Below are 60602 nucleotides of genomic sequence, written 5' to 3' on the forward strand. Positions count from 1 at the left end.
GGCCACACCACACTACTTAGCAGGCTTTAAACAAAGTAAGGAAGGCAGATAAACTTAGGAAGGAACAGATTGTTTAGCTGAGAATTTAATCACGTCACTTAACTCCAGTGAATGGAGACAATGCTGCAAGAGCCAGTAGTTCCCAGTTCTGCAAGGGTAAGCTCTGCAGTTTTCATCTCATGTTTGAAGGCTGCCTTCTACACCTCCGCCAGGACAGGACACAGAAAGATTAAGGAAGAGTCCGAGCAGGACTTTAGGAAGCAGAAGCAGCAGCCGGATACTATGAACATTTTTTTCCAATTTACTTATTCCATTCAAGGCCTCTCTACTGATGGGATATAAAAGGAAAATAAAACAAATAATACCTCTTTCTCCTCATCTGGTATGCAAATCAGCCGATAAGACGAATTTAAAAGGTGACAGAAAACGTTGCTGGGTGTGCACCCACCACCCAACATTACCGGACCTGAGACAATGCTGGAACCTGGGGTGGTGATCCAGATTCTTTGACTCCCTCCCCTCCCTCTTTTTTTTTATTTCTTACAGATTTATCTACAAGAGACCACATTGCTTATTATCCTTTTCCAAGTTGTTTCTATTGCAAGTAAAACATTTTAACTGGTCATATGATGTTGTTTCACCTTAATTTAACCCAAGGGGATCACGAAACCTTTACAACACCCTGAGCTCCCAGTTCAGGTCGTAACAGCAAGTAATATGATAGATATATGATGCATACAGCTCATGAGTACATGCAACCCCAATCTGATTCTTCAAAGGAAGCATCAGAAAGCTTTAAAGAGGACAAATCATTGAATCCCTTCCTCCTATTTTAATGATGGAAGGCCTCTGAAACCATAGGTCATTCTGTGAAAGCTGTTATTAAGTCTTAGAGATCCTACTGCTGAGTCTCACTTCAGAGCCCAGCCCTTTTGTTTAGGGACACTGACATCAGCACGGTCTTTCATCTCAGCATAACTCCAGATAGAGAGACTTTCAGGTGACCACCACTGCACTCCCTTCAAATCACTGATCTTTGAGTCCTTGCTGAGGATTGATTGAAGGTCCAGCAGTTTAGCACATAAAGCATATACCTCCTTCTGTGTTTTTCAGACCTGTGATAATTCAGAGTTGAGATAAAACGATAGCCATTAGCAGTCACCACAGAGTCCCTAACTCCAAGCTTTCACTGTTACAGCACTATGAAATTCCTCCTTTTATGTGAAACTAATAGCAGCAGCCAGCAGACATTTCACGAGTGGAGATACCATTAAAATGCAAACCCAAAGCCTCAAAACGAACAAGATGTTTGGCCATCCTTCCATTTGTAGTCAGCAGGCACATTTTGATCCTCTCAGTTCATACACTTTACCTTGGACAGGCGCCCTCATGCTCAGCCTCTGGCTTGAAGCCATGTCAGCGGATGTCTGTCACCCAGTATAATTCAGTAATGAAAGAAGAAAGATCCAATAAATTATCAACAACCACAGTCCTTGAGTCACCCAGAAAATATCACTTGCCAGAAACAAAATGAGCTGTACTGCAGAGAGGCCTTGTATCTTTAACAACAGCAGCAGCAGAAAAATTTAAGGACCTCACTCACCAGGTCAAAGTAAAGAGGCACCTGAGGCTTTTGTTATTCCTTTGCAAATACAGCAGAGCCTTGTCTTCCCCTCACACTTACTATCCCCAGAGCAGCTGCTCCTGATCTGGAGAGGAATTTGTATGGACCTGAGGCAGATGCACGTATAGTTACGACTTATGGAATGCTCTGACAAAACAACCGTGAACCGTACTGCTGGGGTGGGGTATTTTTGCTCATATTGAGTTATATCGTAAAAGCTTTACTTCTCAGCTGAGCTGGTTCCTGCCCTTTCTCTGCTGCCCCAATATTGGTGGAGCTGCACCCATGCTTCAGGAGTCTCAAAAACATCGCACTTGCCTCGTCGTCTGATCTTGCTCTGAGCAAGCTCTGTGCATCTTGGCACTGACAACCCTGACAGCTGTCTAGATTATGAGCAGTACCTACAAGATGACAGCGTTGAGGAGTGACTTCACTAGGTCAAGCATTGTGCAAACACACGATAAAAGTCAGTGCAGCTTAAATAAACAGGGAAAGGATGGAAAAAATCCACATTTAAAAGGTGGAGAATAGAAGCACCGAAATGCAGTGATTTACTTCAGGTTACACAAGGATGCACAGACCACAGAGAATGCAGGTTACCAGAATCCTTGTTTGCTGCTTTAAATACAGGACAAATTTCCATCACCTTTCCTCACACTGTCTTAAGATGACTTTGAGTTTTGGGAATTCACACATGAGATATTTAGTTAGTGGATGCTGGAGTGCATCTGCAAATGCTAGGATGGGACAGAGTCTGGCAGCAGAAGGTGTGCGAGATACCTGCTGTTGACTGGGACTGTCTAGCAAGAAAGTAGGGGATTGTTTGAGTAGGCTTCTTGTCTGTTGTCCTTGCTGGTAAGACATTTACTGCCACTCCTGTCTCTGCCCTGCTACAACAACTAACTTCTTGCCCAGGTCCAGTAGAGCAGCTGGCTAGGGGTGGGAAGGACAGCAATCTTTGGCAACAACAAAGATACCTACAGCCCCACTCAACTGGTTAAACAGGGTCTCAGCTGTGCTGCAATGTCTGTTACAGGAAACCTATGACCTTTCCGAGCCACCTCTGTAAAAATCTAATCCTGGAGGGAAATTTTGTCTTAGGTTCCTCCTAGCAATGATCTATTTTAATCAGGATTGTTGCTGTAGCTGGTTCTTCTGTAGGAAGGACACCAGACAACACAAAGCATGGTGAACTGTCAGGTAAATGATGTTAAAATCACCTGATTGCATTCCGCCTTGATGTTAATATTGCCAACTGCTGTGAAATCACCCTGAGTCACCTCCATGAAATCTGTTAAAGAGCAGTAGGGAGAGCTGTGCTCTTCTAGCAGTGGTCAAGAGACTTTGTTGGAATAATCAAAGCATTATTGCTGCTAAAACAAACCTGCCTATCTCTGGGCCTTGCTATGGGATGCCATTCAGATTGTCCCAGCCTCGCTGCTTGGTTTCCTGATATATCCCCTAAGAAACATCGCATGTACCTTCACTGGCCCTACTTGCCCCCATCCAGGCAATTTTCTGAGCAAACGATCTATAGTCTACCATACAATGAAAATTAATGTTTTCACTTGATGCTTTCATGTGCGTGGAGGCCCGTGTTTCACTGCTGACTGATTAAATGTGGTGGTAAAAGGTACAGTCTTGTGGATCTCAGTACATTCATAGCATCCTTTTGAGGAGAGAGCACTTGCAGGACAGAAGTGTGGATGCATTTAGGAAGAAGCTTTGTACAGGATGATTCCCCTTCTATCTGCTCTCCTGGAATAACTCACTTTGCCGTTATTTAGAAGAAAAATAAAAATCAGCTTATGTGCTCTGTTCTGTAGGGACAGATTCATTTTTCCCCTGTAATGCAAATATGCTTTAATGTCAAGAGGAAAATGACATGCAGGGGGAGAAGGGCCAGAACAGTCATCGACTAATTTTATGGCATGGCGAGCCTCCGAATTCCCATTGGTCTGCCCTTCTCTCTCTTCCACCTTGGAAGCTTTAATTGAAGTGAGTGTAGTTTATTGATTTTTAGCATAAAGGTAATGTGTTAATAGTCAGAGAAGGTCAAAGTAACTTTAGGCGAGTCTGGAGAGGATGTAATGAGACATTAAGGACATACAGTGGATTAAGGATCTGATTGTGTTTTCAATGAAATCAGAAGTTCCTTTGACTTTAGCAGCAAAAGTCCTAGCCATAAGAAGGGAAAAGTGTACTATTTCAAATTTATTGTCTTTAAAAAAGAAAAAGCAAGGATTTGGAAAGTCAGCACATTAAAGTATTATCTAACTCTGGTTTTATAATATTTTTTTGCCTTATATACTTGCATTTGGCTCAATTAAGACATAAAGGTACAACTTGAGTGGGATGCTGAGGAAGCAATTGCATCCTAAAGCAAAGTTTAAAGGGTTTTTTTCAAGCTTTCCTATAGAGAAGTGGACTCTGAAGAGCAGCTTCAGTCCATGGAAAATAATAGGCTTATTTGGGCTTGCTTTTTTTTTTTTAGCCTTTTCAGATCCAGTAAAAATGAAGACTCCAAGAAGATTGCAAAGTTTGTAACAAGAAATGTTCCTGTAGCCTATAGGGATGTCTGAGAGCACCTCCTGCTATAGTCCAGTGAGCAAAATATTTTCTGTACGATTCCTTAGTTCTCCTGTGAGGGGTGGTCCCACAATCCAACTGTGTACCATTTTCATAATTTTCTTGTTGTTGCAGGTGAAGCCTATGTGAGTCTGAACTGGCAAGAGAACAAACTGTTCAGTTGAATTTAACTACGTTTAACGTGATCATTTACAGCAGATCTGATGCTATATAGCACTATGTGCTATGGTCAAATTACATATTTTGAGCAGTGATTCCAGAGGCTGGCTCCTCTCCTGTGTACAATCTGTAGTTATATTCTAAGACTATGCTATTTTACATAAACTACCAATACTATATAGTATTATGATGTTCTGTTGGCTTTAAGGATTCCTAACATCTTTCTGTTGCAATGAAATTCTATAAAACAAAGATGAAGAATGATGCTGTATTTACAACCAATAGAACATATGAATACTTCTGTTTGTAGCACAATGAAACTGCTAACTCAGGGTCTAATTTTGCCATTACAAATAGAGTGAATGTACTATTACTGTATGATAATAATGCAAGGTATAGCTTATTCTTAACTGAACTTGACTGTACTATATACAACTGCACAATTTTTTCTGTTCTGAAAACAAGGCAGATAGATAGGTTTGCTCTATGTGTTCATAATGTTATGTGCTTAAATATTTTCTTGAAAACAACTTAATCTTTATTATTTCCAAGCACTTATAGTCCATCCTGTCTGTCCTCCCTTCCCCTCTCTCTTCAGAGAGAGAAAGAAATACATCTTTGTGTGTACTGCACATGTATATATGAAAAATAAACTTCCTTGCTAGCAAGTAAACCCAAGAACAATGTTGCTAGCAGCTGTTGTTCTTAAAGCCCAGTTGAGAACACTGGTCCGTTATGAGCTCTCAATGCTCTTCTCAACATCAGTCATCAACATGCCAGGACAATGTATTGTAAACCAAAATGCCCAGGCCAGGAGACCACAAAAGCTCCTCTGTCTTGTGAGAGGGAACTGAAAAGAGGCTTTCACAGTGCTGCAGAATATGCTGGCAGGCTGCGCCAGTTCAGAGCCCTCAGTGTTCTGGAAGATATTTATGTACAAGGAGGGCAAATCTTGTCTAATCCTTGGTTAAGAAGCTACTATAACTGTTATTTTTAAAAAATGAGAAGAATCATATGTATGTGTCAAAGACAACCATCAGATAATTACAGGCTGCTCAGTGGCTTCATGAAGTGCAGTAGCTGAGGAACTGAAAAGGTCTTTGTGCTCCTTCCAGCAGGAGAAGGACATCTCCTTATCTACTCTCACAAATAAAAAGCAAGACCTATCCTTTAAAAACAAACATACACACCTATTTCCTCCTGTTCTATAAAATAGGCATTTCTATAGTCAATCATTTTTGCAAGCAGAAAGTTAAAAAGCCAGAGTTTGATAACAACAATGGTAGTTTTTTCTTAAAGATGAAATCACAAGCTAATAAGCACCCAGTTCTTTGATTTTCACTTAGGTTTGTAAATTCCAAGTTGTTGGGAAGAGTTAACCCTCCATTGTGTAAAATGGTGCCAAAGTAAAAACAAGTAACTTATTGCATTGTCCATCTAAAAAGGAAGGTACCTGCTGGGTTTTTTAGGAAGTTTTGCTAGACATCAGTGGAAGCACTGAGCAACAGTATGTCAAGAGAGAGGAAGATCAGCTTGGCATGTAGAATACTGGGTTTTGTAATTTTATTTTGAATGCAATTACATTCAGATACAGCCCAGTTATATTAGCAGAGATTTAAACAAATGTTTAAAGCTAACAAACTCCTATAATTAATCTCTTAGCTTCACAATTCTTTTGTCATTGATATTATAAGCCCAGACTAAATTCACTGTTTCGCATTACCCAGATTCAAAACCACAGTCATGATAAAAAAAAAATAGAAAAATGTCTAAAAGTTCACTTTCCAATCTAACTTATAAGAATAATAAAACCATTGAAATGCCTTCATTAAAAAGCCACATTGACATGATTTACAGCTGTACAAATTGTTGTTTAAAACAAGCATTATAAGATAAGTGATCAAAGCAGTGCTAAAGATTTGAAGCAGAATTTTTCCTGCTGCCCTTCTGTAGACTTTTCTGGCTAAATTACAAATAAAAAACACTTTGAAAATGTACTCTTAAATTCACCAGAAGAAAAAAAGCCCAAATAACTGTGTCTGAGAAAAAAGAGAAGGCCATATTCTGTGGTGCATACTCACACTCCAAATTCTCGGGATGTGGACTGCTACTGAAACAAGGGGTTTCCTCGCGCTTGATGTACTTGATATTTGACTAAAACCTGCATAGAAAACGAGTAGAAACACATCATGTGCCTGACAAGCTGAGCAGTCTGCACACTGGAAAAGAAGCGAGTACTGCTCACTAAGGCAATCGAGACAAGCTGTGGCTTAAGTGCAATCTGGTTAAGGCAGAGTATGTGTTTTTGAAGCTGTTACTTCTGCTTCCACTTAAAGGCACTAGTGCACTAGAATGTGTTTAAGAGCTTTGGTTAAAAAGACCTGGTGGAGCTGGAGGTGGTCCACAGAGATAAATCTAAAGAAATTCATTACAATGAGCTAGACAGTCTCTCTGTCGACTTCATATTCTTAGAGCCATTCAGTCCGAAGCTCCAAATATATGTACTAACAAGACAAACATGTTAAGCACACCTTTGTCAAAATATCTATTCCTTTTTTGCCCCTTGCAAGACACAGTTCCCACTCTGGATCAGGCATCATCTGAATTTTTACGTGAGTGTGGCAATATTTTGGCGGAGTAAGTAAATCACGTTCAGTCCTACCCTTGCAACAGATGCAGAATTAGTCCTTTATCAGGCCAAATTCTGCACAATATTACGCTGACCTTAATCTAAAGGAATTTCTGTGGCATTAGTTTGGATTTTTAAGTGAAGGCAGAATTTGGCCCACTTTAGCACATTAAAATAAGCTGATCCACAGCTTCTGTTTGAAGAATCAATAGATTAAACAAAGTATTGGTAGCACTTTCCATATTTACTACACAAAAAGCCCCACTCACCCTATTTGACCAGTTTACAATTATCATTTATCCTTTCCAGTGCTAAGAATTCCTATGTTATTCACAGAAATGTATAAAAGCTTGGGAAAGTGTAACAACAGATGCATCATGTTGCTGTATAAGCTTATGCTTAAAAATACTAGAAAGTAGCTGGGCTTTGATCCTTCTTTGGCTTGAAGCTGGAGCCTCCTTGGATAGATCAGTTCTTCCATTTGTTTGAGTCCCAAGCCAGGAACCAGCCTGTGAATGTCAGGGGTTCGTGTCCCTGCTTCACAATTACAATGGGGGTCCCCTTATCTCTGCCAGAAGGATCTGTTTCAATATAGCGTTTGGCTGAAAACAGAAAGGAAATAAAACATGTAATATATTAGTTCATTCCTTTGGTATAAAAAATACATTAAAAGCCCTAGTGAAAGAACCCAGGGCTACTACAGTACAGTATTCAATTAAATTATTTCAAAGGCAATGAAATGATCAGGTAATTGCTGATTTCTCCCAGCTGCCAGTGAAGGAATTGTCCAGGAGGGTAAAACAGAGGGATTGTTGCTCTGATGAGTTCATTGCCATACAGCTGTGTTTTGGCTTTTGAACAGAAGAAAGAAGCACAAGCTTCATTCTTGTTTTTCCTATGTGAAAGCCTGTATAGTTTCCCCTGACATTGCAGCATGACATCAGTACATGTCAGAAGCACAGCTAGGTAAGCCTAGCTGCTCCAGGGAAATATCTGTAAGCATTTTTAACACTAACTTTGTCAGAATGGCATCACACCAGAGATGACACATGATTTTTCAAGGAGGCGCACTTCACGTGAATTGTCTTGATTTGTTCTACAATTGGCACATTCTTCCCCAAATTAACTCAGTGAAATGTGGCAGTGTAAAGACTTGAGGATTTGCTGGCATTCCTTTTACTGTATACATTAGTGTAGGGTGCAGCTCAGTAGGTACCTCCTTTTAAATTCTCTTTTCAGTGCAGTTTCTTTTCATGGAGCTCTTTAAAAAGCTCTGCAGCCTAGTAATGCAATCTTGATTAATTTTACCCTTTCTAAATTTACAGAAAAGAAAGATACAATGAATTTTAAAGCACATCTCAAGGAGAAAATAATCTTCTGCAGGATTAAATCCTAATAAGCTCAGTAACCCTTTTAAACACTGTAAATATAACTAGATTTCTTCTACATCATCTTTTTCACTTCTTTAAGTTAAATATTGGTGCTACTTCACTCAGAATGCTGTCAAATTTATTTGATTTACCAGATTTAATGGATTCCTGTTGCTCAGTTTCATTAGCATCCTTCCCAATCCAGACAAAAACCTGCAAACAGAGAAAACATAGCTCCTATGCTGTTATAAGGATATTGCGTACAGCAGGTAAAGTACAAAATAGTTGATTCCACTAGGAGAAAGAATATACACTATAAAGACTACAGAGATACACAGCTCTCACAAACCACAGCTGATGATATTTTTTTTTCCCTTGAGAGAGACTGTAGTTCTATCCTCTGAAATCTCACCACTCTCTTGACACTGGAAGGCCGAACTTTTGTGCACTCTGAGAAAAGGAACTCTAATTACTTTTTCCATGGATATCTTTTACAATTTGCTGAGGAAATTGCTCTTTAGGGGCAAGTAAAAACACTGAACAGGAGCTGTCTCTGATGTGAGCTCTGCGTGCGCATCAATGCTTGTGCCCTGTGATCAGTGCTACCCAGGGTAACTGCTAGATAACCCACTGAATAACCCAACAATCAGGGCCTCCATCTGCAATCCCCACATTTTTTTTTTCTGTCAAGGATCCTTTGGAAACCAGCTACATGTCCTAGACTTCTTTCCTTCTGACCTGAGTCAGTATATTCCAACTACTTTCCATCCAGCTCTTCCACCCACCTTCTCCCATCACTCCTTCCCACATGGACCTTGGATATTCCTTCTCATTTCCAAAACCCTCAGCTTTTTTTCCTTAAGGGTTAGGCTGAAGAAGTCAAATAAAAGCGTGGGATCCATGGCCTCGTCCCCCTTTCCCTCCAAGGGGAGAGGAAGGGTAGAAAGGATATACTGTGAGAAACAGATGTGCCCTCTGCACCTGCAATAAGTTTGCCTGTCATCCAAAAAGCTCTCAACATTTTCAGTTTTCAGTGAACCTGGGAAAATGATGGAGATTGTTTCTGTCACCCTTCACCCAGTTCTTCTGAAGAAATCTGTGAAAGCATCTATCTAGTGTTTGTCCCCTTCTCTAGTGAGACTTTTTGTAGGTGCTGCTGCCACATGGATTTTGTGGCTTCTGAACACCTTTTATGCAATAACTTTTTTAAAATTAATAAATTTTACTCATAAAGTCAAGAACATTACTGAGAGCCTTTCAGAACACTGCTGGGGCTTATACTCTTGCAGCCTCTATTGGTTTTAATGGGAAGTGCCTGACGTGGTCTCACATTATGCTTGGAAATTCAATCATGTATATTCACACTAGCACATCATATAGCTTAAAAAATATAGCTCCCTCTGGTATAATTTAAAGAAAAAAAAACCTTTTCCATTCTCACAAACATTATTTTTCCTCCCATCTTATGATCTAAGTGGTTAAGAATAAATTATCCTTGTTAACCACAAAAAGCAGTGGTCAAGTACACAGCTTACCTGCTCCCAAGCATCCAGCAACATGACATCATCTTCAGCCAAATCATCCTGAGTGAATTCTCCTGGGACCTCCTCAATCTAAAAAGGATATTATGTGTTGGGTTTTTTTTGTTTTTTAATGATTTATCAAGATATTCTGATTTTGCACAGATCGAAGATATTTTTAAAGGATAAGTCCAGAAGCTGGTATGGAGCTCCTAAAGGGTCAAGCCCTAAACTGATTTGATGAAGGTGTCAAGGGTGTTTCACTGAAAGGAAGCAAATCACATAAGTGGATGTTCTATGAAATCAGCTCTCAGCTTGTCAGAATTGATAGGATATCCTCAGGAGAGGCAAAGGTTTACACTGTAATTGTGACTACTGTGTTGGGACCAAGGTCTGCCAGAAGAAGGGGACAGGGAAATTTCCACAGAACACCTTGTACCAAGCAAACTAAATCAATCAGCTGATATCAGCGGATATATTCATGCAGCTTACATTCTTTAATAAGGAAAAGAAACTGCTTTGGTTTGCAGTGGGTGAGTTCAGTGATGAAATACACACTCAAGGAAGCTTTCCAGTCACTTGACAATGGGACATTAAAGTTGACTAAGCCATTAAGGATTAGTCCCCAAAGGAAAGGCAGACTGCTTGGTTCTTCCAAGGATGTGCAAGCAGATAGGAAAGCAGTTTAATGTTATTCTGTATGAAAAGGAGAGATAATAATGTAGCTAATGCTCGGCCCTCTACTTTTGAAGAACTGTCAAGGGGTTTGGCTATGCTTGGCCATGTAGGAGTGCTAAAGGGATGGTAAGCTAATGGTGCAAGACATTCCTTTTCCCCACCCTGTGTTATGCTGGTCAGATCACTCTGACCTACCTCGTATAGTGAGCTCTAATGATGGTGATTCTGTTACTAGAGAAATGCTACAAGAAAGAGGGGATTTCACAGAATTTGGAGGGAATTCAAAACAAAAAACAAAAAGTGTATAGCTCCCAGCAGACTATTATAGAGAGTTTGGTTCCTATTACTGTATTTCACAGGAGTGTTTTAGAAGCTTGCTAGAAGAATACACTTTACTACTTTCTTAAGGTTTTAAAGTCCTTATTAAAGGATTCTATTTGTTTTCTCTCTTTCCAAATGAATGGGCTGTGCCTTAAGGAGACTGCAGAAAAGGTAGCCAACTATGTCCCCTACCTAAAAATTGGCGTATCCTTGCCAAACAGTGACACAGCATCTTCCTCCCAGAATATGGTAAGTAATTAAGCCTGAATCACAGGCTTCATAGCCAGCACACAGCTCTGGGTATTTCTGCTCAGGAAATAATTTTTCCTACCTCCCTGAGCACAACCCAATACCTTAGAGGCATAATTACATGCCTTAAATCTCTACGGAAAATTTCAGGCCGCTAGGAATTTTTGGCGAGGGCTTGGAACATTTCTATTCCTCACCACCACTATCAAACACGTAAGGGGCAAAGCACTGACCTGCACTTTCTCAGCAAAATGATAGCAGTCTGGCAATGCTCTGCAAGAACACAATTGCTTTTGACTGGGCAAATGCCTTATCTTTTTGCATCTGCAAGCATCTAGTCCCAGGCTGGAGCAGGCTCTGCGTGCAAATGTCTGCAGTATTAATTCCTCTGTCCATCCTTTGCATTTGGATTGATTTAAAGCATCAAACCTCAAGCACGACTAACTAAGCCAGATCCCCAAATTCATTTAATGTCTGCTGATTCTCAAAGCAAAATATACCCAAAAATATGTAATTAAAGAGAGAGGAAAGTATCCCTCATATACTCACAATAAATCTGCCAGTCTTATTAGAACAACCATACAGGCGAGGGGGATGATCTTCAGCCTTTGTCAAGAGTTGTGATGAAGTCTGATATTTTTTTTTACCTCCAAGTGCTTTCCAGAATTCCTCTGAAATACATAATATATAATTTATTCAGCAGTGGATTTAACATTTTATGTTTATAGCTTGTTAGATACTGTTTCAAGAATCCCCAAACAAGATCTTCTTTTCTCTTTCAAAGATGGGTTAATTTTCTTACAGCTCTTCCTGCAGTTTGTCAAAATAACCATAAAGATATCACTCGCAGACCTAGAAAGAGCAATGCACTATGTCTTTCTCCCCTCCTAGGCACTCAGAGTGAAGAAAAGACCACATTCCTCTGCAGCTCCTGCTACCATCCTACAGACTTCCAGGGCATCGCACTGCTTGTGCATCAGCCAATCCTGGATAGATCTTCATGGTGAAATGACAGGTTGGATTTTCAAAGGGAGAGAGTGAGCATATATTTCTGCCTATAAAATATATGATCACAAAAACCATTTAGGCTGCAGTGCTGTGTCTTCTCAGCTGCCTATTAGCAACCACGTGGCCTCATACTAACCTGGTTCCTGGCCTTCATTTATCTTAGCAGTCTGGCATTTAAGAATGCTGGCGATGTATTGAGCCCCTTGTTCCTCTTCTTTGTTTGCTCCTTTTCCTACCCAGGTGTAGCCAGAGCTGTTTGGCAGTTTCAGAACAAAGACATCGTTGGAGTTTAGTGACATTGCGTCAACATCAACCTAGATTGAGAAAGAAACTTTTATTCTTTATGTTTTCAAATACTGTGATCACTATTTTATATTGTTTATATAAAAAGTGTAGGTAGATGTTAATCAGCTATGCTTTTTTTCTTCAATTTTTGCCTAGATTTATACTGATATATGTATGTATGTAGAGAGGAACTTAACTTGAGACAGGGAACTGACTTGAAGGGCAAAATTTAGGACTGCTTGGCAGTAGGAAAGACTATCTCAAAAGGGTTGCTGATTTCTTGTCTATGTCAGCTGACTGTTTGCTACACATTTTCTTACAGTTTCCTCTGAAAGATGTAGATTGGCTGCAGCCAGTTGCAGCATATTCTCTTTGATTTATTAGATGGGTTGGTCACATAAGGCAGTGGATTTGATTTGGAGTGCTGCGTTCCTACCAGATGTAACTACCCAACAAGATTAGTCGGAGAGGCTCGTGGCAGCTACACCATTTCCATGAGGAATAGTTGGTTACTTAGCAGGTGAACTTACCTCCGCAATCCTGGTAATGTTTGCCAGGTTCCTGCGGATTTGGAAGAGTCGTGTGGGTGGAGCAGGTTTCTGACCTTCCTTCTTGGATGTCCCATCCTTGTAGACAATAAGTGGTTTGTTTTTGAACAAGCTCAGTAAATGTGCAGGCTCTTTGCCTTGGCTGACTCGGATCTGTACATACGTAAAGAAATGCAATAAAAAATACAAAAGGACACAGGTAGTTATTTTTGGTCTTTGTTGAATAGCATAGTGGATGTTAGCCAATAATGCTAAGTATGTTAGCAAGAATAAGAAGTGGCAAGCTGAGAAGATCTAAAAATATAGTTCCAGACACATTAAAGTTAGAGCATTTGTGAGGTTTTTTTTGTCAATCATGCTGACACAAAGACAAGATTCAAACTTCTAACATAATGTTTAGCTGATTAAAATGGCTGCATTCTACTGTAATAAGAAAATTACTCTTTTTCAAAAGAACTGTCATTTCATAGAGTTTTATAGAATGATTTAATTCTCCTTAAAAACTGTCTTGGAAGTTTAGGTGCCCTGTATTTCAGCAGAAGAGAGTGGTTATTCATCCTGTTCATTATTTCTATGTGTATTCTACCTGCAAAAGGGTGAAAAAGATGAGCATAAATCGATCTTGCAGAGGGTAACATGGATGACAGAAATGAACTTCCATTACAGATGCAAAAGATGTTCTTGCAATATCAAAAAACACTGAGCTATGAAGAACGACAATTTTTAGCTTAATATATGATAAAAGTTATTTGTGTACAACCATTTGTTTGTCCTTTATAACAATACCACCCGCCAGGGTGGAGGGCTGTGACTCCCTGCCTTTCACTCCTGGGAAGAAAGGGAAAAAGGGATGAGGCATGATGCGTAGCCAGCAGAGGAGGAGAAGCAGAGAGCCTCAGCCCTTTAGCCCTGCCCCGCTTGGGGCAGCTGGGAACCGGGGCGGCGAGAGGGGCAGCTGGGGCGGCAGTGGGCGTGGAGGGCAGCAGGAGCAGGTGCTTTTTTGCTTATCTCGCCGCTGGATAGACTGGTACAGGTGCCTGATAAGGACATCCTAGGACACGTTTACTTTTAGGTGCCAAAATGCGGCAGGATTTTACAAATGCCAAAAAAACCCCAACAAACCAGACCCGCCCCGCCCCATCCCCGGAAAAAAAAAACCACAACCACCACCCAAAAAAAAAACCCTGCAGAGGAAAACATACTCCTGCAAAAAGCACAGGGAAACGGCTTTTTAATAGTCACTTATACTGTAGTGCCATCTAGTGATCACAAAATTGTACATTTAAACCTTCAAATAATGCTAATACAGACGTTAAGCACAGGTAGTCTATTCTAGGTAGCATGTACGTGCCTACAAATGCACACACGCATATATACGTGTGTGTATGTGCATATGCATACATCTATATACACATATCTATATATTCCTAATTCCATTGGAGGCTAAAAGTACTTTTAAGTATCATGTCCAGTGCAGTGAGATGGATCTCCTTCACCTTTAATAAAAAGGCTTTTTAAGCACATTATTATTGCAGGTCTTTGTAGTATATTATTATTGCTGCAGTATTAGTATTGGCCTTAGTTATGAGGCAGGACCATATTGTGCTGAACTCTGTCCAAATATAGAACATGTGTTAGGAATATTTCAAGGAGTAATTACCTAGAAGTGTTCTAATCCTTCCTTAATATAATTTCAATCATAAATCATAACTGATTAATAGATAAAAGTATGGTCTGCCATCTAAATTAACTGTGCCTTGGTGGGTGGGGGAAGCCCTATACTTTGGTAATTAAGAAATGGGAAGCACAGAATTATCTCCTACTGCTTAGAAAATCTCTGCCTGTCTGTCCCTAGTCATCTTCCAACTCTAGCCTTTCTGTGAGAAGATGAGACCTCTCACCTCTCCACCGACCTGCCACTCCTCACTAGTGATGAAAAGATAGCACACATTCTAGTCATGCCAGGACTAGCACATTTCGTCACACCTTTTAGCTGTCAGTGTCCTGCGCACTGCCTTGCACACCTCATTTCTGCAAGTGAGGATATGTCTCCTGCTTTCACAGAGTTGCAAGCACTACAGAATGGGAAAACCCAAGTTAACCTTCCTCACTACGGCAGGGACAAGCCAGACCCTGCAGCACAGTTCCTGCAGGCTCTCGTCTTCTGGCTGTCATGTGGTTTTCATGTTTCCCAGTTTTGGCCCTCTAAAAGTCAGACATCTTATCTGGGCTAAATATCACAACTTCCTACATAATCAAAAGGAGACAGGGGTGCTCACACAGGTCTATTGCCCTGTCAGACACCTTCTTCAGAGTGAGTTGCCCTGGGAGGATCTTATCCTTTGGTCTCTGCTGACTATGTACAAAGCCTGTAAGGCTAGCAGGACTAAAACCTAATTTTTAGAAAGAAAGTCAAAGGAAAGAAAGAGCAGTTTTAGGTCGTGTTATATCTGTGTTCTTTTGGACATTTACATTCAGAAAGGATGATTCAAATGGGAAATCTCCAGTGACTTTAAAAGGAGCCCATGGTGCTTGGCTCAATACAGACCATGAGCAGTTGATATTCCAGTCTTCAAATGCTACCTCCTCCTTCCAATTCCCACTGACATTTGCATATATTGCATGCTCTCTTGAATTTTATCCGAAAGACACTAACCTGCACAGCCTGACCATTCAATAACCTATCCAGCTGAACAGTCAGAAATGCAGATGCAGTCAGTTCATCTTTTGTAGTATGGGCTCCTTGCCTGAGGAAGACAAGGAGAAAGACAATGGTTAAGTCCAGTTTCAAAATAATCCAGAGTTTATACTGCATGACAAACACACAGTAAACAACCTTGCATTTACACATGGTTCTACTCAACAGGACATAAAGTCAGTATATAATAATATTCACATGCTGCAGTTCTGTGCCAAGCCAACCAAACATACCATGTGTAGATGATCTGCCCTTTAGGGTAAGTGTAGAGGATAATGTAGCAGTCACCACCGTAGAACTGTCCATATGTCTCAGGTCCCACAGGAACTCTGCCACTGCTTTCCACACGCCAGATCTGCAGAAACAGAAATCACTGGAGAATGCTGAACTTCATTCTGAGACTCTTCAAGAAGAAATTTATTATGTCACCCCTTGAGTGAGCTTTGTTTCTGTTCCCAAGCATTATGGAATAAAACCAGGAAGAATTCTTCATGAAGTAAATAGATACACCCTGCGCCCACTGAATGAATGAATAATGACCATCAACAAGCCATTGCAGTACACTTTTCTTTGTCTTGATGCTTTAATGCCACATGATCAACTCATAACACTATGTTGAACTTCCTTTCTTAACATGTTAAGATGATAATACGATATGAATGGCACAACATTATGATTCATCCTAGAACTATCATATAATTTGGGAGAGGCACACTGTAGTCAGATAACACACTCTTAGGCAGATTTCTTCCTATTTGATTCACTGCAGCCCAGTCCACTTAACAACTGCTCTCCAAAAACATACTGCTAAAATTACACAGCAAAAAATGTTTCAGAAATAAGCTGCTTTGGCTCAAGCCTACAGACCATCAAAAGTATGAGGTTAGAAACCTAGAAAACATACTAATGAGACTGTAGGTATTTATCTTTTTTCTTCCAGAATCCCTGCAGTGGGATATGGATAGATCTAGAAAGACTGTACAGTCATCTTTTTCTCTCTAAATGCAGGCTACCTGAGAGACATACTAGGGACAAAGAAGGTTCCCCTAGAAAGCAGACTGGATAGATACATAAAGACACAAAATGAATTTCTGACTCCAAGGGCAAGTTTTCCCATTCCAAATTTCAAGCTGATGTGAGTTAGAAGATTTTCCTTAGGGTAAGGATCATATTTAAAGCATATCTTTAAGAAGTATTGTGCAGAAGGGGAAATGTTTCTGCTGCTTGATTTCTATTGATGACTGATACAACATCTTTCATAAGCACCAAAAAAACATGACCCAGCATACAGCTGACAAAGAGATTCACTTTCTACATCAAAGCACCTTTTCTGATGGTAGAAGTAATGTAGTGTTACTCTACACAACAGCATAAATGGCAAAACATAGAGTAGCATCTTATCCTGTGACAGAATAAGCTAGGTAGGTAGAATACAATTTAATGCAACACAAAAATTACCTCTACTTTCCCTGAACCGTCATCGACCATGTTATGCTGGGCAGCCATTTGTGGAGACTCATGTAACTTGGTAGCATCAAATTCAATCTGCTCAATTTTAGCCACTCTCTCTGTGACATATACTTTGCCAAAGCCATCACTTTGATCTTTATCCTTCCAGTCTTTGAAGAATTGTTTGAAAATTGGTGTTTCACCTCCTTCGGGAAGGACTTGAATCTGAAATGAAGAAAGACACATGAAATGGAAGGAAACAAAACTGACACAGTTACTCAAACAGAAACTTTTCTGAATTACCTGTTAGTGAAACTTATGTCTTATAAGCCCTTAAAAATACTTTTTTTCTGATTTAAAACCAAAGTCTTTAACAGAGCTCATGCTCTCCTGGTATCATCTCATAAACAAATCGCACCTGTGTGTTGGCGGGATAATTCATCTGCTGTATGAATTGTTCAGCATTCTTCATGGCAGCTTTTCTCTCTTGTGGGTTAGCATCTTTGCCTGGTTAAAACAGAAGGGCAACATTACATGGGAAAGGGCAAAGAGCTCACAGATCCTGCAAAAACAAGATGTTCTTGAGCCTCTGCTCTGGCCTCAGTCATGAACAAACATAAATACCAGATATACCACAAGCAATAAGATTCACACAAAATTGAGTGGCCAAAACAGTACCTCAGTGACTTTGAAAACAGTTAAAATAAAATAAAATTTAAAAAAAAAAAAAAGGGGGCATTCTTTTTTGCTTAGTGTGTGTGCTTCTATCAAAAAATGCCATTCATAATACATGCTTGGTTCAAGGTACAAGAACATCCTGGCTCTTTTGTCTGAATCCTCCCTTGCTGGGCTGCAATGTGTTAAATAAAGCTGCTGTCCAGAACTGCCTTCACTTCTTCAGGCAGCACGGGTAAAAGAAACTCCCATTTTGTCTGGCTGTGCTGTGCAATTTACCACAACCCTTCCCCATCCATTCCTCCTTGTTCAGCCTTGCTCAGTGTTAGACATCTCTGGAAGTCTCTGTGGGTGATATTGTGTACCAGGTCTGTGCCCCAGGTGGCTGTCAATGATTACACTCCAAAGACTTCTTAGTGTAATAAAATGCTCTGATAAGCTATTCATTGTATTCCATTTTGAATGAAACTATTAGCGAAGTAATTCACACTCCTCAGCTTAGCGGTCTGAAGATTTCCAGCAGAGATGATAACTGCAGCCTCCCAGTGCAAGGGTGAGACACAGCCTAATGGGGTTTTTCCACACATTATTGTTACCAACAGCAGAAGTGGGGATGCACAGAGGAGCACCTAGGGCCTCACTCAGAGGGCCTAAATTGTATATCAATGCCTGATCCTGTTGGCTTTGGTTATTCTAGAAGTGGTCAGGTGGAGAGTGAAAACCAGGAATCAGGGGTCAGGTAGGCCTTAGGCCATCAGAGCACAGTACTCCCAAAATGCTCTCTTTGAAAGGATGCTTCCCTAACTGCAAACGAAGTATTCCAGAAAAAAGTTTACAATGCTCTCTGGACTGACTCCAGCAGTTTGACAACTGCATCGATTATTTGCTACTGCACATGGTTAAAAAAAAATGCAAATGCCACAGAATAATTAATACACTGAGACCAAAAAAAGAGATATTCAGCACTGGATGCAATGGCAGCACCACAACAATCCAGCTACAAGGTGTCCAGACCTAATACCCCAGCAGTAGTATTCTCCTGGAATATGTTCAGTCAGAGCAACTGCAGACACTCCTACAAGCACTGATGATACACATAGAAATATTCACAAGAAAAAAAGAAGCATCAAAGTATGTGCAAGCTTATGCTTTTAGTTGATATGTGGGACACTCACCTTTCAATTTCACACCTCTGTGGAGCAATGCATGGGAATATAATATCTACCCACCATCAGTCCTTAAGTGTCCAGATTTTGTCCCAGAAGATAGGGATTTGATGGCAATATACAAAACTTGTAGGATTCTTTATATTTGCTCTATAATTGCAATTCGATGAACATTTAAGCACCCAGGTTTACAGATGCCTCAAAAATAGCCAGGATCCATAGACAGGACTTGGTCTTGAGGCCCCTACTCACATAAGCAATCCCTGTCCATTGACTGCACCAAAGCAGAACTGTGTGTAGGGTACTGTGTCCAGCCAGTATTAAACTATTGCTAGGATGTTGTGTCAACTCCTTAGATATGTCTGTGTAGCTTCTTCATTTGCAACAGAAGTGATCTCTCACCTTTCCACACAAAGATCTTCCTTGCAGCACCATTGTCCAAAATGAAGCACTCATCAGACAAAAGCATAGCCATGCAGAAGGGGTTTTCCCCTGCTACCATGGAGACCTTCATGGATCCACTTGCATCTGACACCTGAGAAAGTAATCATTTCAAATTTAGATCAACTCTGGCTTTTATAACCAAATTATTTTCTGCTCCCAAGATTGCTATAAAAATCAGTCGTCATTCCTATATAAATGGCTGTATGAAGTTTGTGTGCTGCTTGCAAGTAAGGTAGGCTAGTGACTTTTTTTGGTTTCATTTCATTTTACATCCAGTAGAGGGAGATGTAGTGTTAATTTTAGTGAGTTTGCTGGCTCCCTCTCACGATTTAAATCCGTTGCTCTTCCACTTTCAATTCAACTGCTCATTCAGTGAACACCTCACAGTTAAAAAGCTGTATTTTCTTCAGCCCACCCTACGTGCCCAGCTGGTGCATGGTGAGGGGGACCTAGGGACTCCACCCAGCTGAATTGGTGGAATCCCTAGGTGTCATCTTCTGCTACCAAGCAACTCGCACTGAAGCCAAAGGTACATGTACATGCTGAACAGAGCATTTGAAATTATAACACAGTAGTCCTACACTGATATTAACAAGTGAAATACCTACATTTTTAGCCTACAGTTCTTTAATTGGAAACTATCATATAAGACCTATTGCAGAATCTGCTTTGTAACCTCTACCAGCACTGTAAATTCATACAGACCTTTATAACCTTTTTAAATTCACTCCTAGCTGAAAAGACCAGTTATTACTACTGAAGTTATTACTACTGTGGCTTCCACTTTCCTAGCAGTTTTTATTTCCTTTCATAATTAAATATTGATTTTAAATACACCATTATATTTTATATTGTGTATTATGGAAGCACAAGATGGAAATTACCACTGCATACAACAAATAAAAATCAACTATTATACCTACTGTGAGGGCTCACTGTAGACCTGTCTCCTGACTTTGGCACTCCCTGTTATATTGCAGCACGTTTACATTTAGCTAACAGAGCTCCTTTAGCAGGACCTGTGAACTTAGAGGAGTTTATTAGATATCCACAGAATTTTCTGAGAGTTCTCAGGATTCCAAAATTCACTGCAAACACTTCTCTCTTCTCTAGTATTGTCTAACTACAATGGTCCTGATCATACATGCAGGCCCTCTATTATTTTTTTTTTCTTTTTTTTTTTCTTAAACCCCTGCTGTAAAGATGTGCCAGATTTTTTGGCAAGAATGGAATGATTAATGGGAACTAAACACAGCACATAGACAACAAGGACTGAAAATGGCCTTGTAACATGGATTGCCTCATTATATAGGCTTCTTGTAAACCCCAGCCATGCATATGGGTAGGGGAAGGATCACATTAACAGGCAGGGAGAGAGGTGGCTCCATCCTGCTGTGGTCTGTGGGGTGTAGGAGCTGCAGAGGGAGTGACTTATCCTCTCTAACACTTCACAGCAGCTTGGAAGCTACTGTAGGTGGCATCCAAAAGGTCACACACATGGGGATCCAGTAGCACTTAGTGCTGTCAGTGTTGCCACTTGTCGACCAAACCCTTTTTAAGTGACTATGGGGAAGGGAAGAAAATTCGTTATATGCCAGTGGAAGATTCTTTTCTGTCACACAAAGCAACCTCATTGCATGAGCCAGAGCACAAAGTGCTGAAGAGAAAGTTCCAGACCTCAAAACTAATGAGAGCTTGAAAAAAGAAATACTCTTCTTGCAGTCTTCAGGAGAAAATAATCTCTTTTTTATTGGGAGGAGGGAGGATAAGATATTTTCTAGATTTAATTAAAACATCACCCTTTTCCAAATACTTTCTCACTTCTTTTCTCAAGTGGGAGAATACAAAAGAAAGGGAAGCTGGGGCAGGGGGGATAAGAGAGAAAATACAGGCCTGGAAACAGTTTGGTTTTTTTCAGAAAAAAAAATAATTGTGTAGCCTTGTATGTAGGTAAGATACTGTATCGTTAGTGCGAAGAATAAATTCCATGCCTAGTCTAAGAAAGAACAGTGTGCCTAACATGACATGAGGAAAAATCATAACTTCACTGAATGTAATCATAAAACTCCTACTGATTTAAATGGAGTAAATATTTATCCCATTTTGTTTATAAGTGATTTCTGGCAGTAGCACTGACCTAGTTAGTGTTAAGCCATTGCAGGTGAGGAAGGAGGAAAAGGGCATTGGAAAGGAAAGGAGTTTTGCAAATTCCTTGGATTTATATATAAAATATAACATAGCTGTGCATCTCTCAAACTCTGCTAAGAATAACAAAATTATATATGGCTACTAAAACTCTCACTGTTATAATCAAAAAGACAGGAAATATAGTTTGATTTAAGACCAGTTAATTCTTCTTTGACCTGCACTGAGTAGTTCATAGGCCATGCTTAACTTGTTTCCTGCGTAAACAGGACTGTAATCCATTCTTTTTCCCTCAAATTACCTGGGCTGTCTTGATCGACATCCTTTGAGAAATTTGTCCATTGGCTGCAAATCAACTAACACAACTGCAGTTTTGTAACTGAAGTCAGAAGTCCATATACGAGGGCACTAAGTGCATGAATACTATCAAGTGTACCTAACTAAAAAAAAATAAATGGCTTACCATATATAGTTTAGCGCTTCTCCTGTTTGTAATATCGGCCTGTTCATCATCATCATCTTCACATTCGGGAAGTGCTGGCTTCCTCCCTAAAACCTGTACAGGAAAAGAATAATAAATTCAATGCAGAGAGAAAGTAGGTTCTGTAGTATAAATGCCTAAGCACTGTAATGTGTTGTCCCAGTAATCAATTAATCGGTATTATCTTTACATATAATCCAATCTAATCCAAACTCATGGGTGACTTGTTCACAAACATATAGGTAATTTTAAATAACTGTGTCGGATCTCCAGCAGCTTTATATCTACATGCTGTCACTCCTGCAGACCAACATACTAGTCATCTATAGACTAGGACAGGAAATGATATATAGAGAAAAGCTTCAAAGGATACATATGCACACAAATACACAGAATAGAAAGGTTTATGTGATCCTGCTCTCTGTGTGTGTGTATGTCTGTCTTCCCCTTTTCCTTTCAGTAACTTCTAAACTGTCAGTAAGCATGTCTTACAATTTTTGGAATCACATTACTCTTAAAATGTTCAGCAATACTAAAATTAAAGCAGACAAAGTGAAATATATGAGTTGAAATTATATTTTTAAATATTTCAATAGACAATATAAAATATCAGATTATTAGTTCGAAAATCTTAAAAATTACAGATTCTTAATTATTCTTCTTAATTATTCTTAATTAGCTAAGGTCTCAGAAAAAAATTATAGGGTGAGAAAACCATTTTCTTGCTCCACCACCAGAATATAAGTTTTAACACTGTGGTTGTTTTACATCATAGTAGTTTTACACCATGGGTAATGTCATAACAACTATCACTACAAAAAATTTACAGAGGTTCATCAAGAATATGTTATGGACAGGTAGTCATTATTAGATCCTAGTTACTTATTCTTAATGATCTTTCCTTAATGATTCATATATGTCCAGATCTAAATGTTACATACATAATATTATGGATTTCTATGAAATTATGTCCCAGAGTGAAGGTAGTAGTAATTGATACATCTGAGTAACTAAATATTAACATCAAGTACAAGGGCAGTGCCAGCCTTCCTACTGACACAGTGCATTTGCATATAACATGGAGTCACACGCAAAAATACTGTAAATATTTGATAACAGGGAAGCCTGACAAAGCATACAGCTGCAAAGAATTTGGAAAAAAAAACCCCAAATGTTTCCTGAATTTACACTACATGGCTGCAGATTTACGAGTGTATAGGCCAAGCAGGGCTGCATTTTCATAGCAGAGTGCCACCATGCTGGTGAAGGGCTAAAAACAGCAGACACATGTGGCATATCAGCACAAGGTTTCTGAAAATGTTTCCCCTGCTAAGTTTTCCCACTTACCACCAGCCTACACACAAGCTGTAGAGCACCAAGAATAACGTTGTCATTGTAATGCAAGGGTCAGAAAATTGCCAAATAACAGGCATACTTCTTTACCTGAACAGACACTGAATTATTTTGAGGGTTTTATAACATTTGACTTTCAGTAACAATTAAGAGGGTAAAAAAGTCTTGTTAATAAAACTTCTGGAAGTCCATACTAACTAGTTCTCTGCTTAATTAGGTATTTCCAGAAAAAAAAATACACCAAAAAAACCCCACAAAAATTGTGATTCCTTATACAGTTAAAGTCAGTTTTCCTTTCCCATGCATATAGAATACCTGTGGCACCACAATTATTTTGCACCTTTGTTGTAAGTCACTTAAAATGATAAATTGCTCTTAAAATTTTCTGCTTGCCCAGGGGTCTTTGAAAACTATGTGAGTGCCATTCTGAATATTTTTAAACAAGGCTAAATAGTGCTCTTTGGTCTTTGTGAAAGGATCTCGACAGAAGCAGCCTCATTATTCACAGCACAGTCTAGGTGCTCCACTCTGGGGGCAATTAAACCAAGCAGCCTCTATAATTTAAAGATTGGTCTCTAAAATTGTTCCCAGAAGAGTTTGCTGGCCTGACCTGTTGGTGTCTTAGCATTGCATTTATAAATGTTTCTCTGAACTAGATAGAGAATCATTGTCAGACTCCCTAAGTCTTATCTTAGGAAATCTCAGTTCATCAGTACTTGCATAGAGAGAGTATGTATGCGCAGGTGCAGTTACAGGGGTGAGATGAACTGCCCTGGAAAGGACAGACACATTCTGGTTCTGGGGAAACCCATTCACAATTCACTAAACAGCAGCTTGCACAGTAGCTTCTATGGCCAAAGCTATCCCTGTGCTTCAGCACAGGCGAGCAGAAAAGGAATATTACTCATTTTTTAAATTCTTCTGCAGTTTCTCAGAGAAGCCCAAAAATAAATGGAGAAGCATCTTGAGGGTGCCCCCTGTTGCATTTGAAGTCACAGGTGCCTGTAGATCCTGGCATTTTGGTGACCCTTAATAAGAAGGAACAAGATATACTTCTCCTCCCACCAGAGAAGAAAATCCAGGACTTGTGAGGAGGGCTGTGCAGCCAACACAGCCGTTAGAATCAGCCTTAAGCTGAATCACGAACAGGTATATACCAAAGCCAGAAGATGGTACAAGGTTAAAATGACTTAAGCCATGTGAAGACACCAACTGTGAAGAGGTGAAGCATGCACGATATATACTCAATATATGGAGTGATACAGTATGAAATCCATATAGTCAGTACACTTTTTTATTGCTAGAAACAACTTATGTCATTCCGAACACAAGTTAATTTCAGTTTGTCTTAGAGACTGGAGGATGACACAGATCAGAGAAGGAAAAATTCTGTACTTAAACAGAAAGCAATTTATGCTAAAAAAAATGTTAAGTTCTGTCTCAAAGAAATTCCTTCCAGAGAAGTTGTCTTTCCTTCTTCTAAGGCAAACTCCTGTGCTATGGCCGAGCCCACACGCAGCCACACATATGCCTGGATGTTATGACAACTGATAATTTTATCAATAAGATTACGGAGTGTGTATGAAGAACAGCTAAGTGCTATGCTGAAATTGGGTTGTATCATTATATGAGCATATGGCTGGCTGAGTTGCAGCTCTTCAGGGCACCTTGCCCTTATACAGATAATTGTCATGTGATGCATCAAAAAGAAAACAAATCATGCCAGCTGAGACTATACTCAAAGGCTCCCAAAGCTTTTCAGCAAGGTTCCCCAATGACATGACTTAAACCAACAGACAGGTTAAAGGACATTGAGTCTTCTGATTCTCATCTACATATACTCTTAGTTTCACACAAATCCTGTGGTAGCTATACACACAGGACCTTACTCATTTAATTGTCCCTATACCGATAGTCAGGCTGTTCCACTGGGTCTTTACCTCTCACAACCCAGTGTGCTGACAGCCCTAGGCTGGCTCTCCTGGGGTGCTCCAAGGTTTGAGACCCTGACTCACAAACCTGCCAAGAAATCAGACCCACAAATCCACCCTACAGATCTGAAAATAGCAATGCTCTCTCAGGGGTGTAAAACAACTGAGCCACACTGTTCCCTGACGTCCAACCATACTGGCAACTTCAAACCATACCTCTCATAAATACACAGATGCACACACAGGTTTTTAAACCACTTTTAAAATCATTATTATTATTTACTGCAGTAGAAATAATCTAAAGAATAATTAGGGGCCCTGAAAGCATACCCATGCCCCAGCTTCCTCATTCTTTTGGGCTTAGCATCTTTCTTTGCAGCTGCTGATTTCCAAACCACAGATACTCTTCATATCACTTCACATTATCTGCCATTGACAGATTAAGGTGTCAAACCACCCTTCCTTTGCTCTGACGCTTATCATCTCCCCGCCATTCTTCCTGCATGCAGGTTTATCAGAGTCCTGGAAAAAAGCACCAGCAACTCTAGCCTCAGCAAAGGTACACAGACGTAGTGCGGCTATTCTGCAGTGACCACCAGTGTGCACACTCTAACCTCACGGTATATGTGAGACTGTTTAACCACTCAAGGCTTAATCTGCTTCGCAGCTATTTCAGAATAAGACGTGCCCACAGCTGGCTATGGCAGAGCCAACCTTGCTTTACGTGGCTATAGCCTAATGCCAGCTTACCTCTCAATAAGAGCATCGGACTGCTGAGATAGCATTTTATCAAAAGTATTCATTAACTCCACATCTTTAGATCTTGCCTTTGGGGATATAACAGGAAGTCAATTTGCATTATTTTAAAAAGTTTCGTTTTTTTAAGTTCTGTTAAACCTTCGTGTTGACGCTCTTTACTGCAAGAATATTGTAGTGGAAACCAATAGAACATCAGTTCCTCTACAACAACTGCCCAAGTCTACTTTTATCTTGTGATAAACACAATGTAGTTTATCCTGCCTGCAAAACCATAATCTCCTTTCATATTCTCATGTGCATGAGCTCTTCTCTGTAAATATCTGCACCCTGTCAGAGAAGTGCAAAATACAGAGCCAAAGCTTTTACTGACAAGTGAAATTCCACTCCACTGCCCTTAAAAAAGGACAGAAGAAATCACAGACAAAAGGTTTCTAATCTGTAGGAATGTGACAAGGTAAATAATTTAAAATAAACCCATCAAAAGAAGAATTTTAGCAAACATTATCTTCATAACTGGAGAAGCCAGCTCTGCATCATAAAATAGTTGATATTGACTTAGTGGAAGCAAGAAGTTTAAGGAGTTCAGCAAGGCTGAAAATCCAACTAGGAAAACAATACTTGAAGAACATGTCAGGTGAAGGTTAATTAAGAGAGAAAACCAGTTTCGTACAGTTTAACTTGTGTACACTAGCACTGTATTTGTGTTCCTTCTTACTACACAGAGTCTGGGTTAGGTTTCTAGGTCTGAAACTGAACTATTTGTTGTGGCTGTGATCCCAAGTGTCAGATCTCAAAAAAAACACAAAGCAAGACATTTACATAGCTTAAAGCTGTCTTGTGGGTCTGATATTTTATTATTCTTGGAAAACAATCAGGAGTAGTAGCTCATCATTTACTTTCTTGCACGCTATGACATAAGCAAGTATATCCTGCTTCCACAAACTCAAGGTATACATGTAGGCTGTGACAGAGAATAAATCCTCTGTGCAGCACAGTAGGTCTGAACTATAGGCACAGCATGAACTCATTGGCAGATAAAGGTTTAGATATTTATTAACCTTCAAAGCAGAGAAGAATATTACAAGAAATGTCTCTCTGAAATAAATACTGCTTCAAATATCTACTCCAGTAGCCTATAAAAAGAAAAAATCCAGCAGAGAGAAGAAAGGATGAATATGATGCAGGCCAGTAGCCACCTGGCTGACCCGGGGTACCAGCACAGACATACACCCTGAGGCTCATTGGGCAAAGGGCTTCATTGCTTAAGTAACTGGCCACAGTTTCAGTTCCAATCATTTTGGCTCACTAGTTCTCCTGCCAGTGCACAACCACTGCAGAGGATATTATGCTCCAGATGAAAATGACTTTTGACATTGGTCAGATTATGAACAGCCGAATATGTTTATTTCACGGGTTATTGTAACTTGGAGCTCTTTCCATCAATCTGAGCAAACATTCATAGTCTTACAAAAAATTACACTTCCATCAGGAAAAAAAAATCCTTTCACTAAACTGCTCCCAGGTAGCTAGCAGGATTTCTGCCTGAAATTGCCTCTCACTAGCAATTTCAGCAACAACAGATGTCATTACATGCTCACTTTGAACAGAAGACCTCCCACCTGCCTGAACAGTGACTGAAAATAAGATGGAAACAGCCATAACATACTGAGAAGTGGACACAAGGATGTTTTATGCTAACAAACAGTTCTGGCATGGTGTTCATTTTTTTTTGTTTTTACCATGTAATTTATCAAAAGGACTTTCTGGTACTAAGGTCTAAACCCGATCTGTGTGCATTCAGCTTGCTATAAAATAGCAAAACACATCATTTGCTTATGGCACTTTTGACGCATAAATTATGGCCTACATTTTTAGCAAGTTCCTGTTGTCTCAGGAATTTCAAATGCAAATTATAATTTTATTCATCACTCTATGCTTAACTTCCTAAAAATAGGGCATTAGGCTTTGGCAGTTTTTCATATAATATTTGCAACTTTTCATATCTGTCTGGGATAATTTGAATATAAAGCCTTTACTGGTATAACAACAATATTTTAACAATTTTCCGCTCTGTGAAACAGGCTATGGACAACATGTTCACAAAAAAAGTATCTAGATCAGTCTTGAGAGTATAAATTTGATGTTTTTCAATAGTTTGCCTCCAAGGTAAAACAAGCTACTTTCCGTCCTGCTGGGACTGCACAGCTGGCAGTATCTAAGCTAGCTATTTACAACTGAGCCCAGGTGTGCATGAAATGAGTTGAGGAAATCCCCAGCCTATGTTATCTTCAAGTGTCTGGCTTTTAAGATGCATCCAAGATGAACAGTGATCCCACACTAAAGAAATGGGGAGTGTGAATGGCAGTAACTGTGCAAACACAGCAGTCTTTTTGTAAACATTACTGCTGCTGAACGTTGAGAATTAAGCTGTTCAGTGACCTGCCTACCTGCAGCATAATTAAAAATGCAATAAGTAATCAATCACCCCTACATCTTTTTTGCATTCATACTAATCCTTTCTACCTAATTTTTAAAATCTTATTCTTTTGTTACATCCTCCTCTGATACCTGCAGAAGTATTAGAAATGAGACCCAAATCCTGCAGAGACTTGCACATGTGCTTGAGATGCCTGTTTTTTCTGCTTTATTGGGACATAAAGTTAGACACACACTGAAGTCTTTGTAGCTTTGCAGTTCTCAGTTTGAAAGCCTTGTGGATAAAAACCTTATGTGCTGCACAACAGTGCACACTTAAGTGTTGGAAAATAACAGAAATAAATCAGTAACTAATGCCAACAGGGAGCCTCAGACACAAAGAATATTTATCTGCTAAAATCCACAAAAGTCCCAGCTTTTCGTTCCTTAAGTGCCACCGCACAGGCTGGTCCTAAGGCTGTGGCAGGCTGGACCATATCAATATTGGGGTAAAAAGAGGAGTACGGCAAATACTGTGTGGAGTTGAAGCAGCAGGGAATGAGCTGGAGGCAGCAGCAGGTGATCAGCAACCCTGCCAGAAAACCAGTGTTCCCAGGGGACGTACAGCAGCTGGAGGGAGAAGCAGGCAGCTGTAATACATGGCAGCATCAGGGTGAGCAGAGGGAGCTGTAGCGAGGTGTTTCAGCACTCAGTCCGTGAGATGGGAAGGTGGAAAAAGCTACTCAGAGCACTGAAATATTTTCCCAGTGCACCACTGGCTGTATTTGCAAGCTCAGCATTTTCAGTCCCATATAGCCCAACAGATCAGGTATGCCAGGGGATCCTCTCTGTTATGACACCCAAACTCCTGCATTCAAGACAGAGCACAGATTTGGACCCTAATGTTTAAGAAAGCAAACCAGAGTATTCTGATAGACTTTCTCTAATGCCTCTTGATGAAGCTTGAAATAAATATTTATTAGGACAGAAAAAGAGCAAGAATGTTTCTTTCACATGGTTGTATAGGAGATACATCCTGCTTAGCGCTCTGAAAATCAATTCATCCTGCTAGTTTAGGTGCCCTCCACTAACCGATTTCTGGTTTTAAGTTCTTACACCTCCTCAAAATTTGTTTAAAGGAGACAATATGTTCAAAGGGACTATGATTTACAGCTCTTAAAAATTGGAAGTTCCACCACTGATTACTCCAATTTTTAAATCCATCTTCTGTAATTTCATATACCTCTTATTTTTACAGGCAGATCAGGTAGTATCAAAGTCATAGGCCGCTATGTAAGCAAAAGACCAGGCCCTAATAAGCTGCTTTGCAGTAAATACAATAATTATATTACATATTTCTTTAGTGTTACACACTCGGTGGTGGTGGAAATATTGAGCTAATCCCACGACACTTGGAACACTTTCTTCTATACAGCTGTTCTTCACCCTTGCCCAGATGTGAGAGGACTTTTACTCCAGTGTTATATGGCCTGGATAGAGAATAGCAATCTGTGCACATGCAGGCTCCTCTGAAAAAAAAAAAACTTACAACTTTTTTCTCCCTGAGCCCTCCCTGCACTGCAGAACTTCCACTTAAGAAAATTCAAAGGCAACTTTGAGCAGAGATCCCTTGAGACTTGCCCTGCACAGCGGCTGGGATGAGGCAGACCTGCAGAAAAAAAAAAAAAAAAGAAAAAAAAAAATCCTTTCAAGGTGCATTTGCCTTGGGGAGATGTTGGATTCCAGGGACAGCATATTTCTGAGTTTTTTATACAGCAAGGTAACTCTGCCCTTTCAGTTCTTCTCCACGAAATCCTACTGTTACTAGAAAGTACATGGAAATAACTGCTAACAACTCCACGTGGAGGTAACTGCTAACAACTCTTTGGCCTTGTCTTCTTAATTATGCTCATTTAATAACTGAAAATTATAGTGGTTCTTCATCAATAGATTTCTTAATAGTCTAGCACAGAAAGGAAAAAAGCCATTACAAACCCCATTAATATTCTAACTTGTAATTATGAGATTATAATTGACTAACGTGGTAACCCTGCAAGCTCTACAGCTGCTGAAGAAGAAAACATAACAAAGATGAGTGGTTTTCTTACCTACAAGAATGCAAACGACACATGTTATAATTTAATTGCAAGCACTTCCAGAAATTCATTATGATTTTAGAAATTCACTAAAATACCTAGTATAGAAGCACCTTTCCTAGCATAAGAAACTAGGTTTTCAAACATCTATTGTTAGAGCTGTTCATAAACAATTTAGTTCATGCCATGCAGTACAATATGCCTGAACATTTTCTGAAGTAAAATTTCTAATGCTGGCACTGAAGGTTGTATTTAGAGACTTAATTAGAAGCTGACTTTTAGACGTACTTGCCACCTGCAGTTCCTATTCAATTCCCTGTCATTTAAGTACCTGGCTTCGGGCAGCCAAGATTGAAAACTGCAGCTTGAAGAACATTACAGGTAACTCACAACACTGCTGAAGAATCCTCCTTACCAGCTTCTGCCACTCTTGGGCAAAACCCCTGCTGACTTTCTACTTGGGTCTGGGGAAAACACTGGGCCAAATGCTCAGCTGGTGCAAAGCAGCTAAATTGTATTGAAATCCACGCCATGTGTGTTTTGTCTGAGTACAGGTTGCATAATTGAGTGCTTTAAACGGAAATTTGCATCAAGAAAAAGGACTGCCCTTAATAAAGGAGATATACTCAGTAATTAGAAAGAAAACAGGATGCCTGGTTTTGACAGCTTGAAACTGGCTCCCTGCAGGGCAATGGGTTTGTACTTTGTATCCACATTAATTAAGATTTATGACGGACTATGAAACAGTGTAATGATTAATAAACTGCCACTCCTCAGACTGGACAGATATTGCACACAGGCACGTGTATTATTTTTCTCCCCGGACTACTTTGATTTTGTACCCTACATACTCTTACTATTCAAAACAGCAAGACCCAAATTGTATTCTTGGTGACACTTACATATATCCAAAACCATTCCAGTGAAGAAGTGTATTTGTCTTCCTGAGGGGTAAATTTGACCCACAGTTTCAAAGCAGCCTGAGGAAGCTGTCTGTCCATCTGAGTAACCAATGCAACTACGGCTAGTAACTTTGCTAGTAGTTCTGCTATTTTCTGCCCATTAGCTTTCTCAAGTCGTTGCATTCTCATGAAAATGTAGTTAACTTCTCTGTGTGTGTCTGACTGCATAGCTGAGTCTTTGCACTGGGGACTGATACAATTTCCATTGTACTCACCCCTCTCTCAATGCTTTAATTTTCTTTTGTACGTGACTTTTCAATACTACCTCTGCCCTAGGACTGAAATTTATTTCTACTATTTATTTCAAAAAATTCCCTGGAAGCTTGTCCATTTTTTCCAACTGTCTCAATTTAGATAATAAAAGAGACTACTTTAGCTTGCATATTCCCAAAGCCATAGATAATTTGGCCTAATATGATATCATTAAAGCATTTTTCATATTGGACATTTTCTTGCTAGTGAACAGGTCAGGATGAACCATAATAGTTACATGCCATTCATACCTTATGAACTCATAGTATCTGAGTAAAACTGTGTACAAGCTACATGATTAAACAATTGTTTAATTCCTAACAAATGCCTGGAGTTTGTATTCCACAAAAGAAGTCACCCCTCCTCCATCACCCTCAATCCCACTACTCTGTATGCAAATCAAACAAACTTCTCCTTCGCATGACTTAACCTCATAATACAACCAAAAGCAAGGAAACAAGAAGAAATGCAAATGTTACAAGAGTAGCAATAGCTATTTTTGCTTTTGTAGAGTTGTAATAGCAGATCCTACTCTTGCTGTCTCTGGGAAAGAAGCAGGTACCAAACCAGCGGGGCACACACTGCTCTTCCAGCCTTATGCAATGATCCATGTGACAGGACCAGAGACTGCACGAACCTGCCTAGCTCCTTCAGAGAAGCAGGCCCTTGCCCTGTCAAACCTATTTATGCTAGTTACAAGTCACAGCAAGCCTGAGTTTTCCCTAGCTACCTCACTGTGCTCTGTGCTGCTCTTTGTTTTGTAGCAAATAATTTTTAGGGGCTTGAATTTTAACAAGGAAGGAGGGAGGGGGTGGTCCTGCTCTTCTGTCCATACGCACAGACATCTATCCAGCTAATTTAAGGTTTACTGGAGCTTGACATTGTGGTGGTGTTTGCATTCTTTGGGCCTCTAGAGAAGCAGTCTCTGTAACTTGCATTTGCAATGGGATCTTCTCATTTTCTGTGCTCTTGAGATGTTATCCACATGACTGACTGAGCACTGTGTAGTGCTACCAGTCCCTTTCCAGGTACAGAGGTGGAAAGGTGTGACTGGCTGTAATATGATCAAGCCACTCCCATACCAATGTGTGTAGTATTTATTCACACCACATGCAAAAACAATCATCACTGAACACAATGGCATTCAGGAATTCTCAGGATTAAGCATTTGTTAGGCACTTGAAAGAAAAAGGAGGGAAAAGAAAGGCTGTGTTATGAGAAAGGAGGAAGAGGTTCCTTCTGTTGCTCAATATGTAAACAAGCATAAACTAGGTGAATATTTACACAAGTATTTTATGAGAAGTGAGTTTGCACTCATGTGTTCCAAGGCCACTAGAACTCTAACAAAACCAGGCACACGACAACTGCAAATGCTGAGTAAACAAAAGTTGTGGCATTTTTTGTTTAAAGCCAGAAGAGTGATTCCAAAGATGCGTACTAACTCGATACAGTGACCAAACTGACACAAGCATTGCTAAAACCTATTTTTGGATTAGTCCCATGCAGATTAAAAACTTCCTGTAACACAATTTGAACGTTCAGACCTAAGATTCAGCAGAATGAGTAACTATTCAGCTGTTTACCTGTGAAAATCAGAGCAGAGTTGGCATCTGGTGGATTTTACTATGGACAGCTGCAACTGTGGAGACCAGTCATAGTTACTGGAGCAGCAGCAATTTGTCCAAGGTGGTCAGTTTATTTTTTAAATTTCCAAGGCAGCAACCCTATTCAGCACTGCTTATTTAAACCTGCCAGTCAGTACCTCACCTAAAGTGCAAACACGGAGGTGAAACCAGGTAGAATAAATACTTTCAATGTGCTTGCACAGAAAGTTTCTGTCTCGTCTTCGCAGTCGAAGAGTTCTAGTGATTCTACAGTATCTTAAGAGATGACCTGTGCACCCACTGCAGGTCTGAGCTTTCCAGACACATTGGGAGTCCCAAGTATGAGCACAGGATGGTCACTGTGTGTTCCCAAGTGGCCCCTGGTCACTACAGCAGATAAAAAAAGATATTGCCACTCTCAAAACTACTCCTGTACCCACCTTCTAGTCACTATCCTTTCCCAGGGCGAGTGAGCTGTATCTTGTTGGCCTGGCACAGCAATTTATCCAGCCCTACAGCATGCTCCAGACAGCATTCTCCCATGGGCAAATTGTTCAAGCAGTGCCAGCCTGTTCCTAGTTCTTGCTAAAAATCGTAGTTGGGAGCAGGCCTCTGCCCTTGTCAGAGTAGTTTACCTCACCTGCAGCTCCCCAGCTCCCAACAGGAAAGTGAGCTGACTAGGAAACACAAACCCAGCACAGCCACTGCTGCCTCTGCTAATCCCATAACAAGACAGAACTCTGGCAGGGTTTGTTGAATCAGCCTGTGTCTTACCTCCGTGTTGGGACACAGGCACAGCAGTCTTGCTTTACTGGCTGGGAGTTATGACTCTGTGCTTATGGAGTTGGGATAAGATCACTCTCAGCTCTTTACATTGGTACTCATGGTGGATATGTCAGCCCCTGCCTGGTGAACACTTTTCTAGCAGCACTGCACGAGCAAGTTTAGCCACTGACATGGAGGCAGATTTCTAGCTCACAAGAAGGGGAATCATTCCTGACATTTATCAGAGGAGATAATTTTAGGAAATCTCATTCTGATTTCAGTGGCATACTGGATGACAAAATGAATATTTAAAGTACATAATTCTTTTCCCTAGAAAATTAATCAACCTTTCCCTAGAAAACCTGGAGATGGCAAAAATCCATCCTTCCTGATGCAGAGGGAAGAAAGAAGTGCAATGCTAGTTTCAGGGCAGTCAGCCTGGGCAAGTGCTACAGCAAGTTAGAGGCAATTTTGTGGGAGCAAGGAGAAAGCAAGATAAAGAGCACCAGGAACCGGGTACTATTTGAGCAGGAATAGAGATTAATAGGTTTTATATGTTTGTGAGGTTAACTACCCTCCTGGCTTATTAGCAGCACATTTCAGAGCTTGGACTGGGACAGCCCCAGCTGAGCTGTAAACCCTGTTGTGTGAGCAGCACTTCCAAAAGCAAGGCTACCCAGCATGATGCAGGCTAGAAGCTGAGCCCTGCCTGCCAACAAACTCACTCGAATCAGGCTCATTACAATGGTGGCGATAAAAGCCCTGAACCTACTTGCATTGAACTACCCATTTTTCTTCCCTCTGTATTCACAATCCAAAAGGGAAAGCAGAAACTTCTTCATACACCACTGAGCAAGTAAAGATTTATTCCCTGACACAGTAACAATGCACTACAGGATCAAAATGCAACCTCGGTGATTTTCCTGCTCTTAATCATGTGTTAAGGTTGCTACAAAACAACAGTTGCACGCAGCTGAAAAAGTCTGGCAAACAGATGTAGGGTGAGGCCAGCATATCCCTGCTGCTCACAGCCTGTCCGGGGAGGAGGCAGCAGGCCTCCTGACAGCCATCCCTGTGGCCAGCCCACGTCCTTGCTGTGGCGGCACAGAAGTCCAACTTCGCATCTGTACCTTAGTCAGATAAGAGGTGCAAAGTGCAGCTGTTCTGATCAATGCTCCCAACTCACACGTGAACTTATCGGAAACCCCAGGATGGGCTTGGCAGTAGGAGGCTGCTGCTGGGGGACCATGCCAGCAGGCTCCCACGGTGCCACGCAGCTGTGGCCCACAGCAGGCTGCTGCAACCCAATACCATGATTCAAATAAGGAGCAGGAGGTTGGGCTCTAATTGTTAACCTGTGCTCTTTTCATAAAAGTTACAGGTGTAAAATATGTGCCGCATCAGAGCTGGTGTGAGAATTCCGTACAAGAAAGTAAAAAGCCAGATAGAGGACTGTTGTTGTTTTGGTTTTTTTTTTTTCTTCCTTCAAAAATCTCCAGTGCACTGGGTGTCACCTCCTCTACTTTTGTGCACAGCCACATTTGTACACACACCCACAGGCAAAACAGATCATCCAAAGGTGTCACCACAGCTAGCACAGCCAAGGGCTGGTTTGCTGGCATGTTTTGCTGCTTAGGCAATAACTAGTTATACTCCGTGTGACCAAACCGAATGCAAGCACCATCAAAAATAATGGCATACCTGCATGCACCATTAGCATTACTTCCTGAAGTAAATCTGAAGTACAAGTTAATATTCTAATTGCACATTTTCAATTTTATTGAAGCACTGCTTTATAACCCTGCTTCCTTCTTCCTTCTTTTAAAAGAATGAATAGAAAAAATTTAGCATGCCAATGCCAAGTGACAATGCTTTTGTTAGTATGTGGCATCCAACAACACAGCGCCAAATAATTTTTTCAAGATCTGAAAACTCCATAAATTGGGTTTTGGCTTTTTTTTTGTATTCTACTTTGACCAGCTCAGTTCTGAAATCCGAATTCTGTTTTTTGAATAAATGGTTAAAACTTTCTAAACGTATAAGAAAGGGGCTCACTAGGGTTACCAGAGGCTAAGTGCATAAGAGTTTGTAGTAGAAGTGGTGATGCAAAGCAGTATGCTTGGCCCCATGCATTTCCATGCAATTTGCTACATTTGTTGACACCCCCAACACAGTAATTCTAGGTACTTCCCTGATGCTGCTCTTTCCTAATACAGAGCAGCAGATAGTGTTGTTCACGTACGAGCTCTGCTGTTAATTCAGTCACTTTACAGCTAATTCAAAAAAGCAAACATTTGATTCTTAAAAAGTATTCTCAGATGATGATTATATCAGACATTTCTTCCCAATAAACTTAATATTGCTTGGATAAGGATGGAAAAGAAGCATAAACTGGCCTACTATACCCTAAATCTGAGTTCCTGGAGTCCCTGAAGAACAAGAACATGAAGTTTGAGCCCAATCTTATTTAGTTCCTGAGGTGTAAACACATTTTATTCACAGCTATTTCAGTAACTGGTACGCATATTACAGTACCTCTATGAGCTTCTCTGGTTCACTCCCTTCTTCCACGGTAATTAATTTAGACCTTCCATTTCGTTCATTGTCCCGAATGCCAACAGCAACTTGAGTAGCCTTCAGCCGCTCGTATTTATTGCATGATGAGCCACACCACTGATAGATCTCCTAAAATAATTAAAAGCACACATATATTAGCAATAAGATTCAACACTAAATGAAATTATGAAATTAATATTTTATTAATAATTATCTTACTTGATTTAAACCACAGAACATCAGTGAAGGTACATCTTTCAGAAATACCTTCCAGAAAATATTTGCCAAGTCACATAGATATTTGTATTGTGAAAGATATTTATGCAATGTAATTTAGCATCCATATATTAGGAGCTTGTTTGATCTCAGAACAGTGAGTTTTGATTTGACTAAGTTTTATCCCAAACACAGATGAATCTTCAGCTATCTAAAGAACATGAAACTCCTGAATTTGCTACTGCAAATTGTCTTTATTTTATATCTGGCAGTTCCTCTTCTATGCTACTTCAGCAGTGCTGGTTCTCATCTGTGACAAGAAACAAAGTAATTTCAAAATCTCAGGGAAAACCCTGACTGTTTCTGCTACTCAAAGGTAAAGTTAGATCTTTCAATCCAGTTTTTATTTTGGTGACTTTTTGCTGTATAATGGTATTTGTTGCGCACTCTGCTGCATCAAACCACAAAACTAGGTCAAATGCAAATGAATGACATAGTTGTTTTCAATAAAAAGTCTTCTCCACTGGAAGATTCTTCCTCAGTGTATAGCTGATCCAGTGCTCATAAAAGTTTATTAACCTCGGATTAATGCAAGCCCTTCCAACTGTAGTTATCACAAATCTCTTTATAAATTACTTCTAAAGATTTACAGATCAGGAATATACAGTTTTTCTGGTGAGTTAAACCATCAAGTTTCTCCCCAGCAGAAGATGGACATAAACCTGGTCCCTCTTCCTGGCTCAGGAACTGACTAAAATAAAGACAAGAGGCACATCTGTAAAAGATGGTTCCGTTCAGGAAACGCAGCATCTACAGTAAGCTGCTGCCACAGGAGCAATCTGTGTGATTGCCACCTTTACAAGGAGCTCTTCAGACACTGCAGCAGCAGCTCTTCAAGTTAATGACTGAGTGCTCTGATGGCAGCAGCCCACTCCTAGATATCATTTTACAGGCCTTCAGGGCCTTCGTCTCATCTGGCTGAATAGGTAGTGAACGGGTATGCCCTGCACTGTGACGGGGAAAGCACAATTCAACCACAATGGAGCATGTTCCCAAGGGACCTCTCAGGAAGGAGCACCACCAGAACCAGGCTAAGACAGGACACCTAATCCAGTCACACCACAGACCAAGGACCCTTAGTGTTGGCAAGTCCCATTACTCATCCTGAATGCAAAGCATTTCAGAATAAAGAATTTAGATTTCAGGCTTGATGAAAATTATTAAGAGGCAGAACATAAGCTGCAGAGCCGCTAGATACTGAGCTGGATGGAGCTAGTCAAAGGAAATTAATCAGCTTGGCTGGTTGCTTTTTTTCCCTGCTCCCTTCTGGAAGAAAATAGTTTGATTCTTTTTCACATAATTCTATCAAATAGCTCAAATAGTACAGCAATAAAGGTACAGAGTCATTTTCAACTTTTTAAAAGTTTGAACTTGTTTGTCTTCATCTACAATGCAAATAACAAGGATTTAATCAGAGCCCTCACTGACTAAATTACTGGGGCCTTAGTTTTACAATGTATATACAACTATATAAAATTTAGATTTTGGATGAAAACATGTTTCATTCAAAAAAAGCTTTTTAAGCTATTTCTGCTGACCACTATTGTTATTTAATGGTACTTGAAATGGTGGCTCAGACAAGTGAGAGATGAAATACAGCTCCTCAGTACTAGCAGATGCATACTTTTAGAAGACAGCTAACGTCGATGCCGCCTACATGCGAAACAGCACTAGAAACTTCTGGTATTTACTTTTCACCAGCTTGGACACAAAAGCCCCCAAACTCAGTGATCTCACAGACACGTTCCCTTCAGAAGCGTCCTTCAAAGACAATGTTTTAAGTTTATGTCAGGATTACACAAGGTCCCAGAACTGGATCTCTTTCAACTTGCAGACGTTATGCAATGAAAGCTATGAGGTTTTCAGCTTGCCTTTACCAACTTGACTGTAGGCATAAGACAAGAAAAAAAAGAAAATCTGCTTCCAAGTTTTGGTTTAAATACTCTCAAGCTTACTAAGTATCCAGAATCTGGAGACATACTTCACTTCAGGTCTGAACCTTATCTTAAATCTGACTTTTGACATTTCCACAGGACAAGAAAATAGCTGTGCATACTCGGGGAAACAGAATCTTCTTCTGAAGAGTTAATGAAAGACTGCCTTGACTGTGTAGAAAGTCAAAAGTTTCATTTTGAGCAGATTTTAAAATATATTTATTACAGCCATGCATCACTTACAGCCATCTTCTCCCAAAGCTTGGGAGGCTTCCCAAAACACAGACTCCTTTAGTTTCTGAGAATTTCAGCAAACTTACTCATTCTCATCTTGGCCTACCTCCTACTAATTGAGCTTATTTGAAATTATGTGAGAAAACAGGAGTCACTAGAGATATAGCAGCAATAAATAGAAATTCTTTATTTCCCCACAGTCTATAGAAGCAAGGAGAAAGAAGACATACATAGAGAATTAGCTGAAGAGATCAGGCAGCTGTTGCCTTATCACAGCATGTATGCTGCAATTCACGGAGATTACTTCTTCAGAAAGGTTAAAAGTTCAGTTTCAGTTGTACATGTCAGCCTTCTCTTGGTCTTTTGGTAACTGGCCATGCAACCTCAAACAAGTATTCTCATCTATAAAATGAACCGTGTTTACTGTACTGACCACAAAGGATACTGTGAGACTTAAATTGTCACTGCAAATTACAAAGACCTTTACTTCTCAGACAATAAATTCACATTTTCTTTTCTTAGCATCTCCTAAAGCTCCCACTGCACAGTTCACCCTAGCTACCCTGCATTCACAGCATATTCCCCCAGTCTGCCTTCAGTCAGCAAGTGACCAAACTGAGCTCTTTTGCAGTCCACTGGCTGGCTCTAGGCTTCAAATCAACCTGAGGAAGAAGAAAGATCTTTAAAAATCTATAATAATGGATTTCAGATTTTTTGATCTGCAGACTTCATTATTTTCCTTATAGAGTCCACACCCCTAATCTACAGAAACATTTCCACAAAGTAACATGGCCTAAATACTTTTGTCTTAAACTAAAATAAATAAACATTAAATTTTGTTAGCTGTAACCTTGAGAAACCTTGTGTGTTAAGGTTTTCTCCTGCCACATAAAAAAAACTTGAATCAAAAAGCAGTGTCTGAAAACATCCTTGATCTGGAGTTCACATGAACAACCTACACCATTCCTATAAACACCATCTTCCCTGCTTATTTAAAAAAATACAGATTTTAAAAGCTAGAGAAACAAGAATCTGATTCTTTTCAGCACTAGAGAATAAAGATAGTATTCTTTATTAAAACCCTGAAAGCTAACTTCATGTACTGTATAATCTAATAGAAGGAAGTCAGCAGCCACAAGTCATGAAAGTGTCCCAAAATATATACTTTACTGTATTTACTATGAGCACTAAACAAAGAGCTTAAGCATTCAGTGTTACAAGCTTTCAGAAGCTTAGATTTAGTTAAATTTCTCAATTAAAATCTTCAACTATTTTTAAATGTATCTAATTTTGAGGCCTCATGGTAGAAGTTCAGCTGGATATTTACAAGTTTGTCTTCCTGATATAATTTACCCATTTCAATCTCTAGGCAGATTGGGTTTTTAACAATTTAAAGCCAGAAAAAGAGATTTTTCAAAGTTAAAGCCACTTCTTGACAAGGCTAATATTTAGATCTGGATTACCTGAAATACAGTCAGCTAGTTATCTAACCATGTCCAACAGACTACTGAGCTTTTGGCTTGTATTTTACTATTCATGTATTTAATTTTAGACATAAAGTGCTCAACTAGGGCCATAATATGGTATTTAGCTCTAGCTCACTCAGTGCTTTCACAATTTCTTAGCTGTACTACACCTTCACTATTTTTAGGTTTGTTTTGCTAACCTTATTTTGAATTGGAAGGCTGACAAAAAAAAAAGTTTCCATTAAAATGAAAATAGACTTCAAGTGTTCACTCCCCTCAAAAAAAGGAACTTCATTCATCAGTAATTCCAGTGCCAAGCCCGGTTTATTTTCAGAAGTTTGGACTAGCAGTATTTATCTATTTTTTTTAATCTCTTTAACAGAGTTTGAGAGAGATGCTACGGAAGAGAGCTATTCAGCTACCTGATATTAATGGCTGTTGGTATCAATATGCTTGTTGGATCACAGTGGGACAATTAGCAGCTGAGGGTGAAAAAGTGTATGAATAATTACAGTGCCCACCCTAGAGGTCCTGAGGGAGGTCAGGAAGGCAAACTGGGTGTGTGTCATGCATGTTGCAGTCATAGCGAGATCTCTCCTTGTCTGCCCATTTTGGGACATGGTTTGGTCTCGTACTTACAGAGTAGCAGGCTTCACTGCTTTTATTCCTGACAGCTTCTGGCCTGAAGAGCTACCTTGACCAAGTCACATGAGATTTCTACAGCACATTAAGTGACCCAACATTTAGCTTCTATACAGAAGTGTGCAGAGCAGGATGACTATGCATGGCTCATGAGTAACTCCCTTTAAGAGTACCTTGGCACTTGCCCCTGTATGGAGGGGGGCTGTGAAAGTACACCTCCTGCCTTCCTGTTCCAGCTCCAAAACAAAACAAAACTTGCTTATTTCAGAAGTGACAAAAACCAAATTTTCCCTTCTAACACACAGCAATCTCTGTATTGAACTGGTGGCCTGCTCAGTTTGGAAGCAAATGAAAACATATTTTGCATCCTGGTGTGTTTTCTGGGAAACTTAGCCAAGACAATGAAGGCAAAAGCCAAGAAGCTTAAATTTGAAGAACTCAATTTTGGTCTAGTTACAAACATGTCCTGAACATACAAGTGTTTTAAACCTGTATCTCTGTTGAAATACCTAGTTCCATACTGTTAACTGCTGATTTACATTCTCTTACATGAAGAGACATTAAAAAGCTAAATAAATTACATTTTTCAAAACTCTAATTTGAAGCAAATTTGTTGCAGAACTTCAATTTTGGTAGAAAACAACAGTTAAATGTTTAATAAATTAAGTCTTACTAATTTTAAAATAAAAATTTAAGATTTCATTAAGGAAAGACTTTAAGCCAAGTATCACAAGCTGGTGCGCCTTCAATCTTTGCTGGCAGGCCCTGATGCATCCTAAACCTGTCCACCTTTGCCTGCATCACCTCAACTAAAACAAAATTACCACTCTTAGTTGAGAGTCAGCTAAATCTGTACTGTGGATCTTGTCATGTCAACATGACATAACTTACACTGACTTAATGTATGTCAGTCAGGATGTCTTCTGTTCCTCTAAACCACATTAGGTAGAGGCACAGCTACGAAGCAGAGGGGACTAAGCTGGTTCTGTTTATTAGATAGCAGTAGATCAGAGCCTGGGCAAATCACCACATCACAGAAAGCCACGGTAGTGGTTTCACCGTGGGTAGGTAGAAGAAAGGCTGATGAGGCTTGTAAAGATAGGTGGGTCAGGAGGAGAGGAGCTGTGATGCACTCCTAGTGCTCACATGTGAGTGAACCTAAGATACCAATTCTTGAGGGGAATAGAAAAAACTAGCAAAGCTAGAGGCAGATTGAACATGCATGAATATTGGCAAAGCTTTTATACATATCTTATGCTCCTACCAAAATAATTGACATGCACTCAGCTGAGACTCCACTTGTTCTCTTCATGTTCATTAATAAACAGCTGTTCTGGTGAGGCAAAAGTTCATTTTAGCTGCAACTGTTAAAGTCTAGTCTCTTAAATTAAAAAGATTTAAAGGAAAAATGCCAATACAAAATACAAATAGACTTGGAAAAAAGTTTTTATATGAACTGCAAACAACAGAAAAACTTTCAATGCCTTCAGTTCTCAGTAAAAGCATTTGGAAAACAAATACATATTACTTTGGTGTTTGTAATTCAAACACCAAGTTTTTGGAAATAAAACGAAGAGTCCTAAGCAAGAGTGTGGAGGTTTGGGTTTTTTTGAAGTGAAGAAAGAGTGCTAAATTAAGAAAACAAAGTCCAAATGGTGGGGAAATAAGTGAACAGTAAAACTGAATGAACGTGACTAGGATACAGTACTTTTTGTCAGTTCCCTGACATTCAGGTTTTTTTAGGAACTGACACATATATAAGAAGAGTGTTTGGACTGAACCAGGTTAATATAGGCTTCTGGAAACATTTTTCTCCTTAAATTATTCAATGTTTTTTCCTGTCTTGACTGCTGAATTTTTGATACAGGCAGGGGAAAAAAAAAAATCATTTCACATATTCATCAAATCGGCCTTTTACATTTGTTGAAACTGTAATACACTGAACCATTTAAAGTTGTGGAGTTTTGATAATCCAAAACAAACTCTGAATTCCTTCAGCCAGAATGCTGCTGAGACCACCATGAGCTTGGTCCTGGTACAATTACAGTAGTGTCTTTGTAACCTGTCTTGTAGTCTCCCATTTGATTCAACCAGAACAAATTGTCAGAATAAAAATAAGTCAGATGTACCAGTCATACACTTAACTACATTCATTTTTCCTCTCACATCTGTTTTACCAGTATATTCTAGGAATAGCTGTTACTGTATCACAGTGCATTAAAGGGTGAGTACCAGCAGTATATTCATTCTAAATAACAGCTCAAGCAGCACAGCATCTGGATTTCCTGCAGCATGATGAAGAAAACTAACCTAACTGAATCCTTGTGCATACATGTATGTCCCGTCCACCTTTAATGATGGTCTCTTTCAGCCACTTTTCTGCATAAAAGTGGGGGTGAGGGGAAGCATACCCTGAATACTCTAACTGAAGTGGAAGGAAAGAAAAAGGCTGAATATTTATTTTTCTCCATCTGATTGCTTTGGGACTATAACAATTTCCAGAACATTGGAGTTTACAATACTGGAGCTGTAAAAATAATTGGTTCACAGATTTACAGAAAAATGAGATGCTTGCTTAATAAGATGCACTGTGCATACATACAACCACATTTTTAAGCTGTTAACAAGTCCATAAAGTTAATAAAGAACAAAAGCAGTTTAGTTCTTCAAGCTCTGCTACTTGTTTGGCACTTCCTGCTACAGCACAAGCAATAGTTTAACTCTCAGCCGAGGGAAACTGGGGAAGAGGTTAGTTGTAGGAAAAACATGTGAATGAAAAACATGGAAAAAGGACATGACTAGTTGGTTGTTAGTGCAAGGGAAAGCAATTAGAAAGAGAAACTTGCAGTGATGAACTCCAACATGCAAGATTCTGCTCTTCCAGTCCTGTTTATACCCAAACAGTGACTTTATTAAAGCACTCAATATGTTGATTGTGAACTGGTTTCTCTAAAGGAAGAGAAGCAAAGCCACACAGAAGAGATAGTGCAGGCAAGAAGGCAGGGAGATTACAAAAGCAAGCAAAACTGCAACTGTGCTTAAGGTTGTAATGTGATGCTGAATCACACCCCATAGTCATAATCATAAAGCAAGTATCTGTCCTCTTGGTCCTTTACTGTAAAAAGCAGAAGTTAATTTTCTTTTGTAAATATAATTTAATGTATAGGAAATTAACAGTTTTTATAAAAAGCAGCTGTCAAAAAAGCTAGCCTTTTTGCTTGATCTATTTTTTCTAGTGTCTTTGTGCAAGACCGATCTTTTTCCTGTTGACATACCTATTATGTCAGGAGTTCAAGTAGGAGTATACTGACAGATCCATGATCACAACAGCTTTATTCAGTCTTATACTTTTGAGTTCTAACATCACAATTTTCACTTGTGATTCATGGAGCCCTTGAAAAATACATACATTGATTGCTGGATGGCCCAAGTTGTTTTTAAGCACACCATAGGCTCTTAAATTTCAAACCAGCAACCTCTTGGCTGTTTATAAATCAGTTTATAAGCACCACTTAGGAATGGAAAGAATGGACAGAGCGCATTTCATCTTCAGTCTTTACTTAACTTGACACATATTTATCACCTCACCACCATCTGCATTCTTCCTTTGGGAAGAAAGGTAACATTTTGTTAGCAGAACTTTGATTGTACTGACCAAAATTTCCAGCCTCAGTCAGGCCCAAGCTCAGAACTGCTTTGTACTTATCACACATCTCCCCCTCCCTTCTGCAGTCACTTGGCTCATAGCACTGCAGCTGTGTCCCATCAAGAGGTAAATCAGAGAGAATCGAGTCTCACATTTTACAAAGCTCTATGAACAAATGTGTAGAGTATTTTTGCTGGTCTAAGCAAAAGGACACAGCTTCACGCAGCCTTCATACAGCAGAGATTCCCAAACTGAGCTGAGAAGCTTTCAATAAAATCATCTGATCACTTCATGTTGTTTTATTGTATTGCTACTCCCATTACTTCTGCTCCATTTTGATAACTACCCAAATTATCAACACGTCTCAACATTCACCTTTTGTACATCACCAGCATACATAGGGTGAACTTCACAATATTGCCAAGTTTCCTTCCCACTTTAAATCAATCACTAAGTAAATTGACAAGAGATTAAAGTCTTTAGCACACCTTATCAGAAATATACATGTATAAACCATATTAACATATGCATCTGAATAATACTAAAATAAGACTGGGAAACAGTGCGTGTGTTATTCACTGAATGGCACAATGATTAGTCTTTTTCCGTCCCTTCCATGGTCATTTTCCATGCACTCTCATGCTCCTTGCTGTTTTGAACATTTGTCTTGGTCATGGAGGAAGAAAGAGGGATGTGGCTAAGGGGAGGTGGCCGGAGGATGGGGTCATGCAGGGAGAGCTGCATCTGGAGGTAAAGGGGGACAACACAGAGCAAGGCCAGAGAGTTTACAGCCACCAAGAACTGCCAAACCCATCCCGGTGCCTCTCACACGGGACACCAGGAAGACCTCAGCACCCTCCAGCCAAAAGGACAGGATGGAAAGTATGGCAGAAGACAACAGCTTCCAGGAAGACTTGAGCACAGCTATGCCAGGACAGGACACACTAAGCAGCACCTGACAAGATAAGGTGCGCTTTACTCCAGGCCTGTACAAAGCCGTCCCAGCAACTGCCCTGCATTGTCTCACCTGCCCTGTCCCAAAGGCTCCCTTACAGGGAGATTCCCAATTTTATCAAAGTGTTATGGAAATCCCTTGCAGAAAAAAATAAAATAAAGCATAAATCAGTGTCTGGCACCCCTGGCGCCCTCCTGAATCACCCATTGCACTGGAACATCAGTCTGGTGGTCACAGCACTCATGTCATGGTCTTACAGAAGACTGTTTGAATAAAAAGTCTTTACACATTATCCACAGCTAATGACTCCACTCATATCAAAGACAGTGTTTTCTCTGCCTTCTGCTTCTGTTCCAGAGTTCAAAGGAGGCAATATAAGACCTGGGCAGGATATCTGAAGTGCTGTAAATGTGGTTTAGTAACTTATCTAGGTATGAGGTAGCCATCAGAACTTGAACTGTAAATGTGAACCTAGCGGGAAATGTACATAAATACTCTTTACTTAAGGCATTATCACCAGGAGGGAAACCTTAGTGACTAATAATGACTTTATTCCTGATCATTATTACCTTTTTTAATTTTCTCTTATCTGTTCAAACCACAGGTTTAAACTACTGCAGTAATTGAGCTCAATGGGAAAACTAAAATGATTTTTCATTATATTAGATAAGTGGCTTGACAAAATATAACTGGAAATGGACTGCACAAGCAGTTCTGCAGTGCCATGGAGACCACCCTTCTGGATAGCTAAGAGACTGGGGAAAGAAAGTCTCAGAAACTCATCTTATTTGACATGCTACAATAATTTGATATTCAAAGCACTGACCACAAGCTCATTATTTTATGCAACTACTGCCCATTATTCTCAGACAATGATTCAGTAGTGCCCTGTGATAAATCCCAAGACTCGAGAGCAACCCTATTTAAGATTCATTTTATTTCAATTATTAAGGAATATACTTGAGCCCAAATCGTTTTTTTTCTTTTTTTTAAATGACACTGAAATTCAATTAAAAGTTCCTTTAACTCACCCATTTACAATAGGCCTCTACTCATAGAAAATTTCAATCTGAAATAGAGTTATTTCAGCTTGAAATATAGTCCTTATAAAACTTACTCAGGATTTCCACTGTGATAGTGTATTTTCTACCACACCTATTTCTCTATAGGCACTTCACTAGACTCACATATCTTCGTCTTAAAGTATGTCACACATTGCCTTTTCATCTCCCCCAGGAAAGGTCTGGTATATGTAATAACCTATGATGGAATTACTACAAATGTCTGGATGCTGAAACACTTTTTTCCTTAACTTGTTAATACACTCAAGAAAACCTATCCCTTGTATACCACTGACACAGCAAGACCAAGAAGTGGTCTTAGTCATGTGATTTGACTGACATTTCCCATAGCGTGGTAAAAGAGAGATCTGGGTGTTCACATCTAATCTTTCTTCCTACAAAGGCACAAGGTTGCATTGCTGCTTGACCTCTGTCTTGTCAAACAGGAAATCAGAAACCAGAGTGATGTTATACTAAAAAAAGAAAAAGGCTCACAACGTACATTCAGTATTAGAAATCAAGACTCTAAAGCCATATAACATTTAACGGCTTAGTGACAGTGTTCTCCTCTCAGTAAATCTCATCAAAAGGGATGAACCCCAAGCTATACATATAACACCACTATATACCCATAGTGCATTTCATCAGTGTCATTGTGTGCATGCATGTCTGCAGTGTGACCTGTGTAACTACTTTAGGTGAACTGGGTAAGTGTATCACAGTAAGGGTCAGGACAAGTCGAATTCATGGAGTACACCCAGTTCCATAGGGTGTCCATGGAAGGTTAACTCAAGAAAACTCAAGTCCTGTGACAGCCTGACTGCAAATGCAGAATTTTCTGTCAATGTTTAGTTCCAACTTTCCCATCTCCCATGGGCTAACTCTGAAAGGGAATAGATGATTTGGGTCTTCTATGCAAAGTGACACTGAAACTGTTTGGATACTGATCACTTGACTGTTTCAGATGATTAGACAACACTGCCATAGGCGGAAGGGGATAATTTTAGAAAAATGCTGGTTGGTGTTCTATCTGAAGGCTACTAAACATAATAAAAATCAGACTTAACCAATATAGCTATGTGATACCAAATACCTTCAATTGTCACACCAGGGCATGCTTTTCAGAGGAAAAAGCCAAATGCATAACATGAGTTCAGAAGAGCTCCTTTTTCAATAGGTCAGGGAACTCTTCTCTGAAATCTTGCTGAAGTAGCTGACCACTTCCTTGCAAAGCACTATGGTTAAGACCAACTGCAGATGCTGCCTTGTAGATAAACTGTTTTCTTTCATATGCTCTTCATTTTATACATGTCAGCATATCAGGCATGGGAATAATTTCAAATTGATAACTAGCAACTAACTAGTGTGGACTACATCCCAGCTGCTACTTTTAGTATCAAAAAGTCTTAATGTGAATTATGAGGTGACAGTACTATAAGTCATCTGAAGCAAGAAAAATTATCTTACCTGTCCATATGCTTCTGTGCTGTCTCTACTTGCTTTCAGCAGAAAGCCTTAAAGTATGGGACTGCTTCTCAAATGATCTCTTGAAATATTCAAGTAATTTTGTAACACATTGCATGACAAGTTTATTATGACAACTGCTTTTGCAGCTATTTATTTAAGGTGAATTGCCACAATCAAAGTCTTATGAAGAAATGCTCTTAAGAGAAAGGTCCAGTCTGTGTTCTGCTCTGAACCCTAGCACTGGTCTCATTCAGCTGGTAGCTGGTGCCAAAGTCAGAAAGAACTTACTGTGAACAGCTTAAGGTTCAAACATCAGCAGTAAAAAAATCCCAAAGCCTTGAGTGGGAAAGGGAACTGTTTCCTGAAGGATAATCTGTGCATACTTCAGAAAACATTTAGGGCAGCTTTGAACCTTCAAAGTGTTGTGACACTAAAACTGATTTTCTAAAGCAGATTCTTTCTGTCAGTTTAGGTGGGTGACAAAACCAGTTGTGCATTTCAGGGGATGATTCAGACCTTAGAAGGGATGCTGTATCTCTTACTTTTTGGTGTGTTTTGCGCTAGGAAAGACTTACAGTTCCGAGGTCAATAATGAAGCAATCTCCTTTGTTGAAGCTTGTCCAAGCCAGGGGAACTTCTGTGGCTCTTACAACTCTCCGGCCCTTGATATGCAGAAGCCTCTGGGCACTCAGATCATTAGTAACAACATGATTAAATCCAGAGGCAACACCACCTGCCTGAATAAAACAAAACAAAGCAGCAAGCTTTATTTCAGCTTGATTTCTGCAAACTTACCTTTTTGCTGCAGATGAGGAGCTAGCAGGGGAAAAAAATAGTTTATGCAGTGAGACATGAGCCAAAATGATATAGTTTAATAGTGCTGACCAGCAACACTGCTGCTGCTGAACTCTTAGGTGTGAACCTTTATCTGAGGGAGCGGATGTCACCCTGCTTCAAAGGTTTTCAGATGAACAGGGAAAGGGAAAGCACAGGATTTACAGCACTCTCCTGTATCACCCAGAGGATGAGGTAATACCAAACCACACTGTTAGGACAAAAGTCAGGAGGCTGTCAAATAAGGACTGAGGAAAAGCAGAGGAATACACAGCTCCTGTATAAGTTTTCCCAACTTCCTTAAATCTCAAAGGTCTGAGTGGTTTTAGTGCCTGGTTATGTATAGAGGGAGGGGTAATTTCACAGCAGCTCCATAATTTTATGAAAGGAATATTTGAAATTTAGGAGGCAATCTAGCAAGGAGCACCAAACTGGGGGAAATGAGACCAAACCATTGATTTCCAATCTATAAAGTGTAAGTTTAAGCATAACTTATTCCTGTAAACTGGCTTGGCTGTCTGCCTCTGAGGCAGACTTCTCCACTCCTTCAGGAGACCCAGACCTTGGATTGGAATAGAAAATGGCTCTTGAAATTACAAAAAAACCCCAAAAAACGTAGAAGAGTGGGCAGTCACTGCGAAGATCTTACACAAGCAGAGTTAAAAGCTTCAAATTGGTTGTGTATACTGTGACAAGTTACAAACCTCCATAATGGGAAAAAAAGGCTGACTGAGCAACAGTTCCCAAAGCTCCTACTACAGGGAAATTCCCAGAAGATACATTACTTTATTCTTAAAAAAACCCACAGATATCACAAAAAAATTTCCTTCCAAAGATTCAGCTTCTGGAAGTGACACAAGGAGTCTGACATTACAGCTTTTTAAAATATAAAATTTTCATGAAAAATATTCAGGACTGTACCTCAAAGAAAAAAAACCTGCAGCAGGACTGTAAAAGCACCATTTTTAGACTGAAGTGAGGTTTTGGTCTTTTCCACTCTGTTCATGTTTTCAACCACTTAAGCACATTGGGTCCTGCATTTGAACAAAATGATTCAGTCTGCAATACAGAAATGGTTTCTGTGCGATTTACTACCTCCCAAACACAGAGAGTCCCTGCTGTGAGCTCCCTTAGACACAGAAGTATGAAATCTCAGGATAGCCTGATTTTGGGGGGCGGGGGAAAAAAAAAATCATTGGGAAAGGTTTGCACGTATCAGAAAAGGCACTGGTAAACAAGCTGCTGCTTTCTGTACAAGTACTGGGGCTCCTATGGTTTTAAGGACAGATAGCTCAGATCTAAAAGCATTAAGCATTAAGAAACAATTTTTAAACTTTTCATTTACAACGCAAAATATCTGATTTTACTTGGGAGACAATGTTACATATATTTTTAGAATACATTTTGACAGCTGGCTCTTTACCTTATACTTAATTCCTCCTTTGAAGTAGCCCACAAACTCAGTAGACTCATATCCTTGAATTTCTCTACTCTGCACAGGCTTTCCTCCTAGATAGTCATCCATTTGAACAGCAAAGATAGCTGCAGCTGTGCTTTCATCCTGGGTACATTCTTTCCCTGAAATAAGATGAAACATGTCTATAAAGCACTAATATAACTTTGAATTCTGTCAAAGAAAATGTTTGTGACAATCAGGAAATTCCTTCCACAGGTTGTACAGCCCATGTATATGTTGAAACAAAGCACTACATTGTACCAAATGCATGACCAACCAGACCATTTTTAACTACTTGTAGAACTGCCTTCATAAGCAAGAAAAAGTGAAAATTAGCCAAGTTTGTCTTCACTCAGGCTCTTTGAAAAAGAGAATATTTTAATTCAGTGAGTTTAGCATGGCAAGCACCTGCAGTAATGATTTTCAAACTTTGAGTTACAGTGCAAAGACAAAGGAAGGTCATGTCAAAGGACTGATTAGATGGTCAATCGTGTATTTATGCTAAGAACAACTTGCCAAGCCATAAAGTTAAAATAATTCAAAATCAGTCCTCCTGACACTATAATACAAGCAAGGGTATTTTTGCTTAGATATCTTCTACCAGATTGCCTGGTACAGCTGGGAGAAAGAAAAGCAGCTTTGGGGCTCATATTTGCTTCATGAGCTCATACTTTGCTTTGTACCTTTCAGAGATTAGCCTCTTCCCAGGACTGTGGCAAAATGGCCTCCATACCTAGTGTGTTGATGGCCTAATCATGCCGCAAAGCAGGCTGTATATTAAAACAAAACTTTTAAACATGGGCCCATACATTTTTGATGAACATTTTTGATGAACATTTTCAGCAGTTTTGACTGTTTCAAGAGTACAAGTAGGATCAAAACGTCTCAAAAACGAGGCTTCTCAAGAACTTTTGAAGAGTAAGGAAAAGTGAGATTTTCCTTTTAGTTTTTATTTTTTCTTTCTAAATAAGAGGAATATGCTGGTATACAAGCAACAGTTCTCAAGAGCAGCTTCTCAGGTTAACAGTCTGGACAGATACCTCTCACAGGCTGTGGGAGAAGGGGAAGTGCGTAGTGAGGTGCTGGTGTCACAGGAAGCCTGTTGATAAGGTACAAAGAAAGAATAAAGCATAGGAGAGGGGGGACAGGGATGCCTAAGGAGATCACCAACCCAGCTCCTCTCTTAAGGAGAACAAGTGCCCTATGGTCCAGCAGCACAAATGCCTCAAGACAACTTTCCACTGCCCATCAACTGTGCTTCTGCCAGAAGTGGTGCCACTGTTGCCGCCACCATAGCTTTTGTGGGGACACAGGTGCAACAGGAACCTCCAGAAAACAGCAAAGATGAAATATGGAAGGGATCCAAAGAATAATAGAGGCATAGGGAAGAGAAGAGCATGAGGTCTGCCCAAAAAAGGTAAAAAAATATTACTGAAAGTAGAATGTAACCCAAGAACCTCTGGGAAAAAAACAAAAACGCCATCACTCAGTGATAGCATATTGCCACAAAGCAAGTCTTTCTCAGACCTGGGTACCACCTTAAAGTTAGCAGTAAAGTTTTGAGGCTTGTTTTGGGGGGGTTTTGTTTTTTTAAACAGGGTTATTATGTCCATTAGGACTAGATCCTTCAGATTTATTGCTTGCAGTTACACAACAACCCTGTTGTGGTCAAAAAAACCTGATTTTGGAACAGTGTTAGAGATAAGAACCACTACCAGGCTTGGTCTCCCAGCTGCTATGCAATAAAATACTCAGTGAAACCCTAGATGAAAAAACAAGTGAGCATCAGTCCAAGTGTAGGTTATTCAAGCTTATATGAAAGACAGATTTACCTTATAGTCTGATGCACAAATGGCTATAAATAAGCCAGAGTATATATGAAAAATAACAAGATTTTTACCAGACTAGATCCTGGTTCATACGGACAGGTCTTACCACTTAATCTCTGGGTAAAAGGATTCAAAACCAGTCAAAAACATAATGCATGATTTTATTAAAGATACTAAGTGGATTATAGCCAGTCTTACTCCCACAAGTAGCCTCATATTGGCACAGCACATGCTGTTTCCACTAGTGATGGTTTCAAGTTGAGACAGCTCCCTTAGGATTAGTTTAACTACAAAGACATCCCTCAAGTGTCAGTGCAGACAACTGAGCCAGGATCTCTGAGTAAAGTTAAAAACGGAAACAGCTACAACAACACAGATCCACACCGATTGCTTGGCCACGCCAACATCACTGCAGCACCTGAGTTGGCTTGTTCAGAAATTATCTGACATGGACAGCACTTCACTGTATCCGAGATATTTGGTAAAACAGGGGCTTTCGCATAAGAAGCTTCAGGCTGACAGAACAATTGTTTGGTCACTTTAACCCTAGGATGCCAGTCACAGCACAAGACTGTCAGCACATCAAGGTCTCAGACCATCCTCCCATGGTCTAGACCTCCTTCTAACCCTTGGGTATGCCCACGCAATGTATTAGGAGGAAGTTTGCCACTATATAATACAAAAATTCATTGCTTTTAGTCTGAATTTAGGGTCTTTTTTGATGAAGTCAGAATCCATTTGCTCAATGCCACCATTATGAGGCCCCCACAATAACACATGGCACAAATGCCAGACAGGAGGAGGACCATGTCACCAAATGGCAAGGCCCTAGTAAGTATCTAAGTCGAAAGTCTGTAAGGTTTCCACCAATCCAATTTCACAAGAGTTCTTTCCATTCCAGTGTCTGACAGATAATGACTGCTGTAACTGTTCAGAGACGCCTTATGGGAAGTCTTCAGAAAGACCCTAGTGAGGTCTTCCTGGCCCACAGGTTATACAGCCTTTGCTCATGAGGGAGAAGTTCAGTGTACGTAACAGCAGTGAGAATCGGTCAGCAAAAATACCAAAATGATTAAACTCTGGCCCTGGGTGTGACTGCCCTTTCCCATACACCTTGTATGAAGTTCTGGTCTCCTGTTGCTATTCAGCATGCAGCGGTGTTTGAGCACCTCCGCCCCACCACTGGCGTATCTTGCAAGCAGGAAGGGATTTCCCAGGAGCTATCCACGCTGCTGTCAACCTGCCAGCTGCATAAGAACAATGTGTGCCCAGATTACCCAAAGCTATTTACAATTATCTGGATATCACCACATCAGCACGAGATGCGCATCAGTGTGTATAACTAAAGCTCTTTAGCCAACAGCAAAGAGGTTTTAATTAGTGCAAGTGTCAGTCACTGTTTTGACTTTACTTCCAGTTGCAAAGACACCTTGCATCTTTCCCCGGGAAGTGTCTACTGTATCTTAGCTTCTACATAAGTAGTTCTAACTTTATTAACAAAGGTCTAAATAGCCAAACCCTGCTATTAACTAGCAGCACTGCTGACATAAGAACATCTGCCATAAAATCATTTACGGTGCCATCTATGATTATACTCATGTCAAGAGATGGACACTATCCCACGTGCCAGCTGGGTAACTTATAAAACACGCAAAACTAAACAAGCTTCAAACATTTATGCAGAAACAATCCCAGCTGTATCTGCTATTTTTCAATGTGTTCAAAAGCACAAGCGAGAATCAGAGCAACTCAAACACATTAACGTTAATACCCGCTGACCTGTCTTTATGTGCATTCACTGAGATGATTGCCAACAAACACAAACCTGATGGTGAAACAAGAAGAAAGAAATAGATCTCAGACAGCTACACTGCTACAACTGTGGTCAGATGCCTTGGTGACCAGACAAGAAAGTCTCAAGAGACCTCCAAGAGATGAGGAAGCCATCTAAAATGCATCCTTACATCAGACATGTTTTGTTGTAAACACTGTGCTAGCAAAGGTTGAAGGCAAAGGATATCAGTCGAATTCTAGTACTCCCCGTTGCTTCAGGAGGGGCTTTACTGGGCTGACAGACTGGTATTAAAAGCAAAATTAGTCTAGCTGAAAAAGGCAACATCTGGACACTGAGCAGCGCAACAATGCCACAGGGAAGTAGCCGAGATGAAATTTTGGTCCTAGTGGCAACAGAGGCAAGAAACCTTTTCACCTGAATGAAGGCAGGATTTCCCCTTGCGAATCTTGGTTGGACGCAGCCAAGACCTGACTTTAACTTTCCACCGCTTTTCTAAACTGCCCTCCCAAAGCAAGCAAACGTCCACCTTTCTGCCACAGCCCGCTTTCTCACCCCGAAGCCCCTTAGCAGAAGAGGCACCCAGAACCGCTGAGGCTTGGCATCGCCCCGATCCCCGGCGGCAGCCGTACTGCTGCTGTTAAAGCGCCTCAACCCGGGCGCTTCACACACCCCGCGCTCCTGAGGAGGGAGCGGGGAGGCGGCTCCACCTCCCCAGCCCCTGGCGCCCAGCGAAGCCGCAAGGAGCGGCGGTGGCGGCGGGCGGCCAGCGCCCGCCCGCCCGGCCCCCCGCTGCCGCTCCCGGTGCCGCTCCCGCGTACCCAGCCAGTAGTGGAGGCGGTAGGCGGCGGCGGCGCCGCGACGGACGGTGCACAGCACCAGGTACGCGTCCCCCACGAAGAAGTCTCCGTGGTGGCTGGGGGGCACCGGCACCAGCTCCAGCTGCTCGACGCGCCACACCTGCAGCCCGCTCCGCTGCCCGGCCTCGGCGAAGACCGGCGGGGACCGCTCGGGAGCCATGGCCGGGAGCGAGAAACGGGGCACCGAGAAACAGCACTGCCTGCACCGCCCCACCGCCCTTATAGCGGCGGAGCGGGGCGGAGCGGGACGGGACGGGGAGGGCACCGCCCGCAGCCGCCGGGGCGGGGAGCCCGGTGAAGGGGGGCCAGGGGTGCGTGTGCCGGCCCTCCCCGGCGGCTCCGGCCAGCCCGGCTGAGTTTTTTTAGTCTTTAACACGCCTACAAACTTCACCCGGCATACCTTTTCCTTCTCTGCCCCAAAGCCGTCGCGGAGGTGTTACGAAAAATCAGCCTCACTTGCTGCAAATGGGCAATTGGTCTCTTCTAAAATGAGAAGGGGTGCAAAAAAAAAAAAAAAAGTCAAGAAAGCAAAGCACAACCGGCCTAACCCGGTAGCTACGGGTGTTACTGTGCTGTGCATTTGGCTTATGTAATTATCACATCTGCCTTGTTTTTGTAAGCTGCTCATATCAGAATACAAAGAGTTTTTATAGCCTTGCGCTTGCTGCTGAGCTCTTGTTTTTACCACAGGTTGGAATGGCAGAGCACAGCTCTCACTCTCCATCCAATAATTTCATTTTGTTTCTCCAATATTGCCAGGAATCTTTTTGTAGGGGGGGAAATCTTGTATCGTTTTGAAGACTCCATATAAAGCCCAGAATTTATATAAATTTCACTTTCTCAGAAAATGGAAAGCATTGTGCTGGTGTTTTTCCAACACCATGCAACAACAACCCAAAAGGGTTAAACCTACTTCCTACTCGTCCTTTAGAAATGGTTGGTACAGCATCCTGGCAGGTTGTTACAACATGAAAATTACAGCAAATCACTGCTTTCAGCTCATTCTGATAGGAGCTAGATTAATCTGGATAGGATACAGATAGGTGCAGCTCAAGCTCTCAGTATATCAAAAGATATATTTCAGAGAGGGCTGTGTTTAGGTCCATTATCATATCCACCTGGATTAATTTTGAGGGTCCTGATTTCCCTACTACTTTGTTTTAGCAAGTTAATACAACCAGAGTGCAAGTATCCACCTGCAGGTGGATTGGGGCTACCTCAGTCAGGAGGGAGAGGCACTGCTAAACAGCTGGAGAGCAGCTTCCCTGGCAAAAAGTTAAAAAATGCACCACATCTAAGAAATGCTTTTAACTATCTTCCCTGCTTTCTTTTCATACTGTCTGGTGTACAGTATAGCTATTGAGAGAAAAGATGCCGTTACACAATGTGTACCTACTACCACCTCCCATTTTGGTGAGCATCCTGTCATCAGCTTGCCAGACCGAGTTGTACATGCACCCTCAGCTGTATCCCCACCGTTTAAAAGAGGAACCTGCGGGTGCTCTGCTTTGTCCAAGGTCCAGCTGAACGTGTTACAGCTCACCTTCACCAGTTCATGGCCAAGCATTTTATCCCTCATTCTGCCAGCGCTGAGGACTTGGTGAGGCCGAGTCTGCTTGATAAAGCACTATGCGTCCCAAATGAAATACTTTTCTCCAGACAGTTCCCCATCTGAAGATGAAAAAAACCTTTAGAAAGAACAGCCAAAAAATTCCAGCAGTTCCAGTTTCAATATAGTATCAGATGTTTCGAAATATTCATGAGCGGTTTCTCAGTTTTACCCTTCCATCTATGCCAGTTGTTCTTTTTTCACTTTTACTCACTTAATTACACCAAGCAGTTTTTCTTCTTCTCATTGCATGCTTTTTTGCATTCTTGTGTGTTAGTTAGCTTTAGTCAGTGTGGGTAGAATTTACCACATACTCTGTAATTGTATGGATTTACTATTTCTTCTGAAGTTGGCAAGTTGCACTCACTTTGGAACTGTGCTGGGCTTTGCCCATACATGAGCTCAAGCCAGCCCGGTGTTACGTAGCCTCATGTCTCCCACCTGTCTGCCTGTCTTGCCAAGCTAAGATTGTTTGTGCACAGATTGCACAGGCCAGTTGAGTCAAATTTACATCTCCTTATTCTAGCTTTAAATTTTCAATCGACTGACCAAATACTACTCTCAGCTGTAATCCCCCTTGCTGTCATGAGATGCACGCTAATGCTATTTGTTCAGCATTGACTGTGCCCAGTATCACACACCAATGGACAAAGGTTCATGACACAAGGACAGTTTAATTGTTTTGTCTCAGAGTCTGTGGGACAACTCAGACACAAAGGATGTTAGTACTGACAGCAGAGTTTTCTCATGCTCAAGTTTGTCTTACTAGGATTACGTACTATGTAATCACTTACTGGCTGCTAGCAAAGAAAACCTTGGGTTGAAGTTTGTATCATAAGTGCCAGGATATTTGTTTGTACTCTTCAACATTAATTTTTGTCTCTCTGCAAATCTTGCTTTTGCAATCTCACTCATGAAAGTTGTACTGTCCTTTGTCTTGATCCATTTCCATCTATTTTTAATAGCAAAAATAAGCACTGGCATTGTTAACATTACACAGATTTTCCTAACATTTTAAATAATTAAAAACTTTCTAACAGGCAGTTATTCAAAAGAGAAATATTGAAGAAGAAAAAGAGAAGTAACCTAGGATTTGTACATTCAGAAAGAACAGCTGAAATTACTTTTTATGTGCTTTTGCATGTTGTTTGATGTAGTAATTGGAGAGGACTACAAAACAACACTGGTTTTGTTACTCAGAAGTCATGGGTCAAATTGCAATTACTGCAGTCATTAGAAATTGCACTGTAATGGATTTCAGACTTCCTTAATGTTTCAAAGAATTCTGCTCTAATTCCCTAAAGATTATATTTTGCTGATAAACTATGGCTTTCTCAGAAGGATGGCAAAGGCCTAGTGCTGTTTTAGCTTTGGAGTAACAAAGTGTTGGGGGGGGGGGGGGGGGGAGGAGGGTTTGGTAGCAGAGGAGGGGGCTACAGCAGTGGCCCCCTGTGAGAAGCTTCTTGAAGCTCCCCCGGATCCAAGTCAGACCCACCTTTGCACCAAGGCTGGGCCAATTAGCTGCGCCTCTGCGATAACGTATTTAAGAAGGGGAACCTGGGAGGAGGAAAGGGAGTTGTGAGGAGAAGTTGTGAGGAGAACATCTGTGTGAACACCGAGGTCAGTGGAAGGAAGGAGGAGAAGGGGGGGAGGTGCACCAGAGCAGGGACTCCCCTGTACCCTGTGGTGAGACGGCAGGGCCACCTCCCCCCCTGCCACCCATGGGGGTCTACGGTGGAGCAGATGCTGACCTGCAGCCCGTGGAGGACCCCACATCAGAACAGGTGGCTGTGCCCAAAAAAAGGCCAGGACTCTTGAGGGAAGAAGAAGCCCAGTTGTATTTTGGTGCTGGGAGAATTGCAACATGCGGGAGTGACCCACCCCAGAGCAGCTCGGGAAACGCTAAGGCCTGTGGGAGGGACTCATGTTGGAAAAAGTTAGTGGAGGACTGTCTCCTGGGAGACGGGAACTGCACTTGAGCAGGGGAAGAATGCGAGGAGTTCCCCCCACCCTAAGGAGGAAGAAACAGCAGAACTGACAGCACCCCCATTCCCTGCTCCCTGTACCACTGAGGGGCAGGAGGTAGAGATATCAGGAACAAAGCTGAGCCCGGGAAGAAGAGAGGACTGGGGGAAGGCGTTTAAGGTTTAAGTCCTTCTACAAGGCTGATGGCCAGCATTGAATTAGAATTTCAGGAACTAACAATGGAAGGAATGAAAAGGGAATGTGAGGAGAGAATATTTTCAAATGTCACAAGTGTTTCCTTCTGCAAAGCTTGTTTCTTCTTCACCACATATGCCAAATATCCTCCTGAACTCTATGACCCTACCTCAACAATGGGATTACAGATGTTTAGTTTTTCCTCCAGTTTCACATTACAAAGTTTGCTGTACACAGAGTACGTGTGTCAAAAGCACACTCTTGTCCAAACAGTCACAGAGGTCAGCCCCTGTTCTTATCTGTTCTGTTGCTGAATTACAAATCAGTAGTTATTTCAGATTTACCTCAAATATGTAAGTCAGTTGACAGATCTGAGCTAAATTCTTATTTCCAATATACTTCTAAAAAAAAAAAAAATGCTGATACAGTATGAGCAGAAGGAGAATTAGACCATACAGCTTTAAAAGCCAAGTTATCAAAACCTGGCTATAGAATTATGTTACCACTTGCTAATTCTCTCCATTCTCTCATCATCCCTCAAACCATCCTGCTCAGTACCCTGACTTTAACAGGAGAGGCTTTAGCAAAGCCAGAACATGTTGAAGAAAGACTGAAACCTAGCTTTCTTCTTTACTGGCAAAGTTTGAGTCACAAGGCTACCAGATGAGAGGTATGCAGAATTTCAACCAGTCCACTGACATAAAAGTAGTAAATCCTCCTTTACCTTCAAGAGAGGAGTCTGGTTTTAATCCTCCAAGTCCAGATCAAATAAAGGGCCTTACTGTGTAGCTTTGAGGCAGGTATCTAAGGCATAGAGAGGGTAGGATTACAGCTATGCTATGTGCTCCATTTGGCAACTGGCTGGCTCTTACCTACACCCTGCTCTGCTTGCGTGAGCACCCTCTTACTCACTGTGGCAGTGTCAGTGCTCCCTGTACAGGCGGTGAGGGGTTCTTCAGTGGCACCCACCATTCAGCTGTGCAGGTAAGGACACCACATGCCCAGCAGCTGAGGAGCTCCGACTCTCCAAATTCATTCTCCAGCAATGGTGCTGCCTGAGTAGAGCATGCAGAGGAAGCAGTTTGAATGTTGGCTTCCGTTAAAGAATCTAGGAAAACATTTTTGACAACAGGCTAGTGAGAAGTGAAGTGTTAAATATTAAGTACGTTGTAGTTCCCTGCATTTTTCTGATGCTCTTCCCTTGAAATATTCAATGAGTAGCATAAAAGTTTAATCAATAAATTCTGATTACACGTTCATCCCAAGCCACAGTATATTATATCTCAAGAGTCAGAGAGCAGGAATTGAAGCACTCCTTCAGCAATCCCCTATCTTCCATGAGACAGAAGGTCTCCTTTATGTTTATATGACACAGCATTTCATTGCATGGTCATGGGAGTAGACAAGATTCAGAAAAACATTCTCAGACTCATCGTTTTACCCACCTTGGCTATCTAGACAGAGAAATACTGTCGTTACTCACATCAGTGATTTATCAGCCTGTCCACGTTTCTTGCTCATTTGGTCTACCATAGGAATAAATCATGCTGTTCTCTACAGATAGGTGGCTCAGTAAGTTTCACCAAAATGATCCCCCATATCCTTAAGTTTTCTTCCTTATATTTAGATATAGTGGTCTCAAGTTTGGTG

The 60602-nt window shown here is 40.6% G+C and overlaps 1 protein-coding gene across 1 annotated transcript; it reads right to left on the reverse strand.

The window, feature by feature from the left end:
• Nucleotides 1-5913: 5913 nt before the first annotated feature.
• SCIN (scinderin) lies at nucleotides 5914-55381 on the reverse strand. Its single transcript, XM_074863583.1, is given in 17 exon segments — nucleotides 5914-7474; nucleotides 7476-7603; nucleotides 8524-8584; nucleotides 9907-9984; nucleotides 11689-11810; nucleotides 12284-12461; nucleotides 12963-13133; nucleotides 15637-15727; nucleotides 15912-16033; nucleotides 17137-17352; nucleotides 17546-17634; nucleotides 19371-19503; nucleotides 22021-22113; nucleotides 36711-36860; nucleotides 48988-49149; nucleotides 50670-50824; nucleotides 55145-55381. Coding segments are annotated over 17 exon segments (2295 nt in total). The 5' UTR covers nucleotides 55344-55381; the 3' UTR covers nucleotides 5914-7327.
• Nucleotides 55382-60602: the final 5221 nt, after the last annotated feature.

Source organism: Strix uralensis, chromosome 1 (assembly GCF_047716275.1).
Source record: "Strix uralensis isolate ZFMK-TIS-50842 chromosome 1, bStrUra1, whole genome shotgun sequence".
Taxonomy (NCBI): domain Eukaryota; kingdom Metazoa; phylum Chordata; class Aves; order Strigiformes; family Strigidae; genus Strix; species Strix uralensis.